The sequence below is a fragment of the Panthera uncia genome, assembly GCF_023721935.1.
Source record: "Panthera uncia isolate 11264 chromosome A1 unlocalized genomic scaffold, Puncia_PCG_1.0 HiC_scaffold_16, whole genome shotgun sequence".
In the NCBI taxonomy this organism is placed as follows: Eukaryota; Metazoa; Chordata; class Mammalia; order Carnivora; family Felidae; genus Panthera; species Panthera uncia.
Genome location: NW_026057576.1, coordinates 46943630 through 47015718, shown reverse-complemented (window position 1 = coordinate 47015718; position 72089 = coordinate 46943630).

Below are 72089 nucleotides of genomic sequence, written 5' to 3'. Positions count from 1 at the left end.
ACTGTCTATTTTTGAGAAGGAGAATTGTTCACTGAGAGCTTGAATTCTATAGGAAGAACTCGGGGCAAAGTCAAGGAAAAAAAAAATGTGCTCTTTGCCTGGAAAGCTTTACCTTGGGAATCTTTTAACCACACTAATGACTTTAAATGCGAAAAATTACAGAGGCCTGATTTTAAAACATTTTTGTTGTTGATTTTTGAGTAGATAATTTGACCAAATTATGTGAATATGGAATGAATTACCAAGCTTCCCTCTTGATTTCTGAGTATATTTCTCCATTGTGCATATGAAAGAAAATTTCAAAAGAGCAAAATTAGTGACAACTTCACTGTCTTTCATAAAAATAAAACACAATCCTTTCTGAGCTGGAATACCCCAGCCCAGCTAAAGCTGTGTCTTGAGCACCAGTGGCTCTTACACTGGTAAGAATTTGCTTGTGGAAGATAATGTACAGGATCTGAGCTGGTTGTGAAGATTGGTGAACTCCTTACACACATGTCATGACCTTAAAGTGAGCTGTTTGCACAAGAGGAATGTCTGTTACTAGCATGCAGTATTTTTCTATAGAGGGATATAAAATAGGATGCACGTTATCATTTCATAATTATTCTTGTCCGTTCCATGATATGAGTATGTTTTGTAAGTATTGGCTATCAAAGACCATTTTCATTCACTTCAACCAAAAAAAAAATTGTAAACATTATACAGTGGCCATAAAAGAGTTAAAACATGGTGGAGCTGTCATTTCCCTATCTGTAGTAAGTAGCCTCTAAATAGCTTTTCCCACAGAATTTTCATAAGAATAGACTAAATGGTGAGATTAATAAATTAGATTAAATGTACATGAAAATGTCTACTAGTTGCAGCCACTATGTAGGTGCTCAATATATATATTTTTCTTCCTTCTAAACAGGTTGGAAATTTTTTCAACCTCATCAAGATTATTTATTGTACTTCTGTAGAAAAAGTCTTTGAATAAAGGAAAAGAACCCTCCATATAGCAGTATAGCCTTAGCAGGATATATCCTAATTTGAGAAGAACATAAAGCACATTTTTTTTTTTTTTTGGAAATAACTGTCTTCTAGAAGGAAGGTTAGTAATGCTTGAGCAATTTTTTGTCTTTTTTAAAAAATTTTAATCCCGGTATAGGTAACATACAGTGTTATATTAGTTTCGGGTGTAGAATATAGTGACTCAACAATTCTGTAGATTACTCGGTGCTCATCATGACAAGTGTACTCTTTAAATTTTTTTTTTACTTTTTTTTTTTTTTTTTTTTTTGAGAGACAGAGCACAACCAGGGGAGGGGCAGAGAGAGAGGGAGATACAGAATCCAAAGGAGGCTCCAGTCTCTGAGCTGTTAGCACAGAGCCTGACCCGGGGCTCGAACCCACAAACTGCGAGATCATGCCCTGAACTGAAGTCGGGCACTTAACCAACTGAACCCCCCAGGCGCCCCAAGTGTACTTTTAATTTCCTTTACCTGTTTTATCCATCCCCTCACCCACCTTCTCCCTAGTACCTATCAATTTGTTCTTATAGTTAAGAGTCTGGTCTTTTTATTTGTTTTTTGTTTTTTTTCTTTGTTTTGTTTCTCAAATTCTACATGTGAGTGAAATCATATGGTATTTGTTTTTCTCTGACTAACTTGTTTCACTTAGCATTATACCCTTTGGATCCATCCATATAAGGGATCCATTATGCCCTTTGGATCCATCCTTTGCAAATGGAATGATTTTATTCTTTTTTATGGCTAAGTAATATTCCATTATTTATTCTTTATCCATTCATCTATCATTGGATACTTGGGCTGCTTCCATAATTTGGCTGTTATAAATAACACTGCAATAGTATAGGGGTGCTTGTATCTTTTTGAATTAGTGTTTTTGTATTCTTTGGAATACCCAGTAGTGAAATTATTGGATCATATGGTAGTTCTGTTTTTATTTTTTTGAGGAACCTCATACTATTTTCCATAGTGGCTGCACCAATTTCCATTCTCACCAACAGTGCAAAGAGTTCCTTTTTCTCTACCTCCTTCCTTACCATTACTTGTTGTTTCTTGTGTTTTTGATCTTACCCATTCTGACATGTATCAGGCAATATCTCATTGTGCTTTTTTTAATGTTTATTTAGTTAGAGAGAGAGAGAGTGCAAGCAGGGCGTGGGGGAGGTGGGGCATAGAGGGATAGAGAGAGAATCCCAAGCAGGGTCCACACTGTCAGTGCACAGCCCAATGTGAGGCTTGAACTCAAGAACCATGAGATCATGACTTGAGCCGAAACCAAGAGTCAGACACTTCACCAACTGAGCCACCCAGGTGTCCCTCTCATTGTGGTTTTGATTTCCATTTCCCTGATAATGATTGATGTTGAGCATCTTTTCATGTGACTGTTGGCCATCTCTATGTCATCTTTGGAGAAATATTTGTGCATGTCTTCTGCCCATTTTTAATTGGATTATTTGTTCTTTTGGTGTTGAGTTGTATAAGTTCTTTGTATATTTTGGATAGTAACCCTTTTGGATATGTCATTTGCAAATATCTTCTCCCATTCATTAAGTTGTCTTTTTAGTTCACTGACTAGTTCCTTTGCTGTGCAGAACTTTTTATTTCGATGTAGTCCCAATAGTTTAGTTTTGCTTTTATTTCCCTCACCTCAAGAGACATATTTAGAAATATTGGTAAAGCCAATGAAGAAATTACTGCCGGTGCTTTCTTCTGGGTCTCACATTGAGATCTTTAATCCATTTTGAGTACATTTTTGCATGTGGTGAAAGAAAGTAGTCCAGGTTCATTCTTCTGCATACAGCTGTCCAGTCTTCTCAACACCATGTATTGAACAGACTTTTCCCGCATGCATATTCTTACCTCCTTTGTAGAAGATTAATTGACCATATAATCATATGTTTATTTCTAGGCTCTCTATTGATCCATGTGTCTATTTTTGTAACAGTAACATAGTACTTTGATTACTACGACTTCATAGTATATCTTGAAACATAGGATCTTAATACCTCAGTTTTGTTCTTTTTGAAGATTATTTGGCCTTTTGGGGTCTTTTGTGGTTTCATACAAAATTTTAGGATTATTTATTCTAGTTCTGTGAAAAATGATGTTGGTGTTTTGATAAGGATTGCATTAAATTGTCGATTGCTTTGGGTAGTTTGGACATTTTAACAATATTTGTTCTTCCAGTCCATGAGCATGGAATATCTTTCCATTTATTTGTGTCTTCTTCAATTTCTTTCATCAGTGTTTTATAGTTTTCAGAGTACGGGTGTTTCATCCCCTTGATTAAGTTTATTTCTAGGTATTTTATCAGTTTCAGTGCAATTGCAAATGGGATTGTTTTCTTAATTTCCCTCTTGGCTACTTTATTATTAGTGTGTAAAATGCAACTGATTTCTGTATAGTCATTTTGTATCCTGCAACCTTACCGAATTCATGTGTCAATTCTGATAGTTTTTTGTTGAAGTCTTTAGGGTTTTCTATATGCAGTATCATGTCATCTGCAAATAGTGAAAGTTTTACTTCTTCCCTACCAATTTGGATGCCTATAATTTCTTTTTGTTGTGTGATTGTTGTGGGTAGGACTTCCAGTACTGTGTTGAATAAACGTGGTGAGAGTGGACATCCTTGTAAAGGACATTCTTTTTCGACAAGGAGAACATGGTGTCCTTTAGTCTTGGAAAGAGTTGCATAAAACACTCATGCCTATGAAGGAAAACAGGGATATGTGTAATGGAAATTAGGGACAAAAAAGAGCAAGAGTAAAATAATTGATGGACTCCATATAATAGAGGTAGAAAAATTGAATTTTGAAACTGGTATGTTGCCCAGTTGCAGACAAAGTTTGTCCAATAGGAAAGCTTCCTGACATTAGCATATTAACATTATTGCCAAGAATTGGTACAACTAATGTAGAAGCCAGCATATTGAAGTGACTGGTGCAGATCGTAAACACTGAAGCACAACAAAGAAGCCACAACAGAACAGAAACATGAGCCTACCTACCTCTGCCCACAGGTGAGAAGGGATGGCAGCTAATGAGAAGGCCTATCAGGTGAGACAATTTGCGTACTTCCTTTAATCCCCACAACTTCAGAAAGTAAGTATTACTATCACCATTTTAAAGAGAAAGAAACTGAGGTCACTTAATTTACCCAAGGGCCATCTGTTAAATAGGTGAACAAGAAATAGGACCTGGGTATATTTATCTCCAAAGTCAGACCTCTTACACTACAACCTTCCTTATTTTGTAGCTTTGTCTGGTTTTTATTTTTAATACACTTAAAATAACTGCAAGTGAATTTTGAAGTTCATACTATGAAATATTTTTTGCTCAGTGATTCAGTTGTCTTTGGAAAGTCCCATGTAAAATTATTACCTTCAGGTATTTCTAAAGATCTGAATCATATCTAAGTGGTCTAAGCTGATACTTGTCGTCAACCTTCAGATGACCTGACTGAACAGCACTGATAACTAAATATTTCTGTCAGCAACTTCTACAATGTAATGAAAATAGGCAGTAAAAGTGTCTTCAAAGATATACGATGCTTGAAGGCATTGGAATTTAATTATCATCACCATCATTGCCATTATCATCATCATGACTGCAATGGAATGAATATTTGTATTCCCCCCAAATTCAAACACTGAAATCCTAACCCCCAATGTGATGGTATTGGGAGGTGGGGCCCTTAGGAGGTAATTAGGTCATGAAGGTAGAGCCTTAATGAATGGGTTAAGTACCCTTGTCAAAGAGACCCCAGAGAGCTTCCTGGCCTCTTCCTCCATACAAAGACAATGAGACTTTGGCAGCAGGCAGCGCAGAGGAGGGCTTTCACCAGAACAACCAAGCTGGGACCCTGATCTCAGACTTCCATCCTTCAGAACTGTGAGAAATAAATCTCTGTTCTTTAGAAGCCACCAGTTTAGATACTCTGTTATATTAGCCCAAACTAAGATAATAATCATTATTTTTAGTCATTTAAGTGTAAACTGGTAAAACAGAAAAGTGGGGCTTCTGGACTTGAAGCCAGCGGCTAAGCAAGGCCTGCAGATCACTCTTCTCTCTCTCTCCTTAGCTGCATTGAGGGCAGGCACTCTGAAGAATTTCTGTGGTATGGGGGATCTATCTGGAGAACAACTGGGAGAAGCTGTTCATTATTTTTTGCGAGCTTTTTTTTTTAAATGTTTATTTATTCTTGAGAGAGAGAGAGACGACAGACAGGCAGACAGAGTGTGAGCAGGAGAGGGATAGGGAGAGAGGGAGACACAGAATCCGAAGCAGGCTCCAGGCTCTGAGCTCTCAGCACAGAGCCCGACTCGGGGCTCAAACTCACAAACTGCGAGATCATGACCTGAGCCAAAGTCAGACACTTAACCGAGTGAGGCATCAAGGCGCCCCAGGTTTATTTCTTTTTTAAAGAATTGTGGTAGGCTGCTAGATGTTATAGTTGTAAAGGTAAAGGTAATTCACATGTAGCTCTTTACCCCTCAAAGTGAACAATCAACATATTAAGTTTCTATTTCATAAGGAGTGATCAGCCTTCGTCCTTTATTGCTTTACCATGAGGGCTTCTTTAGGTTACACTCAGTGTTGACATGTGGCTCTTTTGTGCATACCTCCATTTTGGTGCTCACCTACACATTTACCTGAAAGATTCAGTGTTGTGATACATGTAGCATGTACCTTGTCTGTTCTCTTATTGGCCAAAGATGGAGGGACCAAGGGGGATCTAGCTCTCTCTTTTCCCTTCTTCTCCTTTTCCTTTTGCAAATGATACAGTTTCTAAGCACATTTTCATTGTTTGGTATAGGGAAGAAAACAAATGATTAGTTTTTTCAGAAATGTACTTAATAGTTCTAGGTAGAAAACTATGTTATTTCCCAAGTTCTGAGCATATAACATGCCAGGCCCAGGACAGAACACCCTGTGGTTTCTGGCCAGGAGACTGTTTCCCTAAGTCACCATGCGCCCACGCAGTGTGTGCTGAGAGAGGTTACTACTCTTGCTCTCTTGTCTTCTCTTGGGCCAGACCACCAATGTCTGATATGGCTGTCGCAAGGAATTTAGAGAAGACACCATGTCAGGCCCTGATGTGGGCATGTGGTGACCTCCTGTATCCTGGAAAGTACCAGTTTTTCTGCAGTTCTGTTGCAAGTTCCTTTTCTCTAGGCTGTAGTCAGTCTGCTTAAATTTGTATCCTGCATTCTCCACTTTGATCAGTGTGACTCTGAGCGAGCCGCAGTTCCCTTGTCTGTACACTGTGAGTGAAAGCGCCACTGGCTTGTACTTGCTCTGAGATGGAGTGAGTTCATGTGAGCGGCATGCCAGAACAGCTTGTGTTGAATAGTGTCTCTTCCATAACCAGGGTCTCCTTCACCACCACCATCATCATCATCAGCTCTCACTGGCAAACACCTTCCTACCGCTGGGGTGCACAACCTCATTTTGCATCTCCTTTCCCCCCATTTAATCTTTACCAAGGAAGTTTTGTTTATTTTATAGTTCTTTCCATCTCTTTGTGTTTTTAAACATTCTTTCTTTGGGTGATTCCAGTCCCTTCTGCCCTTAAATAATACACATGCATGAATAGTTTTTCCATTTACCTTTCTAAATGTATCTTTCCCCCCAGTATCAAGTACCATAATTTGGACTGCTGTCAACTGTTGCCTAGGTGTAACACCAAAACCTCAAACAAAACCTGCATAAGATGAACTAATGGTTGATATTATCAGGCACTCTGCCAGCCTTCCAGAAGCAGCCTTTCCTGCTCAGGCCCCCATAATGACATGATAACCTCCATCTTCCACCAACTGTGCAATCCTTGGAACGGCTTTTAACTTTCCCTCCTACTTCAGATAGTTAAGATACCTCAACTCATCCACATTAGAGACCTGTGAATTTTCCCAGAATGACTGATCTCAAATTAGAATTTTGCAAATCATATAATTAATTGAAGTATTTCAGAGTTGTTAAAAATCAGTTTGCCATCAGAATTACAGATCTTAGTACTTGAAGGAATTTGGGCTGTCTGCCATCTATTGTGTACCTTGTAAACATCAATCACTGAGCTCAGTGTAGAGAATACAAATAAACCCAAGACAGACCCTTCTTTGAACCACATACTTGTTCATTAGGGAATGAAGATCTGTAAGCAAGTTGAGTACATAACTCAATGTAATGTACAAGATCTACAATGGCAAGTTCCATAGAAACATAAAAGGGGCGGATTCCAGGAAACTTAGCCCAACATCTCAGCAGTGTACAAATATTCCCAATTTGGGCTGATAATTCAGAGAAAGCATAATTTCCATACCCCCTCCCTTAGCTCCAGTTTATCCACCAAGCAACTTGTACACAGTCACTGAGACATCTAGTGCTTATTCACCTGATGTTAAAATTCTCCTTCTTACTTGCTGTGTCTGAGTAGTTGTACAGTTGGTAAAAATCTCTCCCTCTAAGCTTGAACCTGTTTTGAGTATACTCAATTACCTTTTGTTATAGACTACTTAACTAGGCATGATTGACTTCCATCCCTAAAAGTGCTCTCTGCATACTTCTAAGAGTGGTTCTAGATTCAAATATAGTTTAGTTTAAATCACCACATGGTAAAAATTGTTTCTGTGTTCTTCAGATTCAAATCACTCATACATGTCAACATTTAATTTTTTTCATCATCCAAACTCTACATTTTATAAACAAATTTAATTAACTCTTTTGTTTCACTAACCGACTATAATATAGAGAACCAAAGGTAATTTAGTGGGTGGATAGTCCTTAAGAAGAACCAGGTGGTTTACTTTCTGTGAACATTACGTTAATTTTCTCAGTGTTGTCATAAGGTCCTTGGCATTCATAATGTTTCTCTTGCATAATGGAAGAAGGAGTTAGACATATCATGTCCCATATTATAGACATGTCATCATGCCTACTCTTTTTTTTTTTAATTTTTTAATGTTTTTTTATTTTTGAGGGAGAGAGATACAGAGTGTGAGCAGGAGAGGGGTAGAGAGAGAAAAAGGAAGACACAGAATCTGAAGCAGGCTGCATACTCTGAGCTGTCAGCACCAAGCCTGATGCAGGGCTCAAACTCATGAACCGCGAGATCATGACCTGAGCCAAAGTCAGACCCTTAACCAACTGAGCCAACCAGGCGCCCCATCATCATGCCTATTCTTTATATTTTTATCCTTTTGTGTAAAGTTAAAACACACTGTACAGTTTTTGGGTTTTTTTGTTTTTGTTTTTGTTTTTTTTTTACTCTACACCACAGGTCTGGTCTCAGTGTACATACAGCCACTGTCACCAGAAGTCTTAAGTTCTGTTATTTTAAAAGTTCCACTCCAAAACTCCACTGGCCCTGATGTTTGATGCTACCAATTTATTCCATTTTGTAAGCTTGTGGTCTTCTTTCAAAATTCCAAATAGCCTAATCTACACACGCACACACACAAAAACATAAGTTCTTACTATGTCAGGGTATTATTACTATAATTGCCTTAAACAAAACAAAACAAACAACAACAACAACAACAAAAAGCCAATGAGTTCTGAGTTACCATAAAATGGCAGGCATGTTTCAGAATTCCCTCTGACCCACAGTCACCATCACAGCACTGTACCCACAAAAGGATCGTTCTACATTTAGCAAGAGAAGAGAAATTATATCTTTCTTTCCACCTTTAATTCAAATCAAATTCACAAATTCCACCAATTTGCATGGGATCTGAGGGATACAGCAATGGTGGCATTCACTACCAACCACACCAGCTGCACCAGAAGAAGTAGTGTGACTGGGCAGCCACTCAAGGCCAAGAACTGTGCAATTACCACCTCTGTTACATTTAGTGAGAAGGAGGTCTCCAAAGGCATTTATACCACTAATCACCAGAAGAGATCTACCTGTGCCATTGGAAATGGGATAATATTAAAGGATAATTCTAAAGCTCACATTATTCCTAATCCATTGGAAAATGCTCACCCTAAAGTCAGTTTGCTCCAATATGTTGCTACTTCTAAACATTGCTAGTCATGGGGAGCTGAGTTTCAGTATTATTCCAGGCAAGACCTTTTGTAATGGAGTGTTAATATTTTTCAAAAGAATAATTTGGGGACATTTCCCAGATCAGCATCTGGCTTTTTCATAGTTCCCTAAGGAAGGGACTTACAAAGGAAAGCAGTGGAATAATTACATTAATTAACAATTTATTTTATGCGTGAATTTTTTTGCACATCTGTAAGCAGCCCACACTTTCTCAGGTACCAACTGGTTCTGTTTTCCTTTATTTGTCTCTGAGTACCTGACATGAATGATAATACCTAGCAATGCACCTCCCCCAACACACACACAAGCAAGTACGTGCGCGTGCACGCGCGTGCACGCGCGCGCACACACACACGCACACACACACACGCTTCAGTGAGTATTCAATAAGATTCAGTTCCATAATGAGTATCTGTAGTGTGTTGGGTGGAACACATTTTTCCAACACAGAAACTCTTCTTTTATAATGGAATTATTTTCAAGAGCTGTCACTAATCACACTAATTTCAAATTAGGAAACAATTAAATAGAACATGGAGAAGAGTTAAACAGCCTCGACATGAAAATAGAAATAACAAGGGGAACAGTAGTTCTCCAGCTCCACTGAGGCAGCAAAATAAAACAAATAAACCATGCAAATGACTGAAAATTTTGAGAGTTATCCTGTTTTCATAGGGAGAGAGTCTATAAGATTTACTGGATTCTCAGCAAAGTCCACTGTCTTTTACATTAGTTAAGTCATTATTGAATCTCAGAATACAGATGGTTTGGGGTTATTTAAATGTAAGTAATAGTAAGATTTATTATTTACTTCAACATAGAATTTATTAACTCACTGGGTAAACTTGATGTGAATAAAATAAGATATCCCCACAGGCAAAATGTACCCTAATAAAGGAGACATATGTAGACACAGACAAATATAATGCCAGGCACAATAACATAAATGACCTAAGTGGGACATCTGTAAATGGTACTGGAATTCTAAGAGAGGGCTAGCTTGGAATTGGAACAGGGGGAAAAGATTCATGAAGAAGATGGCATATAGAATTTTGAATGATGATTGGGATTTCAGTTGGTGGAAATAATGGGAAATGCAAAACAGTTAGAGACACTTTAATATCATAGAAGTAAAAAGAAAGGGGTAAATGAGTTTTTGTCTCATCAGAGTGTAGAGCGCTCTTGGAATATAGCAGGGGGAAGGCAATTTGGGACAAATTTTGTGTAAAAGAAGAAAACTTGGATATCTGAGCAACTAGTTATGTGAAACATAGATAAACCACTGAAGTATGGGTGAGAAAACAAAAAGATATATTTAAGTTATAAAATGTAGCTTCTAACTGTAAGGAAAATGAGTCCTATTACTAGGTGATACCATTGTTTTACTACATACACGGCTTCTTTGCAGATAGAACTTTCAAAGTGAGAACTGGAGGAGAATTAATTACTCTATATGAAGGAACAGATAAAAACATGAAGTTTCCAGGAAAAAAATCCAAGAAAAAGATTCAGTGAAGTCAGATTAGTGATAATGTTCAGAAAAAGGGTCAAAGAAGGAAAAAATAGTTGAAGAGCAGCCAAAGAGAGATTTAAAAAGAGAGAGAGAGAGAGAGAGAGAGATCTAATGAGACATTTTTCAATTGTTTTCTGAGAGCCTTGGGATGTCAGTCCCTTTGTCTGTCTTTCCCATATATAGTACATTCTAAAGCAGATACACAGGAATGCTGAGTTCTGTACCCATAGGGGCAGACCTCTGGATGTCAGCAAGCTATAGACCATGAGTTCCAATGACATTTGACAATATTGCATATTATCCTGTGGAGGTGGGCCTTCACCTTCAGGGCAAGGAGTCTGGATTTCGCTAAGCAGAAATGAGGAGCCACTGAAGTTTAGCTCCTTTTGCTTATTTTTTGAATCAAATCTGTGTCTTAGAAATATTATCTCTGAGAGAAACATATAGATCTTGGAGAAGTAGAAGTTGAGAAGGAGAGAAACATATTATGAGAATATGAAATAACCTGTTTTAGAAGGATTGATAAAACGAATTAGGGCAATGGTAGTAGGAATGGAAATAGAGAGACAGTATTGACAGGTGTTTGCAAATAAAGCCAAAAGGAATTGGCACACCACCAATTTGAGTAATGTTGAAAAAAGTGATCTCAAAGATCTCCTGGCAAAGAAAATGCAAGCTGCTTTCAGTAGTATAATCATCAGTTGGAATATTATATTATCATTTCAAAAGTGTTTTACAAATAATTTCGCTAATTAAATTAAAAACTGTTTTCACCATGAGATAATACTATGAAACTGAATATAGGAAACTTTATTTAAAATATAGATGGGAGGCCAGATGGGAGGGTTCTTACACCCTACCACTCATCCTTAATTGTAGACCACAACAAAAGAGAGGTGGCTTGCATTCCCAGCAGGAAGAAGCTTATACTTTACACCCCAGCAGGAAGAAGAAGGATTTTCTCTTTCCCTGGCAACAGCTTAGCTACTGAGAGACCTTCATAAGTCAGCCAATGAAAAGCCACTGCACTTCCAACTCCCAGTTTATTCCAATGGACTTTTGATTTGTAACAGCCCCTCCCAAACTCTCTCCCCCTTTCCTGTATAAAAGAGCATTCCTCTTTGTTCTCTGGACTTGCTTGTAGTTCTGCCATAGTTTGCATGTCCTAAATTACAACTGTCAGCTATTCCCAAATAAACATTTCTACTGGTGAAATAACTGACAATTTTAAGGTTAACAATAAAAAAAATTCAACCAAGGGAATTAAATGTAACTATGTAGGGGCACCTGGGTGGCTCAGTTGGTTAAGCGTCCAACTTTGGCTCAGGTCATGATTCCACAGCCTGTGGGTTCAAGCCCCACGTGGGGCTCTGTGCTGACAGCTCAGAGCCCGGAGCCTGCTTCAGATTCTGTGTCTCCCTCTCTCTCTGCCCCTCCTCCACTCACACTCTGTCTCTCTCTCTCTCTCTCAAAAATAAAATAAAATAATAAAAAAAGAAACTATGTTACCTTATATTTGATTGTAACTATCACTGTAAGCTCAGTTTTTGTGTGAATATATGCACATTTAGCTCTGTCCTCTGAAATTTCCTAGAAGCAGTGAGAAGTGATAACAATATGCGTTCCAAATCTTTGATTATGGTCTCTCTGTACCATTTTTATATCAATAGGGAACAGAATCCAACTTGGAGTGGTTTCCACTCATCCAAGATGGGGCTGTTTGGCAGCAAGCATCCAAATACAGGAGGTAGAGTATTCTGCAAGAGAAGTAACACATTTTCTCCAACAAATCAATGGCCTAATAAAAAAGGATCAGGGTGTCATTGTAGGATAAAAGACATTTAAGTTACATAATAAGTTTAGATCTCATTAGAACAACTTAACTATTCAAACTTACCTTCAGTATAATCAGGGAAACATTGGATGGTATTAAGAATTTGCTCGTAATTCTATTGCATGCACTGTTTGATCGGAAGGAGGAGGAGAAAACAGATGTCTTAATAAGTTGAAGATGTACTCTGAAGTTTATTTCTGGTGAAAAGTTATGATATCTAGGATTTCCCTTAAAATACTAAGGAAGCAAAGTAAAACAATGTGTGAAGATGAGTTGGTGCAGTAGGGAGGGAAACAGATGAAAACAGCTCAGCAAAATATTGAAAATTATTGAAGTTGGGTGATACGTGTATGCAATTCATTGACCTATATTCTCTAACTTTATGTATGTTTGGAAATTTACACAAAAGGATGTTCAAAGAAAAGATTATGCGTTGGTTTTAGATTACAAGGTAGACTACTTCAATAACCATGTAAGTGCTCTCCCCACTTCATATACATCCCCATTTGATACATTTCCAGAGTTGTCACTATCTTCTGTTGTTTTGATCATGTGTCTTCTCCACCTCCATAAATTCCAATTTTGAGAGAGAGTGAGAGAGAGAGAAAGAGTGAGTGAGAGTCAGAGTGAGAGAGAGAGAGAGAAAGAGAGAGAGAGAATCCCAAGCACTGTCAGTGCAGAGCCCAGCGCAGGGCTTGAACTGATGAACTGAAAGATCATGACCTGAGCTGAAATCAAGAGTCGGACACTCAACCAACTGAGCCACGAGGTGTTGCCTACCGTTTAAGATTCTTTCACTTTTTTTTTAATTGAAGCGAAATTCTCATAACATAAAATTAACCACTTTAAAGTGAACAATTTAGTGGCATTTAGTACATGCACAGTGTTGTGGAAACAGTACTCCTATCTAGTTCCGACACATTTTCATCACCTTAGAAGAAAACCTCATAGCCATTAAGAGGTTACTTTAAGATCCTTTCTAGTCTAGAAGTGCCTGTAAATATGGTCAATGCCTTTCTTATTCCACCTTTGCTCACATTGGTTCTTATCCAATAATGTCTACCCTAATTACTGCCTTTGTATATAAAGCTCATTCAAAGTCCAAAGCAGGGGCCCCTGGGTGGCTCAGTCGGTTAAGTGTCCGACTTCAGCTCGGGTCGTGATCTTGTGATCTGTGAGTTCGAGCCCCGTGTGTGTGCTAACAGCTCAGAGCCTGGAGCCTGCTTCAGATTCTGTGTCTCTCTCTCTCTCTTCTCCCCTGCTCATGCTCTGTCTCTCTCTCTCTCTCTCTCTCTCAAAAATAAATAAACATTTAAAAAAAAATTTTTTTTTAAATTTTTTTTTCAACGTTTTTTATTTATTTTTGGGACAGAGAGAGACAGAGCATGAACGGGGGAGGGTCAGAGAGAGAGGGAGACACAGAATCGGAAACAGGCTCCAGGCTCCGAGCCATCAGCCCAGAGCCTGACGCGGGGCTCGAACTCACAGACCGCGAGATCGTGACCTGGCTGAAGTCGGACGCTTAACCGACTGCGCCACCCAGGCGCCCCTAAAAAAATTTTTAAGTCCAAAGCAAATTCTTTCTTATTCATGAAGTCTCAACATTGCATAAACTAAATTGATATTCCACTTTCTCTGAATTCAAGTTTTGATACATCTTATACTTATGAAAGACTATGCTCTTTGTTAGGATTATATTGAGTATAGAATTTATATTTCAAAATTTATTATTTCAATGATAATAGAACCAAAAAACCTTATAAAAAAAATCTATCCACAGCCAGTTCTTTTTGCTATTATATCTGAAGGAAGTAAAAGGGGCTTGGAATAAGAGAAAAACAGAGCTCAACCTCTGCAGTAGGTAAATTCTCTGGAAAAAGGCTGAGTCCACACTAAATCACAGTGTGGGGGAGAAAATTACCATGATTGCCAATACTGTCAAAGTTTCTATAATAGAGAGGGTTCCAAAAATCATTTTATAAAACAAAATGAAACAAAACATGAAGTGAGGCTAAAAATAATGGGAAAATCTATGGGCATAATTGTTCAGCATTTGAAAAATCTCCACAAGGTCATTGCTGGCAAATGTGTATTTGTTGGTTGGGTCTGGCACTCAAACTATGTAGGAAAGCCAGAACCTTCCATACCCACCTGGTTTTATCCCATGGCTCCATGAATCCCATGGTCCCAAATCCTGCCAGGAACAGAGCCTGGTACAGATGAGGTTGAATCACAGGTAACAGAGGAATACGGGGATTCTTAAGGCCCATGTGTTACGAGGGAGCTCAGTCCAATTGTCTCATCTTGAAGAGGAAATGGCAGTCTCAAGAGGAGAGGTAGACTTTTCCAAATTTGCTTAACTGGTAGCAGCAAAACCCATCTTAGAATTCAGAAATTCTGGTCCTGATTCCAAGACTCTGGCCCAGACCTAAGTTATTTATGTGTATATCCTTTTATTTTTATTAAGTTTTGATACACTTGTTCATTTTTCCATGCATAGGACTTTTCCTTAAAAGCTAAGTTTGTGATATTCCTTGATTTTCCTTGAGGAAAAGAGACTTTTGAGCAAAAGTAAAAGGCCCTTTATAGCAATTGGTTACAATTTACTGAGTATTGTTAGGTCTAGACCATACTGAGGGAAAAAAATAGCAATAAGGTAAAATCTTTATATCTGTTAAAGAGACAGGGGTGGTGTTATAAGAAAAATGCTGAAGACTGGTCTGTGACAGACACACATCCCACCCTTGGGAATAAGTCCAACATCTGACTCAGTTTCTGGCTTTCCTGTGGATGGACACTAAAATAGAGGTCGAGCTCAGCCAAGCCATGGGGCCTCAGAGACTGGCTAATGTTATATCCACTGCCTTGGTCTTTTAGTTGGGCATTGTGTTAGTTTTCTAGGGCTGCTGTAACAAAGCACCACACACTAGATGCCTTGAATAACAGAAATGTATTGTCTGACAGTTGTGGAGACTAGAAGTCTGAGATTATGGTGTAGGCAGGGCTGGTTCCTTCTGAGGGCTGTGAGCTCCCTCTATACTATGCCTCCTGGCTTCTGGTGGTTTTCTGACCGTCTTTGGTGTCTTGGGCTTGTAGATGTATCACCCCTGTATTTGTGTTTATTTCTCATAGTTCTCAAGGCTAGGAAGTCCAAGATCAAAATGGTGGCTGATTCGGTTTCTGGTCAGAGCTCTGTTCCTGGCTCAGAGACAGCCATCTTCTTTCTGTGTTGAAGGACAGAGAGAACACTCTGGTGTTTCTTCTTATAAAACACTAATCCTATCAGATCACAGCCCCACCCTTAAGACTTCATTTAACCTTAATTCCCTTTTTATTGGCCCTATCTCCAAATACAGTCATATTGAGAGTTAGAGCTTCAACATGATTTGGGGGAGGACAAATTCAGTCCATGGCAACCCCAATCTCTGCCTTCTTGTTCACTTGATATGTTCTCTGTATGTATGTCTATCTCTGTGTCCAAATTTCTCCCCAGTTACATTGGAGTAGGGATCCATTTTAATGTTAACGAATCACATCTGTCACAACTCTGTTTCCAAATGATGTTACATTCTGAGGTACTAGGGAGTTCATCATTTGAATTTTGGAGGGGATACAATTCAACTCCTAACACATGTTTCTTTGGACCAGGACTTCCAACAGGTTAGGTGGCATTTTGGTTTTCATTCCTCCACAAACAAATCCTGAGGCAAGACTTTGAATGCAAGTAGGTATTTAGGAAGTATGTAAAGATGAGCAATGGAGTGGTGAAATGACATTGAGAAGGATGCATGCTTAAGTCAGCTGTCACAGTGGAGACTGGGAAAATCTTATTAATCCCATGAGGGAGATACAGGAAGCAGAACTAATCCTCGAGAAAGATGAGGGAGCAAGTATATTTAAACACCTATTTCTGTATCTACCATTGATTAGTAGCTCCTGTGTCCTTCTTCTCTCCATCTCCAGTCTCGCCTGATCCCTTTCTCTCTCTCTCCCTCTCTCTCTCTCTCTCAGATTGATTAGTAGCTGCTGTGTCCATCTCTCCCTCTCCCCCAACCTCTCTCTCTGTCTCCTCTCTCTCTCTCACTCATTCTCTCTCATCCTCTACGTCTCTCTCATTTCTCTCATTATATGCTTCAACGTAGACCAGCTACCCCTGTGGAGAATGCATCAACATGAGCAAAGACACCACCACCCTCATGCCCCCTTCTAGTCCTACTTCCCTGTAGTACTAATCTGGATTTTTGCTAGTCTTCCTTTGTCGTATCTGGGATAACACTTAGAAACATTCTTGTTAAACACGATTCTCTTCCACGTCTCACATCTGGTATCATAAGATTGTCTGCAACCCAGACCCATTCTAGGTACTGAGCTATGTTCTCAACTTGGAACCTTATTCTGGAAAACATGCACATCTATCTATATTCCTTATCTGCCCCTAGGCAGAAAAACAAACAAGCATAACAGATGTGAAAAAAAATGTAGAATCTGCTTGCTTATGGTATTTGGCAATCTTAATATGTATTTATGTTTTGTAAGTGAACCCTTGATAACACAGATTCTAGTTTTGCTTAAAATTATTTTGGCCATTGATTGTGGCTTTTCAGGCCATCTCTAAATGTCCTTCAGTTCCTAGAATATTTGGCCCAAGTATATGAGTGTAATGAAACTAAGACAAAATAATTAATCCCAAACCTTCTAACAAGTTTTAAAAAGATACACCCCAGCACATGCACATGCGTGCGCACAGACACACACACACACATGTGCGCGCGCGCGCGCACACACACACACACACACACAAAGACTGAGAATCAGTATCTACTTGCAAATGCCATTCCCCAAATTATTTCAACCTGTCATGGAAATGATGGTGGGATAAGATCTGCAGATGCCTAATGCTGAAAGTGGCAGATAAAAGGGAGTGGTAAACCACTGTCAACTGCTGCGAGATGCATAAAATGAAGGCAGAGAACTGGCAAAATGCAAGACATTAGTGACCCTGATAGGAGGTATTTCAGCAGAATGGTGGAAAGAAAAACATGATAAAACTAAATAAGACAACAAGGAAGAAGTACGAAGGTGGAAACTGTATATTGACAACTCTTTGGGGAGATTAACTGTTGGGGAAGCAGAAAAAATAAACAGTATTTTGGGAGGGATATGAGGTCAAGGGAGAAAAAAGAGTATTTGTATCAAGGCATGTTTTTAAGCAAATGGAAATGATCCAGTAGAGACTGATACTATTACAGAATAGAAAGGGGGTAATTGGGTGATCAAACTGGGTAAGAAAGAGTAGTAGAGAGATGGTCTGATAGGAAGAGGGACCATAAGACAGGGCCAACTACGTGTATAGACACCAGTGCATTTATGGGCTTGGTGGAAAGATGAGATTGATTTTATCTGGTCTCATCTATTTTATTAGTAAACCACAAGATGAGGTCACACAGGAGAAAAGGGAGGGATTGCCAGTTTTGAGGCAAGAGTTACATTAGTTTCCTAGGGCTGCTATCCCATGCCAGATTGTTCATTTTTGCTTACCACTGCCTCACTCAGTGGCTACCAATATCAGGTGATCAGAAGGACCATGGGTTTATGGGTTTTCAACTCCAAACTTTGGGCCTTTCTACATGTGTTGCACCCTCTTCCTTGAACACTCTAGAAGAGCCTCTGTGGTGGCTTAAAAGATAGTCTACAAAGTCTCCACTACGTCTTCTATCAAGAGGCAGAACTTAATCCCCTTCCCTTCGAGATAAGTTGGACTTAGTGACTTCTCTTGAATATCAAGATGGAAGTGATATCACTTTCAAGAAAAGATTATTTTTAAAAGACTTCATCCAAGTGGGGCACTGACTCATAGTACTTATAGCAGATGGTTATAAATTGAGGTTGAAGTTCAACTCCCTCTTTTTCTAGCTGATAATGTCCCAGAGACCATAGAGCACCAACCCACACAGAGAGTATAAGATCAGCTCCCCTTCGGCCCCACGGCTACCAGGGAGGGGACAAGGAGGAGAGAGTACCAGTGAACCCTGAGCCCCACCTCCCAACACTTCATTCAGCTTCACTCATGCCAGGTGGATGTGGAGATTCAGGAGTTTTTCCCTTCAGTTTTGGCTGAAGTAGGGTGGGTGTTGCCAAAATGTTTTTCTATTATTAGACCACTGTTTCCCCAGGCCTTTGGCAAGAGGATACAGGATTTTCTTGGAGCTTTTTATGTCTATGCCTGTTGGTGGTTATGAGTTGGTGGCTTCTGAAGTACGCTATCTGGGATATATGGGGAGTAATAAGGAAACCCACAAAGCTCACCGTCATGCTGTTTTTCAAGTCCTGAGGTCCTCAGCAATCAGCCTTCTTTCACCTTGCAGAGACCTCCTGTGCTGATACTCTGTCCAGAGTTTTATTGTTGTTGTTTTAGTGTAATGGGGGGAGCTGGCAGGAATGGGGCTACTGTATCTTGGAGGAATTGGAACCATCTATATTGTTAATTTTGATCAAAGTTCCTCACTGTACTAAGTTTTGAAGGAGGAAATACAAGGCTTCAGGTTTAAGACCGAAAAAGATGGACTGACCATGTTGTGTGTGCAAATGATGATGAAGATGTAAATGGATTGCATTCACTTTTTTTTTTTTTTTTTTTTTTACTATGTTCTGTGATTTTTGAGTGATTGGTCCCAGCCCTGTTTTTCCTATAAGCTCTGTTAATTTTTTAGGCATTTTTTGCAGAAAAGAAAGTTTTTTAAGGAATACTTATATGGTGTTAAAACAGACATTCCTGTAATCTCTAATCTTAATTAGTATTTACCTTCAGCAGGTTAGTTTACCATCTCTCCTCTCTCTTAGCACAACCTACTTTAATTACCTGTTTGTTACATAGTAGTTTGATTTCCCCTAACAAAATCTCTTTCAGGTAAGAATGTCTGTCGTATGCTACTCAAGGTCAAGGACCTCACTGTAAACTTTTTCTTTTACTGTTTGTGGTCTATATATCACTTGGGGAAGCATCCTCACAAAGGACAAGGTGTTGTCCCGTTCTTGTCCATGAGGTACAATTGAACACCTTGAATTGGAGCTTTATTGTATTTACATACAAATAATCACATTTTATTTATTTTAAATACCTTTACAGCAACAACCAGTTCAATGGATTCTACAGATAAAATACCCCCAAACAGTGTTTCTCTCCTTCCAACAATATAGCTAAATATGATTTTTCATATCTCAACTATGCTTGAGTAAAAAAGCAGAAGTATGTGCATATACAATAATCATATTTTTTAGTTTATCTTTCTTAGTTGGATAAAGTATTTAGTTCAGTACAGGGAAGATGGTCTTAAGAGAACCCCTATCCACTATATATTCTTCTGCTTTTAAGTACCTAAGACTTTGCCCAGTTTTTCTTGGAGTAAAATCATCTCTGTACAAAAGGTAATACATTTGATCTCCAGTAGGCACATTGGCTATATTATATTGACACAGTCCTTTATATTTGCAAAATATTTTCTCATATCCTTTTATCTTGACCTCCTCAGTAGATCTTGAAGTTAAATATATAGCATATTTTCCTATTTGCATCTTTCAAATGAAGAAATGGAGTGTCAGTGAGGTGAAATGACTTTGGAGGCCATGTTGTGATTGATTGATATGCTTATATATTAAATCACCAGAAGGACAGTCTATCTTTTACATGTGAACAAACTCAGATCTGATAGTTTTTGTTGCATATGCTCAAACCTTCTTGGGGACACTGCTTATACTTTATTTTATGCAAGTAGCAAAGCCCCTCATTTATCTCTCCATTTCTTTCAATACCTTCACCTGTGTTTCACATGACTGAGGGTGTTGTTTAGGGAATCATGAGAGTATTATTCCAAGCAGAGAAAAATCAGATAGAACTCAGCATCCCTGGCTGTAGCCTGTGTGCTTATGAACACAATACTTTACTTACAGTGGGATGTCAGCATGAATAGACTGTTGCCTTTGAAAGCATGAGTGTGCGTTCTGACCTAATAACTATCTAATGCCGGCTACAATTATCTTTCTCCAAGTGGCACATTATTATCTGACACATTAATTGTTGTGTCATTTCCTTCTGAAAGACATGTTGGGTGTCTGGTACAAACCAGCAGCTTCATGAATTATCCATGTCATCGTGCTGCAGCACTGATTTACCTTTTCCAAAATAAAATCAACCCAATCTCATCGCTGTTTTCAATTACCACAGGCAGATCCGCGCTGCCCTCTGACACCAAGAGCTTTCTTGTGTGTCTTGGCATTTCTGACAAACAGCAGCAATAGTCTACGTATTCACTAGGGCTATGAAAGCATTCCTCCTCTTAGGTAAATTGCAGAGACAGATCTTTGCTAAGTGGGGGCTTCATGACGTGGTTTTTGCCCAAGAAGTATCGTACAATAGTGACAGGTCTCCTTTCTTTGTGTCCATTTAATTTTGGTGACTTTTCACTCTTCCAGGGGGGGCTCTCTGTATGGAAGAATGTTTCCAGGGCAGAAAGACCCCAGCAAGACCCAAACGTTCAAGTCTGAATGACCTTCCATCTCTGTAGCTGCCATTTGGCAGTCTTCAAAGCTGACGGGCTGGCCGTCCTCGGTGTGCCTGTGGGCCTGTCATTTGTCTTGTTGTTAGACCACTGATGGGCTGTCACTGCTTACCCCTTAAGCCTGCACTTTCCTCTTAAAATTTTGGCTGCCAGTGGAAGATCAAAACCAAGCAGCTGCATAGCCCTTCACCCTCCTTTAGAGCCCGGTGGTCAAATCGGTCGAGCAAAACGCAGTCTTTCCATTGTCTTACCAAATACACAGGGTATGCATATTCCACTGCAAATTACCACTAAAAAAATTGGAATTAGAATGCATTTGATGTTCCATACTTTGCTGCTAGTTAATGCCATGCCACCCTGAAGACTCATCTCCCCTTTTGGTTTTAATTGGGTTCTTTTCTGTTGCTTTCATATCAGTTTGCACCTGACTGACATATACTCCTGCTGATTACCAAGTGAGTTGTTCGGTGAGCTAGAGGTGTGATAAATTAAACATGATATGTATCACTCAATCCATCTTTCGCTGCTTCATGGTACATTATAATTTGGGAAGGGACTATTAAAATAAAATATTAAAGAATAAGCAGAAACAGCCCACTGTTAGCATGTCCAATGGCAAGAGAAAATTACAGGTTTCATTGTATATGCGGCACCATCTGCCTCTTAGCGGAGGCTGAGCCTTTGGCTCTCCCAAGGGAAATAGCTGTGGATAAGTTATTCAATTAGAACAGCATTATTGGCCAGCTACCTTGGAGAATTGGGTTGATGATGTTGTGATTATCCCGCTCTACATTCCTTCATGTCTCCAGCAGGCTGCAGCGCGTGGCAACTTGCTTAAGTGTTTACCGAGGCCTACAGTAGAGGGGAACAATTGGAATGAAGAATATCAGGGATTCCTGAAAGGAAATCAATTTTGAATGAACTTTTCTTGCGTAGCCACAGCTTCCGTATTCTGAGTCATACTGTATTTTGGTGGACTTTTCATTGAATTAACGGAGAGAAATGGCAGTGGAGAGGAAAGTGAACTTCATGATACACACTTAACCTGTGGCACTGCCCAAAATTATCCTTCATGTGGGATTACGAGGTAGAAAAATACTCCATCTTCCTCAAATACATTAATCTTAGGGGTGGAGAAATTTCACAGGGGCATAATACATTTTTAATAAGGACTTTAGCTGCCCTTCAAAAACATTTGTATCATAAAAGTAATAATTATTTACCAGTGACTCCCATGCCATTCAACCAACTTCCTAAACGGGAGGTTGTTGGGATGTTCTTTCTTATCTTAAGGATCCTGTGGTGGTTTGCAACTATAATATATAGCAGTATTCCTTTTGCCTCATCGAAATATTACACACACACACACACACACACACACACACACACATATGGAGAGAGAGAGTCATTTTTGTAATTTATATATTTTTTAAAATTGTAAGTGCCTGCTGAAGACATTTAGAAATACCAAAAGGTATATAAAAGTTAAAATCTAAAATTATTTATTTTCATACTTCTAAGAAATATGTATATATACATAATACACTATGGCATGTCAAATACTTCCAGAGTATTTATTTGTACCCTAGGGTCAATTTAGGCCATCTTTCATGATTGCTAATTGAACAGGAACTCAAACGTGTATTCTCATCACTGGTTCAGATGCTGTTGGCTCTGGAAGGTGGGTGTCTGTATTTTAGCTTTCATGAATTGTAACAGTTTTAACCTCATACCCTTTGCCTTTTTTTTTTTTTTTTTTTTTTTGACATGCCACTATTTACAGTCACTATTTTTAGGACCTTCTTATATAATAGGACATTAATCCTTAATTTCCAGCGCATGGTTATAATGAAAAGGAGAGGAATTTTATTCAGTGTTATTATTGTTTTTAAATAACTGTGCACCCTTCTGTAAGTCATTTGTAAGTCACTGCCTATCACAACTTAGAACTTGTAGTGTTCTTATATTCCTGGAACCAGCACTATTCAGACAACTCTTATGTATGTGTACTGTGTAAAGTATCATTTATAGATCTTTTATATCGTAGGGATTGATGTATAATTTTTTGGTATAGTGGGCAGACATTTTACTTTGGTATCAGTATTGTATTAACCACATAAAATAAATTAGATAATTATCCTTTATTGGTTTTTTACATTAATTTAAAAGAATATATTTATTTATTCTAAATTCTAAAACTTAGGAAAAGTATGCATGGAATGGAAAGTATTGCCTTGAGGGGCGCCTGGGTGGCGCAGTCGGTTGGGCGTCCGACTTCAGCCAGGTCACGATCTCGCACTCTGTGAGTTCGAGCCCCGCGTCAGGCTCTGGGCTGATGGCTCAGAGCCTGGAGCCTGTTTCCGATTCTGTGTCTCCCTCTCTCTCTGCCCCTCCCCCGTTCATGCTCTGTCTCTCTCTGTCCCAAAAATAAATAAATGTTGAAAAAAAAAAAAAAAAAAGAAAAGAAAGTATTGCCTTGAAAGTTTGAAAGAACTTATCCTTTAAAGTGTTTCCTTAGTAACTTTTTAATTATCTTCCTTTGTTTAGTGTGATTTTTACTTTCTAACATAGGAAATAAACCTTTCACTGATATTTTTTAAATATTCACAAAAGCTTTTTTACATTTTATTGTCTGTTAGTTTTCTTTATTATTCCTTATTTTATGTATCGAGGTGAATTCCAATACTCCTGGATTATATTTTTTAGAATTTTGTCTACATTTTCTTTATCAAGCTATGAGAACTTATCACTTGTTGTTTTCCTGTATTCTGATTTGCTGACTTAGGTTATATTTGTTGATTCCTATTTCGTTTTTTTTCTTTAACTTATCTAACTTTTTTGTTCGATTAATATATTTTTTCCTCAATTTTTTTAAAGCTTTTTTTAAAGTTTATTTATTTTGAGAAAGAGTATGCCTGTGCACCCGCAAGCGCCCATCTGTGTGTGCATGCGCACGCAGGGGAGGGAAGAGAGGTGGCAAGGTGGGGTGGGAGTGGGGAGAATCCCTAGCAGGTGCCCCATACCCCACGCTGTCAGTGTAGAGCCCTAAGCAGGGCTCAGACTCACAAATAGTGAAATCATGACCTGAGCCAAAATCAAGAGTCGGACGCTTAACTGACTGAGCCATCCAGCAACCCCTCTTATTGAAGTTTTGAAATATTAAGGAATAAATTAGACTGTTAATGGATAGTAGTATCATTTTCTTTATATTCTACATGATCTGATATTGTCCTAGATATTTATTTGTTACAATAATTATTTAGGATTCTTAAATTTCCATACTTTTTATTTCTTAAATTTTGTTAGTACTAATTATATTATGGTCATTGAATGTGATCTCAATTTTTGTTTAATGAGTAAAGGGATTTTCTGGCTTAGTTTATGATTTTTTTCCTTTTTTTACTGTTCTATATTTGGTCATAAAGAAATTTTGTTTAAATACATGTTTTATTAAAAATTATGTTATTTATCTACAGATCTTTGACTAAAAAACTAAATTTAAAAATGAAAAGCATTCTTTTGCACGTTGGCATAGTTGAGACAAAATGTGCCTTTTTCTGAGGACTTTCAATTGTAATTAAATTAATGAGACATTGCTTTTTCTATTTGTACCCAATATAGAAAGACCTTTGTTCAAACCTCAGCCCTGCTACTTACACATTACCTTGTGATGCTAGACAAGTCACTGAAATTCTTACCTCTTAGTTTTCTCATCAGTAATACAAGGACAATAATAGGACCTATGTGAAAAGGTCTTCTGAGGGTTAAATGAGTGAATGAATGTGAAGTGCAATGTGTGCCAATAATCACCCCCCCCCCCCGCAAATGTCTGTTCTATTTGTATTATTTTTAGAAGGGCTTCTTTTAACGATTTGCAGGACCCTGATGATTCTTTGCTCACTCTGTTTTGAGGACACTGTTTTGTTCTGCTGTCTTGGCTCTCAGCATAGTATCTGTCTTGCACATTAGCAGTTGGGGGAATCTTATACCATCCCAGCTTTGGATAGAAAAAAATGCTGCTCTTCATATAGCAATTGTAAGCTGAAATTGTATCTTCTAATTCTTTAAAACATGGTGGATTCTTTGACATTTCTGACAAAAGGTACAGGAAGATGAGCAGAGATTTTACTGTTTAGTCATTTCTGTCCAGAGTATGATAGGTGTCTTCAGTGTGTGTGTGTGTATGTGTGTATATATATATGTATCAAACCTATGAGGCTTGTAGATAACTATAAAGATCGTTTGTTCTAGTGATTTTAACACTGAAAATGGACCCAAAGTATTAGATTATTGTCGACACTTCTGATTATTTATATTTTGATCTGTGTTATTGAAACTTGCTAGTCAATAAATAAATGACGAATAAATAACCGACTATGTATTTCAAAACACTGAACCATTGCAGAATGTTTGAATTGATTATTTATAAAATGTACGTTTTTAGCCCAAATTTTGGCACACATTAATCACTTAGCAATACTTCCTGATTTGTTCATTTCAATTTGCAACAGAAACATGGAAAGTCTTTCCTATGAGCTGTAGAAAATGTACAATAATTCTTTATTCTTATTTATCCCAAACTAGAAAACCAACATTATATTATTAGCTATCATTTTTCTTGATCCCACTTTTTTTAATTGTTGTGGTATAGTTGACACACAATGTCACATTAGTTTCAAGTGTACAACATAGTGATTCGACAAGTCCATATGCTCTGCTCTGCTCGCTACAAGTGTATGTAGCTACCATCTGTCACCATATAATGCTACTACAGTATCATTGACTGTATTCCCTGTGCTGTACCTTTTATCCCCATGACTTATTCATTCCACTACTGGAAGATTGTATTCCCACTCCCCTTCACCCATTTTGCCCATTCTCTCCTCTGGCAACCATCAGTTTGTTCTCTGTATTTATGAGTCTGCTTCTTCTTTTTGTTTGTTTATTCATTTGTTTTGTTTTTTATAGATTCCACACATAAGTGGAATTATGTGGTATTTGTCTTTCTCTGACTTATTTCACTTAACATAATATCCTCCAGATTCATCTATGTCATAAATAGCATGGCTGAGTAATATCCCATTGCCTGTGTATACCACATCTTCTTTATCCATTTATCTATTGATGGGTCCTTGGGTTGCTTCCGCATCTTAGCTATTGTAAATAATACTGCAGTAAATATAAGAATGCATATTCCTTTTCAAACGAGCGTTCTTATTTTCTTTGAGTAAATATCCAGTGGATATTTCACTGGATTGTATCGTATTTCTATTTTTAATTTTTTGAGGAAACTCCACAATGTTTTCTGCTGTTGCCACACCAGTTTACATTTCTCCTATTTCTCTGCATTCTTGCCAACACTTGTTATTTATTGTCTTTATTATTCTAGCCATTTTAACATGTATAAGGTGATATCTCACTGTGGTTTTGATTTGTATTTCCTGGATGAATAATGATGTTGAGCATGTGCCTGTTGGCCATCTAAATGACTTCTTTGGGAACATATCTCTTCAAGTCTTCTGTTCATGTTTTAATAAGATTATTTGGAGTTTTTTGATGTTAAGTTATGTAAGTTCTTTATATATTTTGGATACTAGCCCCTTATTGGATATACCACTTGTAAATATCTTCTCCCATTCAGTACGTTGCCTTTTCATTTGTTGATGTTTTCCTTCACTGTGCAAATGCTTTTTATTTTGCTGTAGACCCAGTAGTTTATTTTGCTTTTGTTTTTCTTGCCTCAGGAGACATATTTAGAAAAATGTTATGAAAGCTGATGCCAAAGAAATTACTGCCTGTGGTTTTTTTCTACGAGTTTTATGGCTTCATGTCCCACATGTAGGTCTTTAATCCATTTCAAGTTTACTTTTGTGTCTTGTGTGAGAAAGCAGCCCAGTTTTATTCTTTTTCATGGAGCTCTCCAGTTTTCCCAACAAATGTTGGGAAAACTCTCTTTCTCCATTGCATATTCCTGCGTCCTTTGTTGTGGATCAATTGACCATATAATTGTGGGTTTATTTCTGAGCTCTCTATTCTGTTCCATTGATCTCTGCGTCTATTTTAGTGCCAGTACCATACCGTTTTGATTACTATGGCTTTGTAATTTACCTTGAAATCTGGGATTGTGATACCTGCTGCTTTGTTTTTCTTTCTCAAGATTGTTATGGCTATTTGGGGTCTTTGGTGGTTTCATACAAATTTTAGTATTTTTTTATTCTAGTTCTGTGAAAAATGCTGTTGGTGTTTTGGTAGGGATTGCATTGAATCTATAGACTGCTTTGAGTGGCATGGACATTTTAACAACATTAATTCTTCGAATCCATGAGTATAGAATACCTTTCTATGATTATCAGCTGTCTAATTACTGAAACTGTTTACAGTGCAATTGCCTTTGCAAAACCATAAAATTTCTTTACATTCAGAATGCATTCCTCTAGTCATTAATTTAGGATCTATATGTTTGTTGCTCTTTATTGTTTGCAGAGATTTTTTCTGTTAATGTCACTATGTAAATATGCTAATGAGCAGAAAATGTCAGTCAATATATGACAGTATTTCTTTTGGCAAAAAGCATTGCCTCAATCTGAAAGACAAATAATATGAGAGCACTTAAAATCTTTGTGAGATTACAAAATATGAATAAAGTTTGTGAGTCAGTGAATAAACAGATCATTTAAAATGTCATCTTAAACTCAGTTAACAACTATCTGATAAAGTCTCATAAAACACCTCTTCCAACTTAGTATGAATTCTCAAATGTTACACAATAATCATTATCTGTGAACACAATCTTCTTTAACTGTGAACTTCATAGAATGATGTGTGACTTCATTCTAGACTCTATACATATTAACTAATATACCAATCACAGTAATACTATGAGTTATGGCAGTACCTTTATTGTAAATTAAAAAAACTAAGTTCACAGACCTTGTCAGTGTTAGAACTCATTTTCAAGTATACATTCTTTCTCTCATGTGTGGATGGATTTTGAAATTTTCTACCCACTTTCCCTACTGTTAGAGCCTTAAAACTTCCTTTCAGCTAGCATTAATTCAATACAAAGAATGGGACTGCATCTAAGATAAGCCACAGTACGGGGCTTTGGCCCTGTGATATAGTTGCTGGCAGTAAGGATACAGATGTTAACAGGCTGGAAAGCTTGTAACCAGAGCTATTCCATGGAAAAATAAATATTTGTAAGATTTTTACTAGTGAGTTTTTATGAGCAAATTATATACTAATCAAGAGTATAGCATTAGGGAAGATGGGTAGGAAATTTTAAAATATTGACAAGTATTGGCTGCCCTGTGGCTTTCAGTGAAGTCTGACATAAAATATATGTATTTGGGCTAGATCCTCCTAGTTTGCTCTGATAAGGAAAGCTCTCTCTACTTGAGGCCAGAAATTTATGTTGACTTAGATACTGAAGATTTGAGGACTCACAGGGTTGAGAAATTACTTGAGGGGTTCTGAGAATATAGTGACACTATAGTTTATAATCTCTCCAAATCTGACCCCCACAAAAATAGACACACTAACAAGAATTTAAAAAGAAAATCATAGTCACCCATTACATCAAAACTAGGTAACATGCTATCACTATGAACTCTAAAATAAAACGTATGGAGACAAACCAGCTAAAATGTGTACCTTATGTCAGCATCTGTGCAGGAAGAAATAGAGAAAAGCAACACAATGTCTGATAGACCCTAATGGGAAGCCCCGAATTTCCAGCAGGTACTCTGGAAGGTGTGGCAAGCCAATTTAAAGATAGAAGGTGAAACTGAGCTGAGTTTATAAAAGATCCAATTTATGAGTGAGAACAAGAGTTCGCCATAGGTTTTGGAGGATTTGTATCACTCTGTTCCACAAAATCTCAGAAAACTCAGCCAACTTTCCCTCTAAGAAAGCTCCTCAATCAGAAGAAGAAGCTGTTGGGAGTAGGATTCAAATTGACTAGGATAAGAATCATAAGACCAAAAAACAAAACAAAACAAAACAAAGCAAAAAAGCACAATTAAATTAAGAGGTCCAGACAAATACAAAGGAAAGGAATACAGCTAAAAACTTAAGAAATCACACTTTTGAACTCTTCATAAAAGCTACTAAAAAGAACTACAGTAAAACCTTGGTTTGCAAGCACAGTTCATTCTAGAAACATGTTTATAATCCAAAGCACTTGTATATCAAAGCAAATTTCCCCATAAGAAATAATGGAAACTCAGATGATTTGTTCCACAACCTCAAAATATTCATATAAAAATTATTACAATACTGTAATATAATACAAAATAATAAAGAAAATTCAAAATATAAAGAAAATAAACAAACTGCACTGACGTTTGAAAACCTTCATGGCTGGTGTGAGGTTGACGAGAGAGGAGGGTTATTATGTAGTTACAACATTCACTATCACTAATGGAATCACTGCTATCTCTTGGCTCAATGGAATCTTTGTTCTTTTCATGCAACTTTAACAAGGAACCTATCCAATGACATTTGATTTTGCCTCCTTTTGAAGATATCACAGAAATGTGACATTGCATTATCGTGGAACAGATTAATCACTGCGACTGCTACAGCTGTATTTGGGTGGTGGTTTTCTGCAAAATTTTGCAGTTTCCCACATTTGACACATCTTGCTAATCTCATTTGAAGTGAGAGATTCCTCTGCCTTTTTCTCCTTCTCTGCAGAGGAGATTTCCTCCGCAACCTCTTGCTATTACTCACAATGCAGACCCATCAGTTTGTTGGGGATCGCTGTGGCCTGAGATCTTGGATCCAAGCATGGGAGATGATCACCGACAATCCCTCAGCAAGCAAGAGAGTGAGAGAGAGAAAGAGAGCGAGAGAGACTGAAGAACCATTGGCTCAGTTGTGATCATGTGACATTTGGCATCACGTACTACTCGTATTGCAAGACATGCCTCATTTATCAAGTTAAAATTTATTAGAAATATTTGCTCATCTTACAGCATACTCACAGAGCAAGTTACTCACAATACGAGGTTTAACGTATGTATAAAGCTAAAAAGTAAAAAAAGCTATTGCTGTGGTCTGAGTGAATGTGTGTGTCCCCTCCGCCCCAATATACATGTCAAATTCTAACATCCAGTGTGATAGTGGTAGAAGGCAAGGCCTTCAGAAGGTTATTAGGTCATAAGAGTGGAGGTTTCAGGGAGGGTAGTACTCTTTTTATAGAAGGGACCCCAAAGAGCTCTCTAACCCATTCTCCCGTGTAAGGATACCATGAGAAGTTTACAACCCAGAAAAGGGCCATTACCCAAGTATGCTGGCACCTTGATCTTAGACTTCTAGCTGTCAGAACTGTCATTGATAGATTTCTGCTGTGCATAGGCTCCAATCTGTGGTACTTTGTTATAGCAGCACAAACAGACTAAGACAGATATATGGACCCATCTCTTACCCCTAGAAGTTTTAGAAAATAATTTCTTGGAAAACTGAGTAAAAGAAAAGAATCATTTATATGGTGAAATTCCATATAAAGTTATTACAAAAAAATAAAACAATAAAAAAGTGAAATTATATTTTTGCCGAATAAAGAGACATCCTTACCAATATATACAAATCAAATAAATCTTACAGATTTATTCAAACACTGTCCCCTGTTAATAAAACACACCTTCATTTCCAGGGCACAGAGGATATTCCCATAATTTGATCATATCTTGGGTCACAGAGAAAATATGATGAGAAAAGATTTCAAATCAAACTAAAGGAAATTAAGAAAATGATAAAGATCTAAAAAGTCAACGTTTCACTACTATGTGTAACCTAAAAAACAAAACAAAGAACAAAGAAACAAACAAGAAGCAGAAACAGACCTATAAAAACAGAGAACAAACTAATGGTTGCCATAGGGGAAAATGGTAAGGGGATGAGCAGCGTACGTGAAGGGGAGTGGGAGGTACAGACTGTCAGTTACAGAATGAATAAATCACGAGTATAGAAAGTGCAGCATAGAGAATGTAGTCAATGGTATGGTAATAGTGTTATATGGTTACAGACAGTAGCCACACCTGTGGTGAGCATAGCATAATGTATAGACTTGTTGAATCACTATGCTATACACCTAAAATTAGTGTAACATCATCAACTATACTTCAATTAAAAAAAATTGGAGTTAAGAAAAAAACAAAATGATGTGATAGAACTCAGCAATGCATTAGAAAACAAATTGTTTCAGAAGTGAAGACTAAACTAGAAGGGGCAACAAACAAATAAACACAATAGATAATAGCTTCAGAGACATACAAATTTTTAAAATTTCTTTTAACTTTTATTCATTTTCAAGAGATAGAGTGCGAGCAGGAGAGGGGCAGAGCGAGAGGGAGACAGAATCCAAAGTAGGCTCCAGGCACTGAGCTGTCAGCACAGAGCCCAGTGTAGGGCTTGAACCCAGTAACTGTGAGATCCTGACCTGAGCCAAAGTCAGATGCTCACCGACTGAGCCAGGTGCCCTCAATAGAAAGGTTTTGTTGTTTGTTTGTTTGGCTTTTTTTGTAAAGAAAATTTGAAACTCAAAAGGAAATGAAGAGATTAAAGGGTTTCAGAGAAAAATCTAATATATGCACAGTAGAAGTCCCCAGAGAAGAAAACCAAAGCAATGAAACAGAAACAACATTAAAAAATTTTTTACGTAAAAAAACTTTTCCTTAAATAAAATATACTTGAGACAATATATTAAAATGATATACCATATAGCTAGGAAAAATTGATACTCAAAATGTCAAACATGAAACATATTCTATAAAACTACTGGTCTTACCAAAAACAAAAAATTTAAAGGAAGAAAAAATAAATTTTTTAAATGTAAAGATATCCATAAAGGATCAAATCACTAATAAGGGCAAAAAAGTAGATTTACATCATATTTCTAATAGTATCATTTTGTGCCAAATGATAATAGTATAATAAATTTAGCTACTTTAGAAAAGAATTTAAGTTTGAGGATTTATTTTATATTCAGCCAAACTGACTGTCAGATGTAAAGGCCATAGAAAATATGGCTGTGAATATTGTTCATATTCTCATGAACTCCTGTGGAGGAATCTACTAGAAAATCAGTTTCCAACAACTAAAAATACTGGAGAAACATCAATTTAAGAACTCATGATAAACATTAAAAACATGTTTCCCTTGACACTAAGATAAATGATGATTAAGTAAGGAAAAAATTATATATATATATACATATACATATACATATACATACATATACATACATATATATGTATATGTATATATATATTGTGTGTGTGATTTATACTCTATCTCTCTATATGTGTGTTTGTGTGTGTGTGTGTGTGTGTGTGTGTGTGTGTGTATATATGACAATTATCAAAGCAAGACGGAAGGCAAAAGAAAGTATAAAAAAGATTACTAGATATAAAGGGATATTACTTCAAATTGCATACTGGAAGACAGCAGAGGGAAAAGATAAAATTAATAGATCTAATCTCTATAGTGTTAATCATAAGCAATCTGTATGCAATAGCCAAAAAAGAAAAAGGCTGTTGGGTCAAGAGAAAACTATGAGTCTAATATGGTAATATTGATACAAAAGTACCCATTAAAAAAATTAAAACCTATTATCAAAATACAAATACCAAATATCTATTTAAATACCAAAATATATATTTGAAAGAGAGAAAGAGAAAAAAACCCATGAATAATAGACAATTTTTAAAAAAATTTTTTTAATGTTTGTTTATTTTTGAGAGAGAGAATGAGACAGAGCGTGAGCAGGGGAGGGCCAGAGAGAGGGAGACACAGAATCAGAAGCAAGCTCCAGGCTCTGAGCTGTCAGTACAGAGCCCCACGCGGGGCTTGAACCACCAACCGTGAGAACATGTCCTGAGCCGAAGTCGGATGCCTAACCGACTGAGCCACCCAGGCACCCCAAAGATAGACTATTTATATAAAACACTTGTATAAATATTAATATAACATTAAAAATATGGTAGAACAGAAAATATAGATATACAGATACATATATACACATACTTATACAATCTGAAAATTTTTATAAGATATATATACATACAAATATGTATAAGAAATTACATATGATTGATGTGTTTGTGTATATATATGTATATAAATAAAAAGAAATTTTTAGATTGGCGACCAAAGAAAATCACACATCTTGAAGAAAGCAATCCAGAAAAATGCTTTTGTTTTTGGCTTTAAGGATTGACAAAAGTATATGAGACAAATGCAAATAAAATAGGAGTAGGGTTACAATCTTGATATCTGATAAGATAGAATTCAGAATAAAATAAATGTGCTAAGAGACACAAGGCCACATTATGATGCCAAAGACTGTAAATCACAATAATTTTAATTAATCTTTATACATCCAATGCTGCAGCAACATCTTTTATAAAGCAGAAGTTGTAGGAGATACAAGGAGAAATAGAAGCATCGCAAAAAGCAAAGCAATGAGAGGGACTAATCCCATCAAATGCTAAGACATGTTATTAAGTCTGTATAGAAACACAATCTGCTATTAGTGAAGATATTTAAGGAAACAGAAGAGAAGATTTAGAAATAAACCCAATTATATGTGTAAACTTGGCCTACAATAAAGGCAGCATTTTTAGTCAGAAAATATATATATTTTTAAATGGTGGAAAAAAGTACCTGATAAATTTCAGATGATTTAGAGATTTCTTTGTAGAAATGAGGTCATTTAAGTAATACAAAGAAGCTTGGTGAATTTTTCTGTATACCTGTTATATGGAAATATTTTATAGTTTGGCACAAAATCCAGAGGTAAGGAAAAATACATTTTATTACATAAAATTTTAAAAATACATGAAAAGGAAAAATAATCAAAATAAAAAACAATAATATTTATGGGAAAATATTTGCAACTTGTATCACACAGAAAGGATAATATTGCTAATACATAAAGAGCTTCTAAAAATAAACAAGAAAAGCACCAACAGCTGTAGAAAACTGAGCTACAGAAATAGTTTACAGTGAAAGAAATGCAAATGGACTTTAACCATATAAAATTATCCTCAGTGTTGGTCTTAAAAAGAAAAAATGCATATTGAAACTATACTGAGTTACCATATTTCACATATTTTATTGACAAATATCCAAAATTTCAACAGTATATTCTCTTGTAAAGGCTGTAAGGAAGTGAACACTCCCATATATTGCTGATGCAATGCAGAAAGATACATGGAGGGAAATTTGGCAATATCTACCAAAATTGTGTATGCGTTTACTGTATGTCCCAGAAATTTTACTTCTACCTGAAAAACACACTGGGAATTTTAGCAAAGAGATATACAGAAGGTACATATGTGCCATATACACATATAGTAATTGCCAAATTATTTGTGAAAGCAACAGAATGAAGCACACAAAATGTCCATCAGTAGAAGAACAAACATCCATACAATGGAAAATCTTGTGGCTCGTGTAGCTGTAGAAAAAAATGGGGAATATATATGCTTTTGTGAAGTAATCTCCAGGATATATTGTTCAGTGGGGAAAAGAAAAAGAGAGAGAGAGAAAAGTATCTGAAATATACTTTAGATGACAACTCTGAAGCCCTTACATACACACACAATCGTATGTGTGCACACTTATATTTTAATAAAAGCAAAGAATGAAAGAATAGGTTTTAAAATTTAAAAAAAGTTGATATCTACAGGGTAGAGTGTTGGAACGGAGTGAAGAAGATAGAAATAAAAGCTAGATTTCTGGGTATATGCTTTGCTTATAATCTCTCTTAGAATACCCATATCTAGGCTCAATAGGTAAAAATCTATTTACAGATGCTATTTTAATGCCTTGACAGCAGATAGTCTACATCCATTTGAACTGCAGTACTCAGGTCGATCAGTTGTCTTTATGTGGAACATGAAAAGCATGGCCTTTTAAGAGTATAGTTGTATGAGGATCATATATAATGATTTCAAGATGAACACTAAAAGTTTAATTATAGTTCAAATATCTTTGGGAAATGGTGCATCAGCACTGAGGAAAGAAACAGAAAATATAAGGATTTTCCAAAATTTCCAGAAAGACTGAGAAAGTTATGTATAAGTAAGGAGATATGGTATGGGGTTAATAGGGTGAGACTCCTGGCCTATTGCCTAAGCTTTGACCAAAAATATTTCCACTTCATTGTATATATTGGCATTCAGTGAAAGATTTTCTTTATAGAACAGGATCTGCAGCCCACAAAACAGTTTAAAAACTACTGACTTAGGGGCGCCTGAGTGGCTCAGTACATTAAGTGTCTGACTTCGGCTTAGGTCATGATCTTGCGGTTTGTGAGTTCGAGCCCTGCATAAGGCTCTGTGCGGGCAGCTCAAGGCCTGGAGCCTGCTTCCGATTTAGTGTGTGTCTCTCTCTGCCCCTCCTCTGTTCGTGCTGTGTCTCTCTTTGTCTTACAAAAATAAATAAATGTGAAAAAAAAAGACTATCGACTTAGAGAAGAAATAGTGTTTAATTAGAATTATCTCTCATATATTAAGTCTATATAAGATTATACGTTTTTATTATTCCAAAAATGTGGGTTACAAAACACAACATATGCTCATTTAGATAAAAAAGAGAAAATTGAAGAATTATGCTTATACCAAATGTCAACATAGTTGTTGTCACTGCACATAAAATTGGCTCTAGTCTTCCTGGAGGTCAAAATAAACTAGATAAGCTACACAGCTCTAATGCAAAGTGTTTCCTGCTAGTATATTTCAAAAGAAATTGATTAGAAAATAAGCAGTGACTTCATCAGTTAGAATCCCCTCAGCTACAAGTACTAAAAAGACCAACTTGAATTAGCTTAAATAATAAGACCAATTCTAGAAACCTCTAGGAAACCTCTCTTCATGTCTCATTGGCCCAAATTGGGGTATATTTTCCTTATATCACTAGGTACCAGGAAAAGGAGGAGGAATCCTGCCTTCATCTTTTGTACTTCATGGAATATGGCTGAATACCTTAACAAGCTGACTACTGTTAGAAAAAAATAGGAAGGAGGATGGATTCTATTATAAACAGACCACAATGACTCTTTCAACGATTTAATAGAAAGTGTCCTTGTCATCAGCTTTACCACAGTCACCAAGATGAATTTTATGTGGCCATTTCTCGTTCATCTTTCTTAGAAGTCAGGGACTCATATGAAAGGACATCTCAGCCAAGGCTAATGAGATTCAAATATGCAGCTGGTTATTCAACTTTATCCAAGGGAGATTGAACTGAGGATTCCTGAATGAATGAGTTAGAAGCACTTCCCTCTGACTGGAGTTTTCTAACCCAAATTAAACTTTGGACCAGTCAGCTGTTAGCATTCTATAATATAGATTCAAGAAGTTAGGAAGCAAAAATGAGAGAGACAGAAGGAGCCACTGCTCTGCAAGATCCATCAACACAGGAAACAGGAAAAAGGACAAACTTCCATGCAATGCTGTAAACAAGCCTCCCTAAAGAGCACTTTCTAATTATATTAATAAACACTTACTCTAGGCACTAGAGTCATTTTATTGCAGCAAACTATTTTAGGTTGCTTCTGTGACAGGGAACTGATGCCAACAGTATTCTGAAAAGGTAGATCCATAAGCATAAGTATGAAAACCAGCTAAAAGGAGGGGAGAGCTATTCAGTGGATTATGAAGTTATCTCACCAGGGGAAAGACTGCATTACTTCTTCACAGAAGTAAGAATTCCCATAGGGACAACCAGGTTTTACCTAAAAACACTTCTTTGAATAAGTTCTAGGCAAATTGCTTGATGGAGTCCATAAACTTCCACACTGGAGAACAGGACAGTGTGGTTTCCTGAATTCTTTTCAGAGCATGAGTTACTGTAATAGTGCCATAGCCATAGAATAATCTTGGTAGCATCCTCATGAGGAATTGAAGCTAAGCATCAGAACCACCAACCTGAAGGCGAGATGGCTTATTGACCCATGATATCTACTATCGAGGTAACCAAATAAATTTTCTAAATATGTAGAGTTATTTAAAAGTAATCCATTCAAGGCTAACATTAACAACGCAGGCAACAACAGATGTTGGCGAGGATGCGGAGAAAGAGGATCTCTTTTGCATTGTTGGTGGGAATGCAAGCTTGTGCAGCCACTCTGGAAAACAGTATGGAAGTTCCTTAAAAAACTAAAAATAGAACTACGCTACGACCCAGCAATTGCACTACTAGGCATTTATCCAAGGGATACAGGTGTGCTATTTCGAAGGGACACATGCAGCCCCATGTTTATAGCAGCACTATCAACAATAGCCAAAGTATGCAAAGAGCCCAAATGTCCATCGATGGATGAATGGATAAAGAAGATGTGATATATATATACACACAATATATATATGTATATATATATATGTATATATATGTATATGTATATATGTATATATATGTATATATATGCATGTGTATATATGTATGTATATATGTATATATATGTATATGTATATATACACACAATATATATATGTATATGTATATAAATATATATATATTTATATATATACATATATAATGGAGTATTACTCGGCAATCAAAAAGAATGAAATCTTGCCATTTGCAACTACATGGATGGAACTGGAGGGTATTATGCTAAGTGAAATTAGTCAGAGAAAGACAAAAATCATACGACTTCACTCATATGAGGACTTTAAGAGACAAAACAGAGGAACATAAGGGAAGGGAAACAAAAATAATATAAAAACAGGGAGGGGGACAAAACAGAAGAGACTCATAAATATGGAGAATAAACTGAGGGTTACTGGAGAGGTTGTGGGAGGGGGGACGTGCTAAATGGGTAAGGGGCACTAAGGAATCTACTCCTGAAATCATTGTTGCACTATGTGCTAACTAATTTGGATTTAAATTTAAAAAAATAAAAAATAAAACAAAATTAAAAAAATAAATTAAAAAAAAAGTAATCCATTCAATGTTAGGGAGTGTCTGTTACAGAATATGCTTTTAGTTTTCTTATAGTGCTACTGAGCACCTCTTTTCTAACAACAGTTAGATAATAGAATCATTTGTCTAAGGCCATTCTTGGTTCATGCTGTTAAAGCTGTCATCACTAGAGGTGCTCATACATAAAGTTTATCTAAAAAAGCAATCAAATCATTAAGGTATAATTTTAAAAAGAAGGGGAACAGCTGACTCAATGCTTGAAATTATTTTAGAATAACTGGGAATCTGTTAACCTTCTGCATCTTGGCCCATAGCCATTTTCCTGTCCACAGAATCAATGACAAGTGAAAAGTTAATAAAAGCTATCAAGAGACTTACATTGCTGAATTGTTCAGGATTGTATTCAGCTACATATTACAGAAATCTGACAAACAATGGCTCAGACAAGTAAAGATTTTTTTTAATCTCCTATAACAAGGAATAGAGTTGAAAGTTGTGTAGGACTGATGTGTAAAGAACCAGACTACTTCTATCTCTGGACACAGAAGATAGGAAGGCTGTTATATTTCTAGGCATCACATCTATGTTTGAGAGAAGAAGAAGGATCAAGATGGAGTGGCAAAAATTTATACCAATTGATAGTGTGTGTGTGTGTGTGTGTGTGTGTGTGTGTAAGAGAGAGAGAGAGAGAGAGACAGAGACAGAGAGAGATAGACAGAGACAGAGACAGAGAGAAACAGAAACTTAGTACCTAAGCTAACAGAAAATTTCCAATAAATACCTCCACTTATATCACATTAGCTAGATCTGGAAAGCATGAATACAGAAAGGAATATTTTAAACACAATACGTTGCTTTTTTCCAAAAATTAGAGTTGTGTTTATCAGTAAAGGAAAAATGAATATAAGGTGGGCAATTAAGAGAAGCATCAATTATTCTTAGATTTTCCTATAATGTTAAAAGGGGAGTAACTGTAAATTCTAGAAAAAGTTGGACCAAAAACTTACTTGCTCTTCACATCCTGTGTTGGACTAAAAAGATGTTTACTTATTCACCCAAAGATCATTATTATATGCAGATTCTGATGAGGCAACTGTAGTAAATGTGAAGGAGACAAATGAGACATGAACCTGCCCTCCAGGAGCTTACAAAAGGTACATGAGAGAGACTTTTAAAAATTGGTGAAAGGGATACTTTTGACATAAAAATGATTTTTGAGTTCAAGGCAATTAAACAGCAGCAAACGCAGAAAAATCTCTCTCCTTTCTGCCTAAGGGCAGGATATAAATTCAACTTTGACTGGAGACAGACTCTTACCAACCTAGAGACAGTACCAGAGGATCTGCAAACAAACCATACTCCATTAGTTTCCTTCCCACAGTTTGCTGCCCTTGGAAGCCTATAACTGCTTTTCTTTGTCCTACCTTTTCTCTATAAATTTACTGTTCTCTGTTCTTTGTTGAAGGTGCTATATAAGGTAGAATTCTAGGCCACCATTTTGAGTTACTTTTAGTTTAGGTTTCACCCACCTGATACATACTACCGACTCTAATAAACTATTTGTTTTTTTTCTCTTGTTAAAGAGTCATTTCCATAAACCTAAGATGGCTAGAAGTAGTTTTGTCTCTCCTACAGGCACTTTATACGGTGGCCAGTAGTGACAACAGAAAAGTGATGAATTTTACCTGGAGAGATTGGGAAGGGGAGTGTCAAGAATGACTTCCTGCCAAGTTAGTCATTGAGCAATATCTTGAAAGGACAGTAGGCATCTGCCCAATAGGTTGCCTGGGGTGATAGGGAGAAAATAGGACATTTCCATGAGTTTAAGCAAAACCACATAGGCATCAAAGAACTTATTCATGGTACAGCTACAGTGCTCAACCAAACTTTTTGTTGCGCAAGGCTATGAGGGAATACAAAAAATTAAACTCAAGTATAAAGGGAAATACTTTCTGTAATATAGTCAATTATCAAAGAAACATTTTTCAAGACGAAGTGATATGAGTTCCCAAACTTGTTGCTTAGAAAGGAAGCCCCAATAAATCTTAGATTGAGGTCTCCTGAGAATTTAAATGAAAATGACAGTTTTAGTTTTTTCCTACCACAGCAACACAATAGTGCTGCATTAGCATGTGATGGGGGGTTTCCACCACCACTGCTAGCCTGAGGGAGGTGAGGGAAGAGGGGGATAGGATTTGTAATTCCATAGTTCACCTCTCCCAGCTATATTGCAAAATCCATTACTTCCTCCAGCTCAAAGGGTAAGAATGTCTCTATGGAGTATGCACAGGATCTTTATTAATCAACATTTCCATTTTCTTGGGTCCATATTTTTATAGTGGCTAGACCCTACTTGACCGTTCCTAATGAAAGTGAAAGTTCCATGCCTTATGGATGCCACTGCTGATAAGTGAATCCTTGGAATCTCTGGCTGTTTCTCTTTTATTGTTTCTGCACAATCAGATACTTCTCATTTTGGCTGCCAGCACAACTTCCAAGCACCATTGTCAAAATATCCTGTCTTCATTATCTCTGTCACTGGAAAATGTAATCTACTGATCAGCCTAGTTCACTTTTTATTTTTCCTTTTAACTGATCGGGACCCAGGTAAGAAACAGAACTCATTCTTTAAAGTTTATATAAAAAGACCCCAGTGAAGGGACTACTTATGGAAGGGGTAAGCAGGGTTAAAAGCACAATAAGGGATGACAAGGCTTCCAGAGACTGGCAAGAGTGGGATGCCATCGTGCCAGCTTGGGTTGAAAGGAGAAGAAAAGGCACTTCCTGAAATCAGTGAGAAAGTCAACTTGAAGGAGCTGCCAGGGCAGAAGCTGTAAGTGTAGGAGGCCACAGCCATTGCCAGGGACCTGTCATCAAGGAAGGGAGAGGACGAAATGCTTTGATTTTTTTCTCTCCCTTCCTCCATCTTCTATTGGTTTCTTCCATGGACCAACTCCAAGGAAAAACCAGATGGGCAACCTTTCAGCTCAGAACAGGAAAGAGAAGAGAATGGATCTTCTTCTTGGGGGGGGGGGGGGGGGGGGGTAGGAAGAGGCACAATAACCAGGAAATCACTCTGCTATTTTTCAGGTTTTGACAACACTAATTTTTCACATTCCAGAAAACTCCCAAGAACCAGACAGCAAATTACACCTTGGGTTCTGTTTAGGATCCGATTTCCTGGCACTTGGGCACTGAAATGATTTACTATAACATTTCATAAAGACTCATCTTTTTTTTTACCTGGGCTTAAGTTATGTTACTGCTAATTGGCTTGGTCAAGTTACTTTACCTCTATGAACAGTCTTCCCATTCAATGAGACAAATTCATAAAATTATCAGGAAAAAGATTAAATAATTTATATTAAGCAATCATCATAATGACCAACACAGTATAAGCACTTTGTAAATTTAAACATTATTATTAGAAATTATAAATGTGGGGTTTTTAATCATGTAGCTTTGGATATAGCAACAGTGCCTACATCATAAAATTATGAGAATTAAATAGATAATGTAAAGCACTTAGAAAAAAAGGCCAAAAACTATTATTGTGAGTATAATCATTATTATTATTTAAAATAATACTTTAAGAATATATTCACTGGGATTTTTAAAAGGTTCATAATACATTGTCATGTTTTAAAAAGCAGAAGATAAGGGGCACTTGGATGGCTCAGTCAGTTAAACATCTGACTTCAGCTGAAGTCATGGTCTCGCAGTTTGTGAATTTGAGTCCTGTGTCAGGCTGTCTTCTGTCAACAAGATCCCACTTTAGATCCTGTCTCCCTCTCCCTCTGCCCCGCACCCACTCACTCTTGCTCTCTCTAAAAATAAATATCTTATTTTTTTTAAATTTTAGTGTTTATTTCTTTTTGAGAGACAGAGAGAGATAGGACATGAGCGGGAGAGGGGCATAGGGAGAGGGAGATACAAAATCTGAAGCAAGCTCCAGGTTCTGAGCTATCAGCACAGAGCCGGATGCAGGGCATGAACCCAGGAACTATGAGATTATGACCTGGGCCAAAATCGGATGCTTAACCAACTGAGCCACCCAGGAGCCTCAATAAATAAACATTTTAAAAAACAAAATAAATAAAAAGCAGAAGATAAGAGAGCATGTATAGTATAGTCCCATTTTTTTTTTTAATTTTTTTTTCAACGTTTTTTATTTATTTTTGGGACAGAGAGAGACAGAGCATGAACGGGGGAGGGGCAGAGAGAGAGGGAGACACAGAATCGGAAACAGGCTCCAGGCTCCAAGCCATCAGCCCAGAGCCTGACGCGGGGCTCGAACTCACGGACCGCGAGATCGTGACCTGGCTGAAGTCGGACGCTTAACCGACTGCGCCACCCAGGCGCCCCCCATTTTTTAAAAATCTCAGCGTACAGTGTTGCCTAGTGAAGAACTTTAAATTATTTTAGCAAAATGACTGTATTAAAAACTGTTAGCTGTTACTAGTAGAAGGTGCAGAACACCACCATGGAACATGACCCTGTTTTGGAAAGGACCAGAATGGTCATTTAGTTTGACTCATTATGGAAAATGACTGGCATTATTGGCTAGCCCACAGATCCCAAGCAACTACCCTTTAGGGATTCTCTGTGATACAGTGTGCTTATTGACTTTAGGAACCCTGATGTCTGATGCACATATAACTATCCACTTTGGCATCATAATTCTCTTTTGGTAAAAAGTCTTTTTACACTGGGAGCTGCCAAAAGAGGCATTGTGTCCATTTCTTGAGGTGAAGTAGAGTGAAGAAAGGTGGTATAGGATTGAGAGCAATGATGAAAACCATGTGACTATGTGAACTGTGAGAAGGTCTATGATGAATAAAGGGAGAGCCTTCTGAACTCGAAGAAATTCAGTCCTTTACCTGATTAAAATATTTATGTTCTATGCCTGAATGCATACATGAAGTTGAGAAACATTGAGAGTTCAATGTAAATCATTTATCATCAGGGCGATGTGATGTATAAAGATTTTAGAAAGACAGACAGGCAGACAATAATGAAAGAACATCTAGATTAAACATCAGCAGTCTGAAATGCTGAAGACATTGATTTAATTTTCCAGAACAAAATGAAGCTGAAAAAAAAGAAATCATGAAAGATGATGTCAATAAATATTTTATGCTAGAAACTGTATTCGACAATTATATTTTAAACGGCTGCCCTTTCTTTCATCTTCATTGTAACCAGCCTACTTCAGACACCATCATGGTTTGCCAAGACCTCCTAAAACCCTTCAGTGGCTTCCATTTGTACTTTGAATAAAACTGAAACTTTATGCCCTGACACTTAAAACCCTATCTTGGTCTTGCTTCTGAATAGCTTGAAAACTCATTTTCACATCTCCTGCTTACTAACTGTGCTCCAACATCCCCTGAATATGAAAAGTTTCTTCTCATCACAGGGACTTACCACGTGTTCTTCCCTCAACCTGAAACCTGTTCCTGTAAGAGTTCCACATTATTGGCTTTTTCTTCTTCTTGTGGCTTCATTTCAAATGTTACCTTCTCAGAGAAGCTTTCGATGACCATCATTTCTAAAGTCCTTTAATAATTTACTTTCTCTGAGATTTATTTCATTACGTGAAACTACACCTTTTATTTATTTTTCTGCTTTTGCATCTGTCTTGCTGGCCTGGTAGAATCACTGAAGGTATAACATCAGAAGCCCCACGGGGATGTAGCGTTGATTCAGACTGGTGCAGGCTGACCAGCTGCCCGCATACATTCAGTACCAGCTCCAGATCAAACCCTCACCCCGCCATCCCCAGCACCCGCAACCCAGGTTTGGTAGAACACAACCAAACAGTACTTCTATATTGCTACCCATTTTTAAGAGGTATTACCTGACAAAAATTAGCAAATCAGACTGTTCAACAGTGATTCTGTGGTATTTGAATTCTCTCTGCTACGGCTCATCCCCTCCCCTTCCTCCAAAATACAAGGTACAATATACTGAAATGTGGTAAATATACTTAAAAGATAAGGGGAGGTATTCAACATATATAATATGATAATGTGATAGCATATATAGCATTTTCATATATAAAACAGAGAAAAGAAGTTATTTTTAAAAGGGAACCATGTAATGTAGTAAGTATAAAAAAATAGGATGGAAAAATTATGAAACATGTTGAGTGGGAAAACAGCAGGATGAACCCACAGGTAGGATAATTAGCAAGCTGGAATATCAAAATGGGTAACTGTCTGATGACAGGAGCAAAGAAAAAAAGAGAGAAAACATTGAAAATAATCGCAGAGATATACATAAAATTGCCAAATCTAGAAATTAAATATTCCTAGGAGAAGAAAAGAATGGATAGAATGAAACGCTATCAGAAATTCCCAGATTGAAGAATGAAAGACCTGCGTTTGGAAGTACTCATAAAGTGTCAAAAAGAAGGCCTCACGCTTAGATCCAAGACAGTGATGTTAAGAAATGCCAAAGTGAAAACATTTAAGTTCCAAAGAGAAAGAGTAGTTTCTCAAAAAAGAATCATACTGATATCATGCATTTCAGTAAGAATTGTAGATTAAAAGGGCAATGGCATAGTATTTTAGAGTACAATAATTTTGAAACTAGAACTTGACGTGCAGCCAAATTATTACCTAAATGGAAGGGTATAATAAAATAGATCCCGGCAAATTAGTCTTCAAAAGATTTGCCACAAAACAGTTCACTTTAAAAATGCTTTTGCAGGAAATAATGAAATGAGAAGGGAAATAAATGTTGGAGGTTGTTGGAGGAGATAAAGGAAATAAGGATGATAAAATACCCCAAATCCCAATGCAAACATTGTTGTCAAAGAAAGCAGAGGTTAAAAAAAAAAGATAATAGAAATTCTTAAAAACTCTGAATCGAAATTCTAGAAAATGGCAACACAGGCAGACAAAAATCAAAAGCAGGAGAGATTGTGCTGAAATGTATGTATTATATAAATAGAGGTACCTAAGCATTCATATGTTTAAGTAATTAACATGTGTGAAGAAACATGAGTGTGGAACTTACAGGCAACTACAATAAAAACAAAGTTTAATGTATAATTCTTTAAAAAGAAAACTTGATTGACCCAATGAAAAGCAGGAAAGAAGAAAAAAATGTGCAACAGTAGAAAATATGAAAAAAGTAGCAAAAATGAGTCTTCAGATAAATTTTTTGATACAAATAGTTTATGATCATTAGTTAAAAGACAAAGAATACAGGTGTTTTTTTCCTTTAAGATTCTATAGTATGCTTTCTGCAGTGGACACACTGAAAATGAAGGGCAAAGAAAGATTGAAAATGTAAATTTGAAAAAGAATATGCCAGGTAAATATGAACCAAAAAGATCTTTTGTAGCAACCTTACCAGCTAAGAAGAAAATTATTTTAAGAGCCAAAAAGGGAGGTTATAAACTGGTAAGTGGAAAGACAGATCAGGAATATATACTCCTTATAAGTATACAGGTACATAATATAATTTAAACTATAAAGAAACAATTGACAGAATTTCAGGGAGAAATTGACTAATCTCATAAATATACCTTTTAATATAGCCTTTGAAATCTGTAGATCAAGCAGACAAAAATAAACAGCAGTATAAAATATCTGAGCAAATCAATTAATACACCAGGCTATTGGATAATATAAAACTGTTCAACCAAAAGAAAAAGGAGAGAAAGAGTATGCTTATTTTATACACACACATAGAAAATAAAGTAAAAAGTCCATATAGAGAAAGCTTCAGTTTATTCCAAGGAATCAATGTCATGCAAACTATGTTCTCTGCTTATAATTCAATAATATTAAATATTAACAACTATTCTATATAGTTGAAAACTACCATTTCATTTAATTACCATTAGGTTAAAAAGGAAATTATAAAGGGAAACTAAAAAATGCTTAGAACTGGATATCAATGAAAATGCTAACGGACAAAAATTGTGAGATAAAAATGATGTTAAAGCTTTAATTACAACAAAGTTTAATTCCAAATAAATTTATCAGTAAATTAAAAAAGGATAGAAACTGAGCAAGACCGTAAACTCAAACAAAGAAAAAAGATAATAAGATGACAGTAAGATTAATAAGATACAGAACAAACCAAAGAATATTAACAAAATCAGGGACTGATTCTTGAAAAGTTTAATAGCATCAAGGGTTTTTTTAAGTGGTAAAAAATGAAAGAATTTACAAATAAAAGTATAGAATAATAATGATGAAATAACCACAGACTAACAGAAGTTGAAAACTAGTCAGAGAATAATGTAAACAATAATTTTTTTTAGTTTGTTTATTTTGAGAGAGGGAAAGACAGAGAAAGACAGAGAAAGCAGGGGAGGGGCAGAGAGAGAGAGAGAGGGAGAGAGAGAATCTCAAGCAGGCTTTGCACCGCCAGCAGAAATCGGAGCGAGGGGGAGGGGCTCAAATTCACAAACCATGAGATCATGACCTGAGCCAACATAGTCAGACACTTAAGCAACTGAGCCACCCAGGCATCCCTAGACAATTATGTTTTAAAAAGCAGATCAAGTAGATTTAAAAAAAAAAAAAAACTGAAACAAGAAAAAATAGCAAAATTGAATAAGCCAAAAAGCATTATGATTGGCAAAGATATGCTCTTCACCAAAAGCCCCAAACCTTTATGGTTTTGTAGATAATTCTGCCAACATCTTAAGGCATATTTAACTCCTATCATACACAAGTTATTCCAGAAATGAGGGAAAAGTAATTAAAAAGAATTAGAGTTACCTCACTAACTGTGAAGCTCTGATGAAATCTTGATTCTAAAACCAGATAAGGGAAATCAAAGAAAATAAAATTATAGCCCCATCTTACTTACAAATGCAAGTGTAAACATGTTAAATGAAACACTGATTTCATAAGAAAAATTTTAAATGCATATGATCAGGATTAATTAGTACAAAGATCCAAGGATAGTTCAGCAGCAGAAAAGTGTAATAATTTGCCATAATACTAACTAGAGAAGAAAAATACTTATTAATCATATGAATACACAAAATGCATATGATAAAATTCAACACTAACATAATTATTTAAAAACCCAAACCCATGGAAAATATTAAATAAAATTGCCTTTCCATAAGTTCATAAAGACTATATAATAAAAGCCTATTACAAATATTTTTGATACAGAAAGACTCTTTCAGTACTACTGTTTGACTTAGTATTGAAGATTCTAGCCAGCACTAAAAGTTCCAGAAAACAAATGAGATGTAAGAAATGGCATAAATTGATGAAACTATCATTTTTAAATTAAAAAAAAAGTTTTTTTAAGAGAGAGCACGGAGTGGGGGAGAGGGGCAGAAGGAGAGACAAAATTTTAAGCAGGTTCCATGTGGAGCCTAACACGGGACTCGATCCCACAGCCCTGGAATCATGACTTGAGCCAAAATCAAGAGTCAGACGCTCAACCAACTGATCCACCCAGGTGCAACCTATCATCTTTAGGTGGAAGAAAACCATAATCAACAAAATATTTGAAATAATGAGACCTCAGACCTCAGCAAAGTAACTGCAGATAAACTAATAGAAACCAATAGCATTTCTTTGTACCAGAAGTAATCTAGAAAATAGATTTAAAAGTACATCATTCACTATAGCAACAAAACTATAAAACATCAAATAACTCAAGAAAAAGATGTGGAATCTTTCATCAATTCCTGATGAATTACATATATGCATACCCTATGATCCAGTAATCTCAGTACTAAGGAATTTCACTTATACATACCCAACCTATCCTCAAAACAAGCTCTTGTAGCAATTTTATTGCAGCATATTTTGTGTTGACAGGGAATTGGAGTCAAAGTATCTCTCAGTGGGATTAGTTGGCATCAGTAGAATACAAAGAACCTTAGAAGTAATGAGTAAATGTACACAGAACAACATGGAAAGATATTAGAAGCATAACTCTGTGCGAAAAAATAACAGGAGATCTTTACTGCAATGTCATCCATGTAAAGTTAAATTTCATGCACACAACATAATAATACGTTTCACAAGAACATATAAAAACAGCTATGTGACTAACATGTTAGCAGGGTGTTAATGTGCCTAGAGAAGGGGAAGGGGTGAGTGTGAGAAATGGGGCCAAAAGGAAATAGATAAATTAAAATGTAACTAAAATAATGACATGGAAGGAGTTTGGGTTCTCAGTGCCAGCAACTGAGAACCTGTAGCTAATTCAATCTTTGCACATGACATCCAGGAAAATTAGATAACCTCATTCTATACCTTTAAGTATCAGTTTTCAGAGCCCCTGTAACAATGGCAGCAAAGGGGAAGTGACATGGTTAAAACGGGGCTGCTCTGGTAAGGGAGCCACAAGATAAATGAGGCGAGGACGCAGCACCATTGGTTCTGGGCTGTGCCCATCTTTCTTGCACCAAAGCAAACAAGACAGCAACACATTGATTTACAGTAAAAGGGCCTATCTTTGCAACCAGAAGGCTTGGAAACTTTTTTTTTCTTTCAATGAGAGCAAATCACTCTTTTAAGAAAGTCACTGAACATCTAAAGAGAGGCTTTGAAAAATAAGTTGATAAAATAGGTGGGTGCTTTATGTGTCTCCTCAAAGAGCATCATAATTTTCAGCTTTATAGTAGCCATTTTTCCTACCTTACCTGGTTCAGCTGCATCCCAGGTGATTATAGACTTTATTGGGAACAATCCTGAAGTGGTGAGAGCTAATGATAGCCTGTGTTACTAGTCTTCAGTTTCCTTAAGGCATAATGCATAATACATAGCATCATTATTATGCCCTAGAAAAAGAAAGGGGGAGGGGCCTGCTTGTGGAGAGATAAAAGTAGGGACTTAGACTGAATCCCAGAGGTGACTGGCATTTAGGAAAATGAAGGATATTATTTCCTGCAAGCGATTCTTGTTTGCTGCCAGATGCCAATTTAGGATTCACATAATACAGTAACTGCTCTGCCACTTGAACTCAAAAATGAAATAACCGCTCTGTCTGGGACTTCTTCATTGCTGTCAGCTCGTTTGCTTGGAGTGGCCACCTGAATTTCGTTTTATTCCTAAAATCTATCTGAAGGGAAAAATTATTTGCTTTTAGCTTTTTTAGCAAGAGCCCAAATTTGAAGCTCAATGAGAAAAAAAGAAAGCATGATAGATTTTGGCAAGGTTTTCAAAGTTACTTCTTTGGAGTCTGAAATGACATTATTAATCTCACTGGTAAAGGCATTATATTTATTCCATTAAGAAAAAAATAAATATTTTTCTATTTATCTAAGAGACTCCTGGGAATTGAAAGCATAATTTTAAGGAATACAAAATGTGCCAGCCATGTAGTCTCCAGGGTATAGATTCAATGTACTAGGGATAATAAAATGCAACAATTTGACTTTTATTATCTCCAACATTTTTATTGTTCAATTCAGCTCACAGTCATTGAGGGCCTGATATGTCTAGGTACTCTGTGTGATGCCAAATATAAATCTGCCCCGACTCTTACCCTGAAGGAAGTTAAATATCAAAACTTAAAGAAGAAGATGTATACACTACTAATTGCAATCAACATATACTGTGGAAAATAATACAAAAGGAGCCTAGAGAAAGTAACAGAGGAAGGAACTCGTTTCTGAGATGGAAATCTGGAAATAATGCAGAAAGTGACATTTGAGCTGAGCATTTAAGGATTTATAGAATTTCACGAGGTGGCTATGGGAGCACAGACTCATTCTGGACAGCACTGTCAATACGTACAGGGTAAGGAATGCAGATTCCACATGTGTGAAATAGTGAATACTCTCTATTATTGGAAGTGTGAGACGAGTGCATTTCTTGGGCATGAGAGTGTAAGGTGAGGTTGTGGAAGGCTTGGCTTTGATGCAAATAAGCCTGGGTTTTCTGTGTGGATAACACTCAGGTTCTGGAAACTACCTGAGTGGGGTGGTGACAGACTGTGACTATTGACTGGGTAAGAATGGGAGGGATGAATTTGGGGGGAGAGGCTGGATCCACAGTAAACAATGTGAGGAATTTCACTGATGTCCAAGAGAAAAGCAGGAATGGAAATGAGGATCGCCTTCAAGAGCCATCATAGGCACATCATTTCAACAGGGTTATGTTATGAGTTGTGTTAACACGCTTTCTTCTCTTAAGCGTACTTTTACATGACTTTCCCCCTATTCAGCCAGAGACAGACATTTGACTTAGGAATTGTTAGAATTATAATAGTAGGAATGAAAAAGCGATAAAAAGGCAATGTTGAGCCCTTAACCGTTAAAAGGGAATTTTGATGATACTCTTAAAGACTAGCGCTGTCACATCAAGACTACTTCTTACAAAAGTGAAAAGGAATGAACTATGGAAAAGCTGATCACTTCTGCAAAAGAGACTGTTGTGAACTTGAAGGAACTGCTTTAAACAGGAAAAGATTATATACCTTAAACTGACAATTTCAAGTATTCTCAATACCTCCCTCTCATCCACCACCATCACCAGAATAAATAAGTTGTGAACTCAAAGGTGGTATTACAAGGATGTAGGATATAACGTTACATGTTCATTGCACATTATCAGTCCCCTACATAATCCATAATCTTTGCTAACTGATTAGATGGGGTAATAAGAGTAAAGGATAATGAATCAGACGAATAAAATTTGTAGCGGCATCCAGACTTTTGAACCTGGGTTAGAAGGAGCCCAGTAATCAAGTTAGGGAACCAGTCAGAGAAGTGGAATTACTAGGACTTATTTAGGGCTGTTGACTCTAAAGTACAGAGCAGCTGGAAATGGAAGCCTGGGTGGTGTTCTCTCCTGGGGAGTCATCCCATCGCATTGACTATTGAAGCTGGAAGTGAATGCAATTTACTTCCCATCTTAGCTCAGGCTGCTATAACAAAATGCCATAGACCAATGTATGGTTTGAACAACATACAGTTACTTCTCACAGTCTTGGAGTCTGGAATTCCAAGGTAAAGTGGCAGCAGATTCTGTTCCTGGTGATGGCCTATGTCTCAGCTTACAGATGGCCACCATCTCACTATGTCCTTACCTGACTTCTTGCATGCATGGTAAGAAGTCTCTGTCGTCCTTTTCTTATAAGGGCACTAATCCCATCACGGGGAGACCCCACCACCCTGATGACCTCATCTAAGCTTAATTATCTCCCAAGTGCCCCACCTCCAAACACTATCATATTGGGGGTTAGGGATTTAACATATGAGTTTGAGGGGACACAAACATTCAACCCATTACACCCACCCTGGAATGAAGTACAGGGGATGAGGAAACTCACACAAAAACAAATCTTTAGGACATGTATGGGATGGGGGGAGGGGTGGCAGATGAGAAGCCAAGGACTAAATAGAATCAATCACCAAAGAAGAAACTGAACCAGAGCAGAAGAATCCGAACTGAAGAAGTGCAAGAGAAGTGCAAGGTGTGAAAACTATCACAGGAGGAGAGCACTAGGACAGAGGAGGCAGTCCGCTGGGCCAGATGCTTCAGAAAAGGTGAATGTGAGGAGGACTGGAAAAGGTCACAGGGTGTGGCTGCTACCAGGTCAGGGGTGATACTTTTTGACTTTCTGTAAAACTCAGGACTGCCAGATGCTTTTCTTGGTTGTTCTTTTAATTATATTATTACACAGGCACCCTAAAAACACTTTACCTGAATCGGCTTTACCTTCTGGTTCTTTACTGAGGAATGAAATATAATGCAGGTTTAACCATTCAGCTTCCTTATGAACATATTAGGAAATGAAATCAACGCTTCCAAGTCAGTGATCAAAAATGAAGGTCTCGAGGCCTGTCCAAGTTAGCAAAGCTTTCCAAGCACTTAATTAATAGATGCTTTGAACAGTGTTCACAATAGGGACATTTCCTTGTGCTCTAAGAACCTCCCTGGCAATAAGTTTTCTACAAAGGTATCAATTAGTGACCTGCAACCACTAAAAGGATTTCTCATTCCAGCTTCCACCAAATGACCCCTACATTTGCAATTGCCATAATCAGTCACTATGCTGTGTACATAGTACTTAGAACTATCTCCATGTAATATTTAGAAATTACTTGCTTGCAATCATTATGAATTCAAATTCAGAATCTCCAAGAAAATTTTCAAAAAGCATCCCTTCATGCTTTTTAAAAAGCCAAACAGGTCAATGGGGGAAGATAACCCAACAAAAGATAGTGCAAAATAACCCTGTGCTTATAGCATCAAATAAAAAAGCATTCATCATTTTAGTTCTTAATGTGAACATGAAAAGATTAAGCATAAATATGGTTATAGTATCAGCTAGAGTAACAGGAGGCTATATAGTTGATTAGTATGTTGTCTTCAATTACCATTGAATTAAAATGACTATAAACATGATAATTTATAATGAGAGACTTAAAATGAGATTCCTAAACACTTCACAGGATGTATATCTAAACAGCTGACTGAGGTCTTGTTATCTTCTGACAAAAAAGCCTAAGATATAGCTACTGAATGTTTGTAACTGTTTCATTCTTTTAAAAGAAGCTACTTCTGAGGGAATGACTGGCAGATAATGATAAATCTAGCAGAGCATACCAGTACTTGGATTATTAGGCAGCAAATGATTAGGCTTATCATGTGCCTAATTGTCTCTTTTATTAAAGAACAATAAATAATAATAGTAATAGTAAAAAGAAGAGGAAGAGGCAAAATTTATTTAACTCTTATTTTTTACTAGTATCCAAATGTTGGTCACATGATGTTTATTGAATCTGCACCATAACCCCCTGCAGTAAACACTCGAATTATCTGTTCTAATGGATACTATAATTATCACTATTTTATAAGTTAGGAAAATGAGGCCCAAGAGGCTAAACAAGTTTCCAAAAGTTGTCACACTTTGTTTAGGTTTTTTAAATTATAGTTCCTACATTTCTTATCTCTTTGCTGTAGGTAGCCTATCTCCTAATATTCTGAAAAATATGTAGCGGGGAACTGATGTATATGAACCCATAGAGGGTGGGGAGCAGATACCCCCTTTTTCTCCCATCCTAGGTGTCAATCATACCTTCATTATCTTTCACTTATTTTACATCTTTCTACTTTCACTTACAGATGTCAGTTAGGTCCCAGACCAAAGCATGTTGAGTATCATATTTTACAACAAACTTAAGGAGAAGGGTTGCTGTCATGAATATGAGATTGCAGCCAAGAATTTGGAATGAATTCTAGCTCAGCTGTTGAATGGCTTCAGATAATTGTGCTTAGCTCTTGATTTTTTCCCTAAACTAAATGAAGTGAAGGCAAAGGAGAAATATGCTCTGAAGTATGTTTAAAAATAGAAAACTTAACATCAGTACTATTTCTTTCGACTTGTAAATTGGATGTGATGGTCCTTATATACAATACAAATAGACCAAGATATAGTAAATATTCAGGACACTACAACATTGCTGTTTTTAAACATTCTCATTTGCCTTGTTCTCCATACATGGTAATTTTTACAATTATGAGGGACACCAGTCCTACGTATTATCTAGTTGCTGTGAGATAATAGTTCTGAAGGCGTTTTGTAAACCATAGCACATCATCAGAAGCTAAGTTGTTTTTATTATCAGAACTTGGCGGAAACATTTCTCTTATGGCATTAATTCCCAGTTACAGGGATGGAGGTGAGGTGCTGAGATACTATTGCTCTTGGGAGAAGTAGAGGTAGAAATTACAAGCTGTTCCACAGCCCACTGGACCATGATCTTGGAGTTCACGCATCACTCTTAGAAGGCTGATTCTCCCCCCCTCCTTTCTCTCCCACGCCTCTTTTTCTTCCCCTGCTTCCTTCTCTGTCTATAATTGATTGGTTGTTAAGGCTCCAGTGACTTTAATTAGGCTCTCCCTCCGGCATATTCTCCAGCTCTAAAAACCAAAGGAGTAGTTAAGCTATTTATTTATTTATACTCAGATTTTTTTTAACCATAAAGAGTTAGGGGCCATAAGAGGTTAAATTATTTGTGAGAGTATATTTCATTAGTCAAATGATATGCATGATACAAAGCTCAGAAAGGCACCACTGCACAAAGACTAACTCCCACCAATTAATTCAGTTACTCTACCCCTGGGCATAGGGTTCCTACCATTTTAATAAAAAGAATGTGCTACCACTTATTGAGGCTTTTTTACATGTCAAACACCTGCTAAGTTCTTTACTTAATCATTACGGCTCTCAGTAACCCCGCAAAGGAAATTTTATTATCCCCGTTACAGAGATGAGGAACCAAGGCTCAGTAAAACTAAGGGAATTCATCTCAAACCAGGCACTGGGTAATGAATAGGATCAAAATTTGAACTTAATTCTAACTGACATCAAACCATTACATCACATTAAGGGAGAGTGTTCGCTTGTTTATTTGTTTGTTTATTATAACTTCATTCACTAAATTTAAACCCTGATGTGCTTATGAGCTTCAAGCAACATAATAATCTTCTTAAGGCCATACAGAGGATCATTCGGTCTAATTCTCCATATAATCTACTAATGTGTGCAATAATGTCCAATTTTCTCTTCTTTCCTTCCTTAGGCTTTATTTTAGTTATACCACTCCCCCTAGCACGACGTCCCTATTTCCTCAAAATTTACCTTGTGTGAGAACACTTCTTGGATTCCACCTTCACTGCTCCTACCCCTCTCTTGGGCTCTCCCAAAAGTACCAGGGACTCTACAAAGCTTTTTTGTCCTTAAATGACTCATCCTATCAAGAACAATGCTCTTTCTGTTTCTCTCCAGAATATCTTTATTTTTTTTCTGTTAGGCTCACCTTGGTATCTACAGACTTTGAAAATTCTCTTTCCTTATAAACTCTTTGCTATTCAATATTTTCTCTCCTCCTTTGCACTCAGTGACACAATTCCTTCAGTACTTTCTCTGACCCTGTCTATTCTAGGATAATCATTAGTTGATAGTTCAACAATTTACATTCATATTTTATATCTTTCTATTTCTCTCAAGTCTCCTTTTAACTGTGAACTTTTCAAATAGCAGAAGCTACCATTTATTCAACTTCCCCCAATTGCCAACACGTTTATTTGCTGTAAGCAAGTACCTCAGTATTGATGACAATAGAGCATCTTACAGCATAAAAATCACAAGTTTTCTTTCTAATCCAAGTAACAGTCACATTAACAAGACCTGTAGGTACATCAGGATTTTTCCAAATCTCATAAAAACAATGGGAAAAATAGATGCAGTCATAGGATCTATTTCTCCTTATAAATATAGCATGTGTTCTATTTGATTAGAATCTCTAATTTGAATACCTGAAGGACATAAGGGTATTGGTTATTTTACAAATTACAAAAGAAGATAAACTTTTCAATGTCTCCATTCTCCATTTCACTGTCACCATTTTGATGTCATAAAAGATAGTAAAATTTCACATGATTTTCCAGATGTTATAATAAACAGTATGGAGTTAAGGGGTTTTTTTGTTGGGTTTTTTTTTTTTGTGTGTGTGTGTGTGTGTTTTGCCCTTTTGCCTAGTTAAAGTGAACTGAATGTATTTTTTTCCATTTTGTAATTTTGTTACTTAGCAGCCAGGTGGAGTCAAATTGTAGAAAGTCTGAAACATTATCAGCTACTTTTAAAAGCAACCCATGTGAAATTATGAGTATATAAATTGCTAACAGCCTGAACTACTACTTCTACACTTAAGCTGGTCACTTGGTCATTTGCCAAGAACAATACTGGCTACGAAAAAGGCACTTCCAGACCTGGGCTTTAAAGTAGAACATGATGAGTCATGTTCACAGCCTGGATACACCTTCCAGGATGCTCATTCTTCCCCTCCAGGTCATTTTTTCTATAAGTCACTGATTCATCCGCTCAACAATAACCAAACATTGAATATTTAACCGAAATCACATATTTTGGTTTCCTTATACACACTTTCCACCCCCTTTGCGTTTCTTCTTGGAGCTGTGTAACTCACAGTAGTTAGCCATGGCTTTACTAAACGTCTGTTCAACGTCACACAATGCAGAGGTGTGCTCAGGCACAGACCCTTCCACTCCAGCCCTGTTCTTCACTGGTGATTCTACCAAGACACACATTGTGCCTCTCTGGGCCCCATGACCTCTGCCAGTGAAAAGTAGTTGGAGTGAACAGTAGTTGAAGAAATCCCACTGAAAAGCTAAAGCACACGAACTGGGATAAACAATAAAAAAGTATCCATCTGTTTTATAAAAGACTGGCTATCTTTTGTCCAAATCCATTCTTCTTTCCTCCTGGTAACACATGGGGACTGCATCTCCCACCTTTCCTTACAGTTAAATTTTACCGTGAGATTGAGTCTTAAGCACTGGAATGTGGTCAGAAATAGGACGTACCACTTCCAGGCGTCTCCCATGGCTGTGCCTCACCAGCTGGCTGGAATGGAGATGGCCTTCCAGAACACACGTTCAGTATGCTGGATCTACATGAAAGCACCAGCCTGGGTCCATGATTTGTCACTTCAAAGGAAGCCACCCGACAGGAAGACCCACACTGTGCTGTTACCTGAGAAAAACTAAAGTTTTTAAATTGTATTAAGCTACCAAGTTGAGGGAGCTGATCTGACAGTCTGGTATTATCTTAATTAATACAAAAATGTATGCCCTAAAGTGAGATGCTTCTGTAGGAAAACCTAAACTCTGGAGCCTAGCTTAGTGCTCTGATGTTGACAGGAAACTGATATCAGAGGTTTGGAAAATAGAGACTCCTGTTATGAAGGGGCAGAGCATTTGGTAACGATGCCTGTGCTTCCAGATTGGCCAAACCATATTGACTCCTTCCTCAGATAACCATGAAAAACGAAAAAGCATTTACCTGAATGCACTAGAGAGCGAACAAAACCAGGCAGATTCTGAAAAGGATGCGACACCTGTAAGAAGATAATGGTCTCAAGAAGAATTTTCCATTTTTATGCCTTTTAGCCTAAGAAGAGTTTCCAGTTGGTGATGGGCTGAGTGACTACAACTTTGATAGGAAACCCACAGATTTTCCAGGATGAAGAACCTAGGGATAGATTTTGGGTGACCACAACCAGTGCAAAGTGAGAAAGAATCCCGGAAAGAAAACATCCCAAGAGGTAGAACTTCAAATTCTGTATAGAAAGTCTGCCCAAGTCTCTGGCTGACCTCTGAACCATACATATGGGGAAGAGACGAAGCAGTATAACTAATAACTAAAGATCTGAAATGTTATTTTAACCTCCTACCCAAGAAATGGGTTTTTCAGTTTGAGTCCAACCAAACTACTACTACAAAAATAAAAATAAAAATAAAATCTAGCAAATCAAGATGGTAGCATCCAGAGTCCCCACTTTAACCACTCAAACCCCAAAACACTAAAAAATACAAAGAAACAAGGAAATATAATTTATTGTTAAGAAAAAAGGGAATCAATAGGGACTACCTCTGTGATGACCCACATGTTGGATTCAGTGAACAAGAATTTCAAAACAGCTCTTATAGCTGAGCTCATAAATGTGAAGGAAAAATCCTTGTAATGAGTAAAAATACAGAAAATTTTAGCAGAGAAACAGATACTATAAGAATCTATGGAAATTCTGGAACTGGAAAGGAGATCTGAAATTAAAAATGCACAGGATGAGTTTAGGCGAGGGAGATGACAGAGTAGTCATGAACTTGAAGATAGATCAACACAAATTATTCAATCTGAAAACCAGAAAAAAAAGGAAGAAAACGAAAATAGTTTCAGGCACCTGTAGAACGATATAAAAAATAGAACATGTGTGACAAGAGTCCCAGAAGGGGGTGAAAAATAGAGCAGGATAAAATATTTGAAGAAATAATGGCCAAATTTTTCCTAAATTTTGTAAAAGACAAAGTCTTACAGATTTAAGAAGTTTGCCAAAGCTCAAGAAAGTAAAATGCACATATCACCACACTTAGGCTTAGCATAGTCAAACTGCTAACCAAAGACAGAGAGACAATCTTGAAAACAGCCAGTGAAAAATGACACATCACACACAGGGAAACAACAATTCCAGTGACCTCGGACTTCTCATCAGAAATGATGGAGACTGGAGGACAGTGCAACAACATCTTTAAAATGCTGAAAAAAAGGTGTGTAGGGAAGAAAGGGTGGAAAACCTGTCAACCTAGAATCCAGTGAATCCTGGATGAATGAAGGCAAAATAGGCATTTTCAGATAAAAGAAAACTAAGAAACAATATCCAGGGAAATTGTCACCTGTGATGAACTGGAAGGCAGATCACATCCCTCCTGTACCTGGAGAAGTGATAGGTGTCAGAGAAACCGTGTACACCTGCTCTTGTTTTATTCCTTCAGCAAAGTATCACAGGGAAGATATAAACTCAGGGAGAGCTGGCTGGTTTGCCAGCAAAAATTGAAAGCAATAGAAAGAACCCAGAAATTTAAGACCTTTAAAGTTTAGAGCAACTAGCTAGAATTTAAGTGAGTGAGAAATAAAATTCTATTTTGTTAAATGACTGAGATCTGGAGACTTTTCTTGGTAATAGTGGTTAGATTGATCCTAATTAACATAGCAATGATCATCTCTTTGATGTGTGTATGTCTGTTTGCAGGGATAAGTCATAGTAAAGAGTTTATAAATTTTTAGTTGCTTATCCCACCTAATTCTTTGACACTACATTATGTTCACTTAGTATTTGCGAGAATTGAGACAGCTTTATATCTTTTAATATTTTCTTTTCAGATTTATATTCCTCTACCCCTTTTTAAATCACTACTGTACAGAGAAAGGCATGGTTTAATATATGTTGTTGATAGAAATTTAATAAATGAAAAAGGAAATACATTAAACCTACAAAAAGAGCAAATAAGCATCTTAAGATAGGCTTTTTTATTTCATTATCACCTACAGGGTAAAGAGTGTTTTCTTACAGACTTGCCTAATGAGATTTAGATTAAAAATGGAGTCCCAACTTTCGAAAAGAGTCATAAAGGGTTGCATTAAAAGCAAAGGAATGGACTGGTTTGTTGTTGGAATTTCCTTCTTCAAATAAATTTCCTATTCAACGATTAATTTTATTTATTTAAATAATTTGATTTAAGTATTCATTTAAATAAAATTGTATAATTCATTTAAGTAATATTTTTGAATTTTTTTTTTTTTTACGTTTATTTTTGAGACAGAGAGAGACACAGCATGAACGGGGGAGGGGCAGAGAGAGAGGGAGACACAGAATCGGAAGCAGGCTCCAGGCTCTGAGCCATCAGCCCAGAGCCCGACGCGGGGCTCGAACTCGCGGACCGCGAGATTGTGACCTGAGCCGAAGTCGGACGCTTAACGGACTGAGCCACCCAGGCGCCCCTAAATAAAATTTTTGTATTCACTTACATAAAATTATTTATTTTTAAAATACAGTGAATAATCATTTGTATTCCTGCATATTCTCTCCTCTCCTAAATAATCCAAACCCCTGGACCTTTGTAAGAAAAATAACTCTCACTTTTAGGGTCTAGAGTTTTCTCCAAATAGAAGTTTTATGAACCCTCAGTATTCTGTGAATACATATACCAGAAAATATTGCTAAAATATATTACAATAAAAGAGAAGGTTTGGCCTCATAACATAATAGAGCTCTAACTTCTAATTAATCAAATATCATTACTTAAGTGAAAGGTCTGAATTTGTGATGAAACGGTTTTATTTTTCTATAATAGCTATTCCCTTCTTTTCCCACAGAGCAAACACAACTCTCCAACCAGATCTAGTATTAACGAATCCAGTGTGAACTCAGTTTCATGTCCTGTGATCTCCCTGACTCAAGCTTTTGCTCAGCTAGGCACTAGACAAATAAAGAGATTACGGTTGAGTGTGAGATGCTTTACCATGTGGAGTAAATGTGGGAAGCCCATCTAAGTCTGTGCCTCACCCCCCTCCTCAACACAAGCCCCCATCAGCATCCTGGCAATATGGAAAGGGCATGGAACTCATAATCTGGCAGACCTGGGGATAAATCTTGACATTGTTATTTACTATTCACATGACTAGATTCCTATCTCACAACATAAATGATACCATTTGTTTTTTTATTTAAAAAAAAATTTTTTTTAACGTTTATTTATTTTTGAGACAGAGAGAGACAGAGCATGAACGGGGGAGGGGCAGAGAGAGAGGGAGACACAGAATCAGAAGCAGGCTCCAGGCTCTGAGCCATCAGCCCAGAGCCCAACGCGGGGCTCAAACTCACAGACCGCGAGATCCTGACCTGAGCTGAAGTTGGACGCTTAACTGACTGAGCCACCCAGGCGCCCCATAAATGATACCATTTGTAAATGGTATTATGAACACCTACCCTATTTAAAGGTTAGATAGCAATCATCTATCGTAGTGCCTGGCACATCAGATAGGAGCCCCTCAATTCTCAATTGTTGGTAGATATCAGTATTATTATTATTAAAGGATGTAATGATAAGCATTTGCTGCATAATAAAAAAACGTCCAAATTTAGTTGTTTAACATGATTTTTTTTTATGATTCTGTGGTTTGGCTTGGCAGTTCTTCAGAGTCCGCTCAATTGGGACTGGGCTGCCCAAGACAGTCTCACTCACATGTCCTGGCACTTTGTTAGTCTGGGAGGACCTCAGCGTAGATGGCTCATTTCATGTTCTAGTGAGCTAGTCTATGCTTCTTCACATGGCAGTCCCAGGGTTCCAGGTAGAAACATGAGAGCAAGCCCCAATATGCAAATGCTTTCCAAGTCCTGCTCACACTGCGCTTGCTAGTGTCTCACTGGACAATGCAAATTACCAGAAATAATGAGGTTCTAGAGTCAATGTGGGACAGCACGACGAAGACGTGGAAGGGGTTATGAAATAACCAGTGGACATTTTTACAATCTATCAATATCCCTAATTATAAACTTTTTGTGGAACACATGGCACAAAACCAATTTGTAAGTCTGTCTCATAATTTAAGAGTCATTTTGTTTAATCCATTTCACTCAACATGGATATGTCTTATTTTCTCCATCCTAATTCTGTTTTTCATCAAATAATGTTATCCTAGGGTTGTATAACTTGTGTCTGTCCTTCTACAAACCTAAAACTAATTTATTTTGAAAATGAAGAAAATGGACCAATGATTTTTCTACCTGAATGCAGGAATAGCTAAATAAATAACATCTGACTATGAAGCCATATCACATTTGCAAGACTTAAAGCGTTGTCCTAATATCTGTTGCTCGTGACTATGCCACAGGCTTTGTTGCTATTTCAAGAATGGTGCTCATATACTGTAGACAGCAATTTTGCTCAAACTAAGTCACCCTGTCCTTGACTGCCACATACTAGCACATTCTCTCAGCTATAGTTGTTCCTCAGCTCTCTACTGTGATGTTACATTGCTTCGGGCTGTGATCCAGTGAATCCATCGAATGCATCCTCAGGCATTCATGCCCATCCAACATCCTACAGCTTAATCCCGGCCACTTTTCAGTGTACTTTATTCTTCCATCAGTCATAATTTTAATGTGTCTGAGCCCAGCAAGGGTGAATTTCCAATTTTTAAGAAACTGGCTGCTAAAAGCTTTGCCAATCAAATGTTACAAAGTTCAATTTGTGAGAGGCAAGAACAGAACTTACTGAAATAATTAAATGGGGCATTTGTAAGTGTCCCAGCCCCTTAAATAGGAGTGGACATTTCCACATCACATGTCTGAGAAACTGCAAAGCATCAAGTTGCAGACCAAAATCAACTGTTCCTATCTCCTCAGGGATGCGGTGACATATGAATTTCAGACAGTTTTTAATTTTAAAAGATAAGAATACTAGCTTTCTGTTCATGATGTAGTTTCCCACAGCTCAACTTGCAAACATGGTCTTAAAAAACTGGGTTCTTCCTGGAAAATTGCTGCATTATTTACAGCCTCTGAAACAATGATGCCTTTCTCTTTCCATGTTGGTTTATTTTGAATTTGAAGCTTTTTGCTCTGAGCGTGACCCAACCTTCCTCTGCTGCATGAGTTGATTAAACTCATGGTTTGTACTGTTGCAACCATTGCCTCATCTGGGAATCCTTAGGCTGTTTTGAATCACAAAAGTCAATGGGCCTGGTCACAATACTAAAAGGGGAAATAGTCTTGAGTTTGTACAACCCAGCAGGAGAACCCTCAAGACAGGCCAGATGTTCTTGCTGTAGTCACCAGGGCTGAGCGCCCTCCTCCTCGCCTACTGCGCTCTTGAGTGCACTACCTGGCCTGTTGATGAAGGAAGATGTTTGTCTTCACTTTCACTGTGCAATGGTGACACACCTTCATCAACTGCGCTGTTTCCTCTAGAAAGGCAGACATGGAACACACTTGGAGCATTTTAATTCCTTTGAGGGACCTCCAAACCATTCCGTTTTGCCCTCAGTTTTTTATAAACAGCCCATTCCAATCTCAATACCCTCCCCTGGGTACCACACCATCAAGCCTTTCAGAATCCTCAATATCATTTATTTTAGGAAATCCACTAGATCTAGAGAACCCTGTTGTACCCTTAAGGACCAAGCTTATGCCTTCCTCACTTTTTCAGCCATTAATCTCTGAGACAGTCTTATAGTTTAAAATGCCTTTTGTTATTTCAGTAATTATATTCCATTGGATGAGACTTAAATTCTATTCTGTACTTTGTAACAAACTAAGGCACCCTTGGGGTTCTATGTCCATGTTGCCCTAGACTCCATCTCTGGATTCTGCTCTGACCTCTCTCTGATGTTTGTCATTCTCTTTCCCCCGTACATTCATATCTTCTCACAACTTGTCCCTATTATCTCATGTTTTTTTCCTCCATATATCCATTCTATTTCCTATTTATCTGTACTAATTATGGTTTCTTCTTCCAGGTCTCTTGTCAGTAACACAATACTGTTCTTCTGGAGAGATTTCTATGCATTAAAGCCATGCTTTCTATATTAGAGTCTGTATGTGTATGCACGTATATAGGCATATGCCTTAGTCCATTCATGCTGCTATAAAAACAACAACAACAAGAAAATGGGGGTCTTAAACAAAAACATTTGTTTTTATTATTTTTTAATGTTTATTTATTTTTGAGAGACAGAGGGAGACAGAGCATGAGCAGGGAAGGAACAGAAAGAGAGGGAGACACAGAATCTGAAGCAGGCTCCAGGCTCTGAGCTGTCAACACAGAGCCCAACGCGGGGCTCAAACTTGGGACTGGAAAGATCATGACTTAGGCTGAAGTCGGATGCCTAACCAACTGAGCCACCCAGGCGCCCCAAAAACATTTGTTTTTCAGGCTAAGAAGTGCAAGAGCAAGGCGCTGGCAGATTTGGATGAGTGGTGAGGCTCTGCTTCTTGGTTCATACGTAGCTGTCTTTTGTGTTCTGACGTAGCAGAAGGAAGGAGGAAGTTCTCTGTGATCTCTTTTAATAAGAGCTTCACCCCCCCCCATGACCCAATTGCCTCCCAGTGCCCCACCCCCTAATACCATTGTATTGAGGGTTAGGATTTTAACATGTGAATTTGGGAGGGACAGAAATATTGACACTATAGCAGTGCAGGGGTGCATGTGTTCTGGGAATGGGCACCAAAAGAGTAGAGATTATGATGGTAGTAGTCTTGGAGGCAGAAATCTACCTCATGGTGTTCACTAGAGAGATCATTTAAGCATTCTTGCCTAAAGTAATCCAAGGGACCCACGTTAGCAGACAGTAACGATTCCTTTAAGCTTTAACTCAGAATCTTTTAACATTTAGTGAAATGTGTATTTGTCTTTCCAAGGCTCTTAAATACAGAATATTTCAGATTATACAAAATGCATAATTTATTCAAGTAATGATTACTTAATGATCTCTGTAAGGTAAATGTTATACTATCTTGCTCTCACTTTCCATTTTCTCTTTATTTGGGCAACAGCCCTGACCTATCGTGTACATTTTCAACGAGGCTCATTGAGGTTGTTACAGTGACGACTAAAGGAATATGGACATTTGTACTACACAATCCTCACTGATTTAATGAGAGTCATGCCAGTGGGACTAAATTAAGCCTATCATTTCTGAAAGGCTTTGATTTTCAGACATTCATACCAATTACTATGTTGTTGACAAGACAATGAAATATCCAGAATAACATTGGTCAAAATCATTGTTTGCTGAAGGGAGAGGATGAATGTAGACCCAGGTGTCATATTAGTTTATTCAAAGGGTAAAATCTTTATGGAGGAAAAAAAATGAAGGGGAAAACCCTTGAAGCTTCCGTTGAAAATGAAACATACCTATACTTTGATTTTTCATTTCATTCAAACTAGACTTGGTGAAACTCAGCAGGGTAGTGCTGAGGACATTCTCCAATTTCCTGGTCTTGTTCTTCAGAAGCGTATTAAGCTTTGTGAAACATCAATCAGGAGACAGAGAATTGATTTTTTGAGGTAAAAACAGAAGGCATTGCCTTTTCTACTTCCTGTGTGTTTTCCTCTCCTACCTCCAGCCTGCTGTTCTGTTTCTTCTCTTTCCCCTGTCAGACTGCACAATCCCCACATCTACTCTGCTTACTGCTACTCTCTGCTCTCATTCCAGGACTCAGTATTGAGGTTCCTATGTGGTTATCTGGTCATTCATACCATTCTGTCAGTCAGTGGTTCAGCAAACACAACAGTATGTATGGCAGGTAGGATGCTGGTATTCGATTAGTATTTATGTTCTTTGGATAAGTTTATGGGGTAATAACATATCTATTTCATGATATGGTAGGCATGTAGCAGATATCACTTCAAAGCCACTTCCAACCATGGGGAGCTTACCAAAGATGGCAACCACGAAAGCTAAAATTCAGGAGAAATTAAGTAGAGTTTGAGAAATGAATCAGTGAAAATGTTGTTTGCTAGGATCAGTTACCCTTCTTCTTCTGAAACTGGCCTACAAGTTTACTTTAAGGAAATTCAGTGGGATCCACAGCTTCCAGTTTAATTTCAGCTCCCAGTGTGCTCCTTTCATCACAAGCTCAGCTGAGCTGGAAGAGAAAGAGAAGCTAAGCTGTCAGGTATCTGAGTGGCCAGTTAAAACAGCAAGTTAACAATGAATGATTAAGGCTTTATCCATTTACTGTGATGGCTGAGAAGATGTGTAACAGCAGAGGAAGCACTGACCATCCCTGTTTCATTTTCCCCCATGGAACAGCACATCTGTCTGGGGTCGGGTAGAACAGCACATGTGTATAGATCATCTCACTATATGAAGTTTTGTGGTATGGACTCTGGCTCTGAGGTCACAGAGGTTGAGGGTGACAGGGAATGACTAGGAGTAGAAAAAGAGTGGGTACTGAGAATGGGGAAAGGTGTCTTCAAGGTGTCTCCCTCCTCCCCCCATAAGGAGGTCTTAGCAGAAGCACCTAAAGAATATTCTGCTCAAAGCCTCAGATAAAGAGACTAGGAACGAAGGCACCTAGGCTAGGAATGCAACCATGGGAAAGAGCATGACTGGCCAGAGGAACCAGAGTCCTTGACTGCAACTTCTACAGAGTCTGTAATGCATTGGTCATGCACCAAGTGTGGTGTGGGGACGGTAGCTTCCTACAGAGGCCTGCCAGGTAAAGCCTCTATGCAACTCAGTGTAACCTGACAGTGGGTAAAGAGGCTCAAGAAAAAGATAAGATTAGAGGCATAGATTTTCCCCAGAAAGTCACTATCTAATATTAAGAGAGAAAAAGCAAAACTATATAACAGGTTTGCAAAATGTATCTCATAAAGAATTGTGCTTGTAGTTTTTGGAATTTGGAAATCATTGGAATCAAAATAGATTATTTAACATATTTTGTAACATTTGTACTGCAAAGAAGTTAAGACATGGGCCAAAAAAACAAAACAAAAAACAAAACAACCCATCCTATGACTTCTTGAACATTTGAAACAACTCTTGGGTTCTGAAACTTCCTTGAGCAGAACAAGGACTGAAAAAGTTGCACAGCCCCCAAGGTGAGACTATTACCCAATGCCAACCTCTGAGGTGGCCAAGAAGAATAAGGGCAAATAGAAAAACTGCCAAGAAGGCAAAATCAAGGACTGTAGAGTTTAATAGATAAAAGAGCCCTTTCCAGAGAGTAGGCTAAGTGCCAAATCAGGGAACATTCCTGTTCCTGGATGTAACCTTAGCCAGAGTAAGTATTTTGCTCTGAGCTACTGATTTTGAGGGTTTTTTAGGGGTTTTTTTTAAAGCTGACATTAATTCACTCCATGCTACCTGCCCAATGGGATTTCAGAATTGTATAGACTACTGATTGCTATACTTGCCTATTCTTCCTTCTGAGGGAGGAGTGTTAATTGTAGTTTTGTGGTTTCTTTTTCCCTGTTTTGCCATTATATTGTGTGTATATTGGAGCAATATAGGTGGACGGGAGCAGATAATTTTATTGTTATTTTAAAGGCTCTAGACTAAGACAAACCACATTCACATCTAATATAACAACGGTTATAAATCACCCAGATGTCTGAGGGTTTTAGTTTGGTGCTAAGACTGAATGGGCTTGAATTGTCAAACAGAAGGAGATAGAGAGGTCTCCTGGAGGAAGTCTTGAGGAAGAGATGAGGGTTCCGTAAGTGAGAGCAGGAGGCAGCTCTCCATATGGTGAAGAGTAGACAGAATCTGATCAGTGTGTGACAGGAACAGATGTGAGATATCCATGCATTCTTTTCTCCTGCTGTGATGACTGAGGGTGCCGTGTGTTCCAGGTGGTGTAACCACAAGACGGTGGATCCTCTGATAGTCTGGATTCCTGAGTGACTCCATGGAACAGAGACCTCCCCAACACTGGCCCCTACCGACCCACTACACACATATAGCAGGATAAATGTCCTAACATTTGTAGTCCTAATCTACACTTCCACCTTCATTTTGAGGTAATAATCCCTGGTAAATGGAGAATCATCTTAGCCATTCACAACACAATGATGTCATAAAAGAGAGGGAGCCAATGAAACTAGCCCAATTCACTCACCTAAGTGTGACACACAGAAACGTCCATTCAAAGTGATGTCATAGTGCCCTCATGCCACAATATTAATTGTTGTACATACCCATAAGTGTAAAAATGTATGGCGTTGCATACACAACTCATTCCTGAACCATTTGCACTGTAAGTCAACGACACGTGAAATGTATGATTATAAAGCCAGAGCTTCCAGAGGAATTTTTTCCCACAAAGTAACCTGAAAAGAATAATTCAGAGTTGCATGCCACTATTCACCAGTCTAGTGTGTGTCCACATTTGAACCTTTAGGTTAAATCCAATATTTACCAGCAAAGCTCTGCTAATGGAAGAGTTTAGTGCATCTGCACTTTCACCTGTGTTAATTCTTCTTCAAGCCAGTGGAGTTAGGTGTGAGGGGAGAATGACAATCAGCACTCTTTCTGGTAAATATTAGTTTTTATTGGGTTGGTGTGGGCAAGAAAAACTTTTTTTTTTTCATTTTTCTACTGCTGCATCTGGGACTGCTTATTAGTTTCATTTTGATAGATGGAGAGAGGATGAACAAATCACAAGATTTATTTTTCAGGGCATATTTGATAGAATCAGAGACCTTTTACCCTTCTATATACTGCCTGGAAAAGTCAAATCAGACCAACATAATATGATTTGGTCTCCTCAGACTTTGTTAAAGAATCTAGGTTTGATAGATAAAACTGTATCAGGCTGTTTTTTTTTTCTTTGATGAAACACAAGTCTAAGACAAATTCATAGATCAAAGGCTACATGAAATATAACATACCTGGTTTTTCTTCATAAAAGATTTTCTCTTCTGGTGTAGATAATGTATACAGTCTGCATAAAATACATAAAATCTTGACAAGTTAACTCAACAAAACAGCATCCTTGAAGGATTTATCCAATTTCCAAAATTTATTCACTGGGAATAACTATACCACCATTAAAAATTGAAAATAACAGGTAACAAAGACGTTTGAAAAGCATATCACAAAACTCTCTTTGCTGTACCGGAGTTCCAAAATCAGAAAGTTGAAATTAAAGACCTGTAAGTCTCTACTGGTGGCCTAATGAAAGTTTCTCAATTGAAAATTTAATGAAATTGGATTGTTCCCAGAGTGGGGACCTAGGTGGTTGGGGAAAAGAGTGGACAGATTTTTCCCTGTTTATACCTTTAGAATGTGGAATTATGTAAATATATTATCTGAACAAAAATTAACATAAAATTTAAAAAATTAAATGAGTGAAATATAAGCCAACCAAAACATACTTGATGTTATTCAAAAGACCATTCAACATTGACTAGCATCACACACAGTCCCCTGGACTCTTTAGTTCATTCCACACTTAATCCTATTCCTCCTAGCTAAGCCCTTCTGTTGATGAACAATTCCAGGAAGAAAGCTAGGTAGGAGTGTGAGCCCCACAGTGTGCACAATGGTGGTGTTTCTTCACTCTTCGATGCCAGTTCTCCTTTCTCCCTCCTTTCTCCTCCCTTATTTTTTCTCTTTTCTCTCTTTTCACTTCCATGTGTTCTGTAACACTGATGATTCACAATTATTGACTGCTTACTATGTGCCAGACACTGTTCCATATGTTTTGTATTAAATAATTCCAATCTCAATAGCAGCAAGGACACCAAGCACTGGGAAGTTAAGTAACTTGCCCAAGGTCAGTGACTAGTAAAAGGCAAAATCTGAATTTGAAACCAGGCCCTCTACTCAGAGCATTGGCACTTAACTATTGGGCTATGCTGCCTCTTATGAGTTAATCATATCAACTGGTTTTTTTATTGACACACACACACACACAATCCATAATAGCTGAACTCCTCCAGGGAAAAAGCAAGTAGGCATCTTTTCTTAATGTTTATTCCTTTTTCAAACTTCAGAAGGAGAGGGTGAAAAGGATGGAGCTGAGGGTGGATGGTGGAGAATGTTCTATTACTTGGCTGTGCTGACCCACTGGGGAGAAGCTTAGAAAGATAGATTTCAAATCGATAAGAAAAACTAACCATTCAGTGGCCTTGAAATTGGGCTGTCTAACAGGGACACTGTGCTCCCTTTCATGAGCAACGTGAGTAGAGGCTGGATAAGTTTGGCAGAATGCTGTAAAAGGAACTTAGGGCATTAATGTTGAAAATAATGCCCCTAGAACTGTTTCCACTTTGAGATTTAAAAATTATTCTATAATTGTATACGTCATCTCTTTTAGAATCTCCTAAGCACTTTTTCTCATTGTAATGGGTGGTCCTGATTTAGTCTAAGATTAATATTTCTCTGCTAAACTGAGTGTTAATTAGGTCAGAAATCTTCAACATTAGCCCCATCATTCGTAATTCTCAAAATATGTAATACTATTCAGAGGTTATCCATGCTCTCTACACATTTTTTGACATATTATGAATGGATTCACTTATCTTTGTATTTCAAAGAGATATTATTCCACTATTGTAAAAGAACATTTATGTTTAAAAGAATTAATAGCTCATCATTATATGGCCACCAAATACTTGTGCAAAATAAGATTTTAATCACAATTATTCTACATAATCAGATGACACTGGAAGAGTGACTAAAGCTTTAAACTGTATCGAGTTGTAAAAATATTCTATAACAATAATTACAAAATTAAACTATCAATTCTTAATTATTTTTCAAAGTAATGAAGACTTGGAAAATTACCCAGTAGTTGCTACCACCTATGAAATTATTTTTGCTGAAGTTGAATGAAGAAACGAAAAAGGAAAATAATTTCTTCAGTTTTCATGAACAAGAAAATTCATGTTTATAGCAGGTTACATTTTTAAATATTTTTATTATAAACTTTTACTTATATTTGTTTCATTATTTTTGTTTGTCAGCACCTAATATATATTTATTGAGCATATAACCAAAATGATTCCTATCATATCTAAGAAATGCTGTCATGTAAATGAGTATAAGTTAGTCTAAAGTATAATATACAATACATGGAATAGGTCATTGTTATTTGGCTTACAGAGGAATTCATTTTTTTTTTATTTTTTCAATGTTTTATTTATTGTTGAGAGAGAGAGAGAGAGAGAGGGAGAGAGAGAGAGAGAACAAGTTGGGGAGGGGCAGAGAGAGAGAGAGAGACACAGACTCCAAAGCAGGCTCCAGTCTCTGAGCTGTCAGCACAGAGCCCAATGTGGGGCTAGAACTCATGAACCATGAATCATGACCGGAGCCGAAGTCAGATGCTTAACCGACTGAGCCACCCAGGTGCCCCTGGTTTACAGAGGAATTCTTTTAAAGTAAGATTTCCTTAAAAATCAAAATCCCTATTTCTCTTAAAGTAGAATTCCAGCTACTTTACATTTACATTTAACTTTTTCAGTACACTCTATCATACAAGGTAAAGGATATTGGTAGTTTTGGTGCTTAAGATTTTATAATTACCTTATAGAGTTTCTTTCCTATTTTCACCTCCACTCTGAATCATTTCATTTTGTCAGAAATGATCATATACTGCAGTATCCTAATTTCAAACTTGCTGCCAAAGCTGAAGTCAATTGGATGGCCTACATTCTCAGAATTTATTCCTAAGAAAGGATAAAACTGGTTTTCATTACCTCTTTAGTCACAAATTATAACTTGATTCATGTTCATTTGGAGTTCCACTCCCAACACTAGGAATGATGTCACCATCATGTAAACCAGATCATCAATGATGGCCTGGACTGCCTTTCAGCTTCTTTTGGAAGGGATGGAAGTCTAGTAGGAGTGACATAAATTTGACTTGAATACTGAAAAGAGAGTTTTGATGGAGATGTTAGCAACAGAGAATTCTTTTAATGAAAAATCATCACAGGAATTCTTAAGAAAACCAAATTTTTGACTATTCGACATTTAGCTGTTGCAATATTTTATACTTAAAAGTCTCTGTATACATGCTTTGCATGTCTCACTTTATCTTTTTTCTTTAGGTAAAAAATGGGCAGGTTAACTTTCAAAACAAATTTGCAAACTGTTGGAAAGCATATGTTTCAATTAAACATGACTCAAAGTAGGTTTTTACAGCTGTGAACTGAGTACCAGGGCCATTAAACATTTTGTTTCCTTTGCACATTATCCTATAATTCATTGTCCTAGTTGTATGTGCAAATCACTAAAGCCTGGTTAAAATATTTACTTCTTTATCCACTGTTAATTTAACCCACCTTCACCCTACTCTGTGTGTATATATGTATGTATGTATAATATACATAAAATATTTTAAAATTTATTTTTATAAATATGTAAAAATATATGAATATAGATATATGTTATGTTTATAATATATAATATATACTTATTAAATATACAAAATATTTTAATAAAAATACTAAAATATATAAATATATAATATATATACTTTGAGAAAGATTATTTACTTCTTATCCTAGCATTTATCATCTTATCCCTAAAAGGAAAATATTTCCTTTACAAAATAAATATCTGTTTCCTATTTTTCTGTATTGCCTGTGGAAAAAAATGACACCATAGGCATGCCAAAAAAGAGAAGGGACTCTTAGACAACAAACTATTCTAAGTTAGGTTTTCAGTATGTCTGTGGTCTGAGCATGAAAGCTGTTAACACTTACTTTAATAAGTTTTACTCTTATTTTGTATTTATTATAATAGTAGGCATGGGTTGTGAGGACAAAACACCACTTACAATGCCATTTTAATGCTCAGAGATCTAGAAACTACACAGCATGAAGCAGAGCCAGAAGAATCCTTGTGGTTTACAGATGTCCAGTTGGTCTGTTGATCTAATGTTGAAAGAAAAATTTACAGAAATCATTGAGTATCCATCCCCCCTATTATATTTGACTTGACACCTTTTGAACAGAGTCACAACCCAAGAATCTACCCCAATGCCTAATTCCTCCTCCAGCAACAGTTAGGAGGGGCTTTGACCCAAGCCTAGGTTTACCTCATGGCACCTCACTTTTCACTTTTGAACTCCTGTTCCCTTCATTGATACTCCTTTTTTTGTTGATGGCTTCTCCATCATTTACTGGTTTGTTAGCTCATCTCTTGAACATCTGCTTTGTGCTCACCATGGGAAAGGATGTGATCATGAGAACGAATGGCTAAACTAAAGTTCTAGTGATCAAAAAGCTTAAACTGCTGAACTTAGGGAGCACAGACTGGCCTATCAGTGGGCCACTTGAAGCATGGACCACAAACTGGTCCACAGCAAGATGGATAGAGAATTTGCAAGTAAGTCTTAGAAAACTCTTATAGTAATTTGACATGGCTACA